The sequence below is a fragment of the Aristolochia californica genome, unplaced genomic scaffold (genome assembly GCF_029961685.1).
Source record: "Aristolochia californica isolate CCGP_79_NKW_82.1479 unplaced genomic scaffold, dmAriCali1.0.hap1 SCAF_14, whole genome shotgun sequence".
NCBI classification, from domain to species: Eukaryota; Viridiplantae; Streptophyta; class Magnoliopsida; order Piperales; family Aristolochiaceae; genus Aristolochia; species Aristolochia californica.
Window position 1 is genome coordinate 29,573 of NW_027181815.1, and position 60,948 is coordinate 90,520.

The window sequence follows — 60,948 nt, forward strand, 5'->3', positions numbered from 1 at the left end:
TGTGCAGAAACACCTCCAATAACCCAAAACTGTTCATTTCTCCACCAGTCATCAATGCCAACACCACTCCATCTCATTTCCAAGATACCAGTGGCAAAGATACAGATGAAAAGTGACAGAAACCATAAGCTAGCAACGTTACTAAGCTGCACAAACAAACAAATAAACTTCTTCAGGACAACATCGTTATAGTATCTGAAGTGTAGCAGAACAGGTGGTAATAGATCTTTTTACCTCTGGAGTGATAAATTTGCCAGTGAGCAAGCAAACAGCAGGTAATGTACAGTAAGCCAGCAAAGGAATGGATGTCCATGGATATATTGTAGCATTGATGTAAGAAAAACGCTCCAGCCATTTTAGCCCACCTCCATACCCATACCAGAGAGGACAGTGCCGGCTCAGAAAAATCTCCACAGAACCAAGAGCCCACCGAAGTACTTGATGTAAACGATCAGAAAGATTTATTGGAGCAGATCCTTTAAATGCAGGCCTTGAAGGAATGCAATATATGGATCTCCAACCATGACAATGCATTTTAAAACCTGTCAAGATATCTTCTGTAACAGAACCATAGATCCAACCAACCTAGACAAAGGTAAAAAGAACAAATAGGTAAATGGTGGAAGACTGGCAATCAAAATGTATATGAATATTGAACCAGACAGGGTCAGCCACGTTACTTCTTTTCCCCAGTCAGTCTTATCTTCATAGCCGCAGCTAATGACATGAATGGCTTCTTTAAGCAAAGAAGCTGGACTAGCACTTTTCAACGCTCCACCATTCTCGAGCAGTGTCGAAGCAACAAATACAGGAGACTGCCCATATTTCTTCTCCAATTTTTGCTCATATGTAAGACCTTTGTCACGCTCACTTCCTGAGTATCATATCGAGTTAGGACATCCAAGAGAAACAATAAAGTCAGAAATTATTGTCCTAGACACTGCTCTTACCTTCAATTCCTTCTTCAATACCCTCCAAAGCAAAGACAGGAGCTCCACCCTCGCCTCTTCTTGAAGTTTTCTTTTTCTTCTCTTGCTTAGCTTTGGTCTTCTTCTTCTTCTGCCCACTACAACAACTACAGCAGCACCACTTAGGCAAACAGTTGCAGGTTCTTGTTGGTGGTTTCTTTGTTTTTGGAGCATCAAGCCCATACAAGGCCTGCCTTCTGAAAACACATCCCGTCCCGACGTAAATGGGACCTTGTATTCCATCCAAACCTTTCATATTGATCTGTGCCACCAGAAGACAGTGATGGTTACTATGCCATGGATTTTGCCTCACAGAAACTAGGCACTCTAGAGTAAATATGTCTATGTTTCTACTTATTAATATACTTACATCAAAGAAGACAGTGTTCCTATTGGCATATCGATCATGTCGATCAATACCAACGAACCTTTGTGGGAACTGCACATAACATACTTTCTTTCCTAGGAGGGGGTCCATCATAAAGCACATGGCCTCTCTGAGAGCCTTACTATTGTTGATGTAGTGATCACAATCCAAATTCAAAAGATAAGGTGCATTTGTGAGCACAGCAGAGACTCTGACCTGGTAAAGAAAAAACACAACAAGAGAATCACTGTAACAGCATGGACATGGATATGTTTTACAAAAACCATAATCAGCAAACCAAGTTATGAAAGAAGCCATACGAAAAAAGAAAATTAATTACCAGAGCATTCATAGCACCAGCCTTTTTGTGGTGATTGAAGCCAGGCCTCTTCTCTCGAGAGACATACACTAAACGGGGCAACTCGTTTCCTTCAGTGTCATGCCCACCACTTTGGCCCAGGAAGACCTGCATATCAGAGATTAAAATCCACTTCACATTGACTACAAGAAGGTGAGAGCATTACAAGCATAAATTTAAACAAAAGAACAAGAAGTTGATTAAAAAAAGATACCTGAATCATCCCAGGATGGTCTCGGACATTGTTCCCAGGCCATAGTGTGCCATCCTGCATTGTCCACCCTTCCTCTGGAACTTTGTGAGCCTTTGCAACCAGCGCATTGATACGAACCTTGAACTCTTCGTACTCTCTCTGCATGTATTGAATGCATCCAAATCACATTACAGAAAGTAATGAGTTAAGACAGTAAACTAATAAATGTAGGCAAAATAAAATCAATGATGAAGTCTACGTAGTAACTGTTTCCCATACCTTCATGGCCCTCCGTTCTTTGACAAATGAAGGTAAGACCTTATCCTTGAGATAATCAATCTTTTGAGCGAAATACCACTCAGGTGCCCTTGGCTCAATATTGAATTTCTTACAGAAAGGAACCCACTTCCTTGAAAACTCTGATGTCTCTGAGAGTGCTTCAAAGGTGAGCATTGCCGCACCATCATCAGATACATAGCAAGAAACTTTGTCAACAGGGTAATCGACTGCAAGGATGGAAAGTACAGTGTTTGCAGTAACCAGCGGAGGTTCTTTTAGGGGATCCACTGTACTCACATATATATCAACTGGAGAGAGTTGTGATGGTTGTCCTTCCTTCTCATACCTAACACATAACATTTGTCAGGACAGGATTCCAATTGAATAAGAGAAACACAAAAGCTACCTGGAAGCTGAGTGGGTGGCAAAACCAACCTTAGGGAGAGTCTGTCAAGATAAGTTTCACGATCAATGGGCAGCCACTTCGGAAATTGATCAAGAATCCATGAGGCAGCAAACCAAATTTCACAGATAACAGATATGAGCCACAATGCGTAGGCATCATTTACAGGATGTGTAACCCGATAATGGAAGAAAAACCCCAAAACCACGAGTCGGATAATAATAATCATTCTATAGGGGTTGATTTGGCTTGATGGAATAGGCAACTTTCTTGATAATGGTTGTCTGGCCTCATCCATTCTGATCATAAGAAAGAATAGATAAGATCACCCACATTGCCAACTAAATTGGAAAAGGAGACAATGAAGCAGGTGAAGTAAATAATTCAAGTAGAATATATCAACTATTGCACAACGAAATCATTGATAATGCAAATTAAAAAGGCTATGTATCTATTTGCAACATGAGCAAGCATGATTTTCAGCTGGTTGCTACTGTATAGCCATTGTTACCAGAATCACCATAGTAACATAAACAGATTCTAGAGAGTGAGAAAAAAGGTAACATTAACATAACCAATAACTTCACAGGTATGTTTAACAATTGGTAAGAGTAGAAAGATTTAACTCATCAAACCAGAAAAGAGTTACACCCTACAGTTAATCCATTATAAGTTGGATTATAGAAAATGGTGACCAGCCATTGGCCAGAATACAAAAGAATCAACAGTGGACTTTACATATAAATCATCAAAATTTCCGCATAATCAACAGAAATTCCCATTACCAAATCATATGAAGTGAACTCTCTTTTTCAGTGAACTCCACTAAAGATGTGTTTTATTATATATGCTGAAATGTAGGACTTACAGGGGTAGATCTGGTCCATCACCATCATTATCCCAATCTTTGACACCACTTTCATTCCGCATCACCTGCAACTTTTCTTGCTTTTGCTTCCAATGCTCCACCCTCTCCTTCCAAGCAACACTTCCATAACCATATGCAGCCAAGTCCTTGGAGGGATCCATGGATCTGGGTTGAACTGCCACAGAAGACAACAAACTTCCAAAATTCAATAATCAAATGATACAAGCACACAATTCACAAATACAAACTTTCACTAAATCTAAGAAGAATTACACATCAAATGCACAGAAAGAGGTAGATAGAAAAAATTAAAGATCCAAGTACCTGGAAGGCTAGGATCTGCAAAGGGAAGAGGGTGAATTCTTTTTCCCCCGCCACCCATGAAAGAAGGGACCAGAGCATGCTGTTCTGGAGGAATGTCATCAACCTGATCACAAAATCATTACACATATAGGAGAAGTATTAGCATTAAACAAAAAGGAAGGAATTAACAGACCAAAGAAAATATCCAGTTCTCAATAGTAACAATAAAAAAGTGAAAAGCATCTCCGAGAAATTTGTAGCACATTATCAAAAAAAGCAACGAAACCAGTTCATCGGAAAAAAAAAAAAAAAACTTGAAGAAGGATTTTGAGAGAGAGAGCATTAAAGTACCATCTGGCCATTGGTGAGCAAAGGGACTCGAGGCATTGTATGAACTACTTGAGGCATGTCCACATCACCAGCTCGGCCATAACTCATGTGACCCTGGAGCATGGCCTCAGTAAGATACTGCATGTCCTGCTTGTCTCTTCCCGAAAAATTAAATTCATTCTCCAGATCATCAATATCATCTTCTTCTTCATCACCAGAAACTCTGGCGCACCCTAAAAATGTCAAATTTTCGAAAAGCAATAAGCAAGAAATATATTTGGTCATAATAAAGTGTCGTGCTTAAAAGACAACAGCAGGAGGAAGACTCGAAGGAAGATTTGTAAGAATTGCCAATAACATTTCGAAAATCAGAATATCTCAGAACTCCGGAAAACAAATTTCCAGTCAACCACAAAGGGAGATAATTTAAGATATTGTAGAAGAGATGGACACAAAATGTCATTACCTTTGAGACGTTTGAATCTGGTTTTGCACTGCGGGCAGACCTGGCTTCCTTCTCTGCGCTCATACTCATAGCAGGTCCTGCATACTGGAAATGCGCACTCGTTGCAAGCAACGAAGAGTTCCCCATCAACTGTAAGTCCAACATCATCACCGCAAATCTGGCAGATTTGCCCGCTGAGAGGCTGAAGCGGCTTCGGCTACACCAAAAGGAGAAAAACGAAAACAGAAGTGAACAACACGACATAATCTTTAACAGAAAAAAGCAACTGAATTTGGACTCGTAGAACACAAATGAGGAAGTTAAACTCCAGCAGAACCCTACGTTTGCTTTCCATCATAATAAAAAAACATGAATAAACCCGACTTACGGCAGACTCTCCTTCACGACGGATGACAACGAGTTCATTCCGGTTGTGAGAACCAGCAACTAATCCGGCACTAGCTTCCATTGCTAGGGAATCGAGAAATCAGTCACTCAATTTAATTTCCACAACCAGATCTGTCGATTAGGTCGATTGTCAGATGACAAAAAATATTCAGATCTTCTCTACGAGTGTACCAAAGGAATACGCGATTCAGGGAAAAAGGAGCCGCCCGATCTGGACGAAATCTCTGTCTCAGTAGCGAAAGTGAAGCTCCCCCATCTGAGTATGCAGGAGATGGGGAAGCTTTCTGAGAGGCCACTGAAAGTCTTGTTTGTCTCTCTTATTGTTCTTTGCTTCTTACCCCGACCGAAACAAGAAAAACACCTTTTTCAGTAAAAACGTCGAGCATCTCCAATGCAGAAACTCCGAGAAGAACAAAATAGAATGGACGAAATTGTAAAGGGGAGGAGAGAAAGAAATAAAAAATTAGAAGCAAGAGATGCTTCCTCCTGCTGGACTTTCATCTGCCACTGGTAGAGAGCTTTATCAACATTTCCGCCGACACAGCTACTGCGTTAAAACACACCTCATAAAGCAAGACTAACTAATACAACTAAAGAGAGAGAAGGGCGAGAGGGGAGAGGGAAGCAGGATAGAAGGTAGAAACGAGTGACTTTAACAGCAGTGAAAATTCAGGTCAATGCCCGGAATACAACCCCATTAAAAAAAAAGAAAAAAAGAGAGAAAACTTCATAGCTGTTGCAATTGCAGGTGGGCATTAAAGATAATATAATAAAGAAGGTAAAAACTCCAGCCTAAAAAACGAGTAGAAAGAAAACGGAGCAACGGAGAAGAGGAGAAGATATAAAAAATCGGAAGGAGAAGAAGAAGAAGAGTGAAAAATTAAAAGCAGAAAACAGGTGTGCACATGTGGGTTTCAGCGGTCACATCGGGAGAGAGGGGCAGGTGCCCGTTAACCCAGGGACCCCACGAGCAACTCTTTCCTCTCCTCCCCCACCCCCGCATTTTTTCTATGGATCGTCTTCTTCAACCTCCGTCCCTCGGCTTGTCCCTGCTCTGCTGGCTCGGATACTCGCCAAGGCAGCCGCTTTATTTGACTCGAATTTCTAATATATTTCCCCGGGAGGATGCGCTGTGCCTTCACTGCGCTCTGACTCCGTTTACATGTATTTATCAATTATTCTGGTTTCTGAGTTTGTGAAGTTGGGTTCACAAACACCACCAAGATATCTTCGTCTGTTCTTTGATAATTATAATTAAGGATAATTAAGGAGCAAGCTGAAGGAGAGAGAAAATGGGGTATTGGTGAATCCTTCTTACGTTTTTTTACATGAGATTTGATATTGGTGATGGGCCGTGAGCGTAACGGAGATTTCATAAATAATTGAAAACTCATAATATTAAAATCAAGAACAGGAAGGGCACACTTGTTCTTCTTCTTCTCTATTTATTTATAAATTAAATTTCCAGGAAAAAAGAAACATTAAATTAAGGGAAAAAATTAGCACTAGAATGGAGAAGCGAGACTGGGGAAGGGAGATGATAAAATGAGTTTCGTATTTCCCGTTCCGTCAGCGATCGGAGACAGAGAGGGAAGTGAGTGGGCAATCTGCTCTGAATGGAGCAAAGGGTATTTTTGACATTGATTAGAAAGGAGACTCCCGAGAGAACAGTGAGGGTTTGCCACTTGCCAAGCTGGCGATGAGCTTGCGTTGACATGGAGTACCTGTGGACAGCAAAGGGACAAGCGTGTAAAAGTAAAAAGAAAGGACGGAGGCCAACAGGGCCCCCACCTATCGCCTTCTGCAAATCCGTCTCTTCACTGGACAGCTCTGAATTCTGATCATCAAAATGAAGTCCCTCTAAAACAGTTGTTGCTGTATCACAATCCGAACGTTAAATTTGTTTAACAATGGAGTCAAAACTAATGCCGACGGACGAACGACGACCGGCCAGTTGTTGCAGGCGGCAGGCGGAGCCTCCCTCGCATTTATTTCTCATGAGTCTTGACCTGCCACAGCGCTCCCGCAGATTGCTAAGCCGAAGGAGGAAGCCCCGCGCCGTTTGCAGCATGTTACCTTCTCTGTATATCCGTGATTGATATAATTAAGTTTTAAGGGACCCCTCCGCGTGGCCTCCCCTTCCACAAATCCTCCTCGAGAGTAGAGATCCAGACGCCTCACCTTCCATTTCCAAGTTTCATCTCAGTTCTCACCCACGCCTGACGCCACTATCCAACTGTCACAGTTTGGCAAAATTTAATCGAAGGGCAAACACTGTGTCAACTGTCACATCTCCGTCCCACTACTTTCTGCTCTGACCCTCTGTATATGCATTCCAGGCAAGCGACAGCTCTTTTTACTTTTCCATTTGTTGGACGGCACTTGGCAGAATTTTTTCGTTGAAATAAAAAATAAAAAATCTTGAATTTTCTTTCCTCCCCCAAACTTGACTGGGCGCGACTGTGACTGTGACTGTGACTGTGTCTGTGTGAAGGCATTCGACGCCGTTGGTTGCAAAAATGGAGGTTTTTATTAATAGAGCAGGTAGAAGACCGCTATCTTCAAATCTCCTGTAAAGGATGAAAAAAAGAAGATTTTTCAAATAACTAAAGAAGAGATTACCCATTTGAAACGAAAGCGTGCTTCAGGAAACAACCACCAGAAAAGATACAAAAGGAACGAGCAGATTAGCAAAACCATTTTTTTCCCAGATACTGAACAAACCCATTTTACGTTTTCTGTTTAACCAAAAGAATAAGATTTAGCAAGTGTGATCATTCTCAAAAAATCAGGACTTTCCGCATATACGGTAATACGTTTTGAATTCCTGGGGTGCCGATACACTGGTCCCCTGCCTGCTTAGTGTTAGGTGAAGCTCCATCTATAAGACGTCTTCATGGGAGCAGAAGGGTTGAATCTTGATGAGACGTTCCCTCTATATTTATCGCTGTTTTAATAAAGGATTAAAAGGACACTAGCCCTCTGTAAGTAAAGTGTATGTACAGAGAGCATTCAGGGAGCATATCTGTGTCTGCATTCTGCTCCAATTGTCTGAAGATGATTCTGGTAGCCGGTAGGTGCTATATGACAAAGAGTCGGTTCGGTAGCCAGTCCACTTACTCCTCGCTAATCCCTTTCTTTGCATTCAATCATTCATTCATGTATCCGATTTCTCTCGTAGAAAATCGGGTATTTGGTGGACCATCGCCAAATGATGTAAACTTGTTTGAGTTGCTCATGTGGCTCACGCTATCCCCATCTTCCATGCACTTCAATTCAATTCCGCAATCGATTGACTCGTTTCCAGCTTCTGTCACTTCAGCGATGCCACCCACAGCAGACGTTTCTGTAAACGACGGAATGAGACAAACGAGTCTTGAGGAAAGATGGGATCTGTGGAATTAATAACAGCTACTTCGATTACGTTAATGACCGAAATTTTTATTTTGCATAGGTTGGAAGTTGGAACTTAAAAATTGGATAAAAAGTTCAACTGTGCTAGATGTGCCGTGTCTTTCTTTCTGGAATTCGATAATCGAAAGGGAAAAATGTTGATGTCGTAGAATGTGGACAGTTTAGCGGATCAAATCGACAGATTTCAGGCTTAAAAAGGGGTCCAACTTGCTGAGAATTTGATTAATCTGGGTTTAACAGTCAAGTTAGGGAGCCTTCATTTTCTGTATTAAGCTGAGGAACAGTTACTTTACGGTTAAATGGAAGGGTCAGCTTTTTGCTGGTAGTTTGTTCCTCACAGAGTGACAAACCGCATTCCATGTTGCTAGCATAAGAAACAAAAGAAAGAGGCAATGGCCGAATACAGTCGGATTAATCAATTGTCTCAAGAAATGCTGCACAGTTTAGATATTACATAATTAATGTATCACTTTTTAACTGCTTTGATCCCTGATCTCTCCTCAGGCAAAGCTTAAACAAAGTATATAAAATGTGGGTGGAGAGAGAAAGGCCAAGTTCAATAATTGCAGAAAGCAGGGAGAAGTTTCCCGAGAAGATTCTCTAATCAATGTGGAAAAAGCTAATCTAGCCCTTCTTCCTCAAAGACCGATACATTTATCTTCATTGCCCTCGCGCTAGGCGTCGTTTTTCTTTCCCAGAAAAAAAAAGAGAGTAAACCAGAAGAAGTCGGGGCCTTGTTCCAGAACCGGTTGGAATTAGGTTCGTTCAAGGCTACGGTCCCAAACAGCCAAGCAAATGTTAGAATCGCAGTTTGCAATCCAGAATCGATAGCTACATTAAAAAGCTGAAGTAGCACTCTCGTTCACGTAGTTTTTACTCTCTCTCTCTCTCCAGAATCGATAGCTACATTAAAAAGCTGAAGTAGCACTCTCGTTCACGTAGTTTTTACTCTCTCTCTCTCTCTCTCTCTCTCTTCACCCATAAGTGAACAGAAATTACGCCTTTACTTTCGACCAAGAAAGTCAAATGTCTATCGATTACAAGAGAAGGACGAGTCACTTGTGGGATCATCAAGAAGATGATCCTAGATAGTACTTTTCTTCGCACGAAAGCACAAAACTGCAAGGAACGCCGGGAGGAGAGGATGGCCGAAGCCCGGTGGTACAGTCAAGGCCTCGCTGTAACACTTATTAATCCATTAAATTGAGGTTGACTCTGACTGAGCTGCTGCTCTTTCTTTTTCCCCTTTTTTCTATTCACTGTGTTCACAAAAAAGTGAACGGCGACCGAGTCACGGTTGCTTTTTTTCTGTTCTAAGACGAGTCATTAGTAAAATGATAAGGTTCCTTCTTTTCCTTAATGCGTCGTTCCTAATCTTTTCAATTATTTGGGGTTTATCACATCTCAATTATCTTGTTTGAGCAAAAGCAGCAATCAAAAGGGAGGTGAAAGTTTTGATGCCTGGTGATTATCGCTTTTGGAAACTGGAAAGCATCGCAGCAAAAAAATAATCGTCGGCAATCATTTGTCATTTGTTTGTGAGTGAAGAGAAGAAACATCGTTTTCCTCTCCTTTTTTTTTCTTTATTTTATTAGCTGATTGATTCTTCTCGATGAGGAAAGGGCAGAGGCAGTCCCCAGCTTTACTAATGCCAGTCGAATCGTTGCTGTTTTTGGCAGTCCCCTCTCCTTTACTAATGTCATTATGTTTCAAAAGCTTAATTCTTTCTATGGTTTAAGAAAAAGTTTCTCATTGCTAGTTAAAACAATTCATTCATCGGGTCTTCTTATCAGCAAAAAGCAAAAGGGTAGAAGAGATTGAGACAGGAAAATCTTAAGAAACGTTTGTCTTATGCTTGATATGGTATATACCCATTTTCACAGACGAAGTGACTACTGAAGAGGATACGCCATATGGAATGGAAAAGGCGCGCCGACGGGGAGAAGATGCAGCAAAGCAGTAGACCCAAACGTGGGAGAAGGGTGGACAAAAGCGCGGAAGGTAAATACTAATTAAATTGGCGAGCGTGTGTGCGAGTGACATACTGGCCGCGATGGAGAAGGTTTGGCCCTCCTTGCCGACACTCCCACGACGCCAAATGCCCAAACCTCTCTCTCTCTCTCTCTCTGATTAGTAATTTCTCTTCCTTCGTTCCTTCATCTTAATCACAAGCTGCCGCTGGATGCCGATTGCTAACGGAGCTTTTCTTTTACCTGGCAGGCTGGCGCACAGCGACCGAATCATACGAGATTTTAATTTTTAGGTACGTCTTTCTTTTTGCAATCTTACTAGATATGATCACTGTGTGTTTGAGCAAGCTTTTGAAAATAAAAGAGAAATCTATTCTATCTTTATTCTCTGTTTCTTCCTATTCCTCATTTTCTACTATTTGTCAGGTGAGGCCCTACGGTGGCGAACAAGTTCGGGCACCGGGCAGTGTCGGCACTCGCGGGCAGCGAGCTACCGACAGTGTACTACGTGGTCACTCGGTACTGGTCCGGATGCCTGGTTGCTTAGAGCTCAATACCACACTCGGTTCAAGTATTAACCACATCCAGCCCAAAGAAGACTGCGACTCGATCTAGGGGTGGGCCGTGCTCGGTCCTTCCAATCACGTAGCGGAGGCAATGGGCGACAGGCTTTAATGGCATGGCCACAGTAACTCTTATCATTCTGTCTTGCTCCTGAAGCTCTCCCTCTCTGTTCATTCTTTGTTTCCCTCTCTGTTCACGCTTGTTTTTCCTTTTTTCCCGTGTAATATCATTTCATGTTTTCCTTATTCCCTACTGCAACGTCCACCTTACTACCTCTGTACTTGAGACCCCCAAAATCCCAGTCATTCCGTGTTCATCTCAGGCCCCCAAAGAAAATGGTCTTGGTGGCTGATCAAGTCAAATTGAATCATTCTACTCAGACTCTGATTCGTCTGACTAATGTTCATGTTAAATCTCTCCCCAATCGACTCAACCTGATGTGTCTATCCATAGGCGAGGCGGATGGGAGAGCAGACAGTCACAACTCACAAACTTGCATCCGCAATCGAAACCGTTTCGAATTCCAGTTTCCAGTCATCACCGCTCTGACGTTGGGGGGGGGGTCCCGAAGAATGTTGATGAGTATATGTACGGCAACCAAACCAATATGACAACCAGTGGGTCTGAATTCTGATGGTACTACGTTTCCATCCCGGCCTTGGCCATTAATGCACAACGAATCCTCCCTCTCTCCTCTTTAACATAGCCACTTTTTGTTTGCCGATTCTCCAACCAAATTACTAGTTTTTCTCCTCCCTATTTGCAGAGCCTCTCTGCTCCTGTTAAAACTGAGATTTTCTAACCCGGCCAATACTGAATAGAACCCTTCAAATTTGTATTGGAGGAAACCCAAAGACTGAAATTAATACCTCCTGGAGAGTGACGAGTGACTGTTTCTACTTTTCCAGGTTGGCATGAGGAAGGAGGTTGAATATTACATAGATACAGGCATTCACGTGGATTCAGAAGTTTTTTTTTTTTTTTTTTTTTTGAAACAAGTATAAAAATAGACCCACTTGAAGATGATTGATGCCAGTGAGTGTGTGGTAGTTTAATTCACCTGCCTTTTGGTATTCCTTCAAGTTAATATGCAAGAAGGATCTTTACCCAGTACCCAAGCAACCTGGAGCTTCGGGTCGCTTAAAAGAGTACTGGATGAATCAAATTGCAACGGCAATAAGGAAACCCCATGCACTTTTGAGCAAATGAGCAACCATTTTGGGCCTGCAACCTGCGGATAATGGTGTGTCTGCTCTTACAATGTAGGAATTCAAGTACTGTCCGTTAAAAGGCTTTCGAATAGCTCCTCGTAGAAAACGAAGAGCATTTGTTCACCGAGCTAGAATAGCTTTTCACTAATCCCCGATCCCCGTTGTGCTGCTCAGTGATGCTGTTGTAATGGCTCCTAACAACCTTCCTGCAACGGAGAGTTTGTAGTATATCTTGTTCAGTTGTTGTTGAAAGCTCTTGCACAGGGGTTGATAAGAGCTTTAAATACGAATAGATGAGTTCTCCGTGACAGAGTTGAGAGGATAATAGGCGCACAGCATTTTACTGTATCAACATCAATCGTGGCTGATATATTTATGAATGGACGCGCTCGCTGCATACTCTTAATTACTCTTTAAAAGAAAATTGAGAACCTCCTTTCTGAAAATATGTCGAACTCACTGCACATTAAGAAAGCAACCTCAGAGAGACTAGCTTAGTTATTCTGAGTGCTAACAAGGTAAATCCTCATCGAAAAACTAGAACGTTTAAATTAAACTAACAACGGTGTCCACGCATATGAATCTGACTACCAAAAAAAAAAAAAAAACAAAGACTGTATGAAGCAGTACCGAATTGAATTTTCTTATTCTATGGCTCCGTTTGAAGGAATGCAGAATCTTGATCTGGTTAGCCTCTGTTTGTTTTCTGTAAGCTAGAAATCGACAAAGATGTACCGAGAAAGGGTATCCATCCGTTCGACAACCCTCTGGACTGTTACGCATGGGCTATCCAGTGAAAGATGCCCGAGATTCCGACAAACTTCAACCGTTCTGACCATGCTTAAACAGTGATACGGCGCACCATGGTACAAGCTCTATAATTGCAATGAAAGAAGCTACAATCCAGGGAGTGATGATGCGGTTGTCTTTTTCTGCCCCGCTGTGTTAACTGCGGGCATGGACGGAACAGTGCCGTCATCGGTCCAATTGGTCTCACCCCAGTGCCACAACATGCTCTCCCAGAAACAAAATTCATCGATGCACGTCTTCAGACGTGGATCAGTGATGTTCCTCTTCCAATGCTCATCCGGGTACTTGGCTTTTTCTGCCTGCCGGCGATCCCACTCTAGCTGCGCCTTCTGCTTCGACCTCAATAAACAGAACTTCTGTAAATTTTCAGGCATTTTGTCGTGCACTCTCCACCACTTTGCATGTGCCACATCGCTTGCAAACTCCTGTAATATGTCCACATTCCAGTTACAATCAAAGTCACGGAAGCACACCCATGGCTTGTTACCAAGATAATGGAGAACATACAAAATGGGAGGGTCTGCTCCAAACAAACGCGTTTTCTGCACTTTCTTTTCCTCTTCGTCGCCAACCCAGAAATGTTTGAGAAAATTCATATGCTTTGGGATGCGATGCCACCATGTAAATATCTCATTCAAGTACCCCTGATCCCCGCCATTATAGGATTCGATCTCGTTTATGTGATCCATAAGCAACTTGAACGTGCAGTTGGAAGGCTCAATTACCATGACGCCTGAGTTAAATAAAGTCGCATTATTTCCTGTTGCTGATATCTCTGGCATCCCAAATAGAAAGTCAATGTTCCGCAAGATGAGCAGATCAGCATCTATGAAGATTATCTTGTCATAGTCTGTCAGCTGCCAGAGTCGGAATTTACTGTAGTTCCACTCATTGTAAGCATCTCGCTCTGCCTTTGGGTTCCTGATCCTCTGAATGGTCCGAATTTTCCACCCTGCGGCTGCCAGGCCTCCCCTGTGGTACTCACTGATTGTTTCATCTACGAGAATAACAAGGTCTCTCATAGAACCTGACAGGCGGATACTCTGAGCTGCAGCTATAGCCCCACATACGTATACATGAGCAGAATGTAGTATTGTTGCATATGCTTCTCGATGTGCACTACCCAAATATGGTCGCTCTGTTCGCACATTATAATACTACAATCAATCAGTACAGAAACTAAAAAGAAGCCAGTGTACTCTGTACAAACATAAAAGACAATTTTATAACTAACCTTTGGCTTTCAGAGGAACTGAAAGTTCACAAGACCCAATTGGAAGCTTGAGCTTTTCCCTAATTGATCTCAAGTTCGTCTTGTACATCCATGTGTTTCCTTCCCGTACAATCAGCTCGTTGCATGTGAAGAGGTTTGGAATGGGAAAGCATTCTGTAACAAAGAGCACATGCACTGGATTATTGCTTCTAGAGGAAGCGGCAACTTTTGCAGCTGCAAGCTGCAGATGTAACCGAGCTATGTCCCTTGACCAATTTTTTGATTGCTGGCGACGACATGGAAGTTTCACGGCCACAAGATCGAACTTTGATCCTTTTGGGATCTGTGGCTCAGGTAGAGACGGACAAACTGGAACTTCGGATTCTTCTTCTTCATCAATCCATTCTGGATATAGCGCCTCCCATGTGAGACTAATGTTGGCGTAATCCAAGTATAGAACAACAGATTCTGCACTGAGTGTCAACTGCCGCCAGCAGCTGATCTCACTAACATTAAAATTCAACAAAGCAATCTTCAAATTTCGCTGTTTTCTTTCAACCAATTGCTTGACAATGTCTTTGATCTTAGTCCAATCAATCTCAGAATCTGACACATAACGCAGATCTGCAGCAACAGCCCTCTCCCATATCCAACCAATGTCAACTAATCTTGACCTGCATTAGCGATCATATTAATATAAACAAGATTCTGATACACTCACAAATATAACACTACATCAGATAAATATTTGTAGCACAGTTTCTGTGGGTAAAAATTGGCATTCATTATTTTAAAAGCCACTGAAATTTGCTCAAATTTAAAAAAAAAAAAAAAAAAAAACACCTGTAAAAGCATACATTGAGAAACTCGTGAAAGTGAATAACAAATTAGACATGTGAGAAACAACCATACCTAGGACCAAGACGTGGGTCATTTTGGTAGGAGGTTGGAGAAAGAAGCAGCATGAGAAATGTCCCACATACTATAATAACTAGAACTAATTTCAAAGAAAGAAATTTGCAGCTAGAGCTCCTGTCTTGCACCGATGTGTAAGGGGCTTTTTCAGTATCTTTGAAGCCTTTACTTTTTTGAAATCTCCTTTTGTTTGAGTCATCGCTGTTAGCCAAGTACAATAGAAGGTCTATATTAGAGGTTCATTTAGACAAGAATTATGAGAGTAAATAACACTTAATTAAATGGAATGCATGTAAAGCAAATCAAGAGTGATTGCAACTTTTTTTATTAACAATGAGGATAAAGGAATCCATCAAGAAAGCTTCCTCGGAAGAGAGAATACAAGCAGAACAGGTACATAAAAAATGAAAAAGATAAAATATATGTCCCAATACGAAAGTGCCAAGTCATGGTCAGAGCAGAAGCAAGGTTCCTACAGCGAGTTACTGCCTAGAGACCCCTTCCCTATCCTTGGTATCAGCAATGCTATAGCACTTCTCGAAGTGTGCTACCGGGATATGTATATATTCTTACATAAATCTTCAATTTCATCTAAGATACATTAAAAATTGTCTCTTGGATGAATTTGTTTGCCTGCTCAGTATTTCTTCATATTTCTTGGGGGCCTTCGCCGCCCCAAGCTCCGCACCTCCTTTGTATATCTAATCTTGTTCTCAATAAATTTTGAGCCTTTAAAAAAAACAGTCCAAGAAGGGGGGGAGGCGCTGTCTTCCCACTCGAACAAGTAATGATCACCAGTGATTCCCTTTACCTTTGTTACCAAAAAAATAAATAAATAAATAAAGTAATTACAACCCTCTCTCTGTCACTAGAAATCCTTTCTCAATCTTAATATATCCCTACTTCATTCAAAAAGCATACTCTACAGAATTTCATATATGATCTTGGCCAACTAACAGTCAAACTATAAGAGCAATTACAAGAGATTAATTAGAGAAACTTTATAGTTAAGGTTTCAAAGCTACATAGTAGCTGACTTATTACAATTGGAAATGGGGGCAAGATGGGAATCTAAACTTTCAAATGTACAAATATGCTCCATATTGTCCCGGTCAGAGGATGAGAAATCGTTATGAAATGAAATCTTATCTGTTACTGAGTTTCACATCAATAAGGGTTATCCTTATGTATACTATGGGCTTGGAGTTGCTTTATCTGAATAAGTGAACTACCATTCCAGAGGAAGAAGCCATAGGTACACTAAAGGAGGACCTGCTAATGTTTAAGCCAACAAAGCCAATGGTAACAATCAGTCATCTGTGGGTAAGCGAACTCATTGACGGAGTAGTTGAATGATATATCAGCATCACAGTAATAATCAGAAGCTGACCATATATGCACCCAGAAGCCAGCACATGGCAGCAACTCTTGCAAGGACTTAGCAAAACGAGTAGAGGCTATGTAATGGTATTTAATCAAACTTCCAGAGTCAACAGTGCTAAGCAGTTTATTTGCATATGAGAGTATGAAAAAGAATAGTTTTGTCAACTGTCTTTCTCATGTTATTGTTTATAATATCTGCTAGGCGATAGAGAGGAATTCTTTTACGAACACATGCATTCTGTGCATGGAAGACTATGAAAACTCATGTTTTCAATCCCTTCAAATAACTCATGATAAGCAGACTAGATAGAATTTAGTAACTCATAAAGAAAAAAAGTGAAATCCGCTCACTGATCTGAAGAAATAGGACAAAATAAGATTAGAAGGAAACCTAGACACATAACATAGGGATCCCCAAAAGTTCCACTTTTTTTTTTGTTGCCACTGAAGCTTGTTCACTGAAGGCATGTATTGACTCTATGTCCTATGAGGTGGAGTAACACAAAAAGACAGTGTTAGCAAAAGTGGACCACTCAGACGATACTCTTTAATGCAATGATTTTTAAATTAACTCTTCAGATGTATTTTGTCATGCATCCGCAAACCAACAGAAGAAATACATCAACAGGCAAGATACAAGCAATTTAAGGTGGTTCAATCTGTAAGGGGGGTGACTAAATGCCTCCTGAAAGCAGTTGTGTCCATGATAGAAGCAGAAGAACCGTCAATCCATGCAAATGAACCTTGCAATTCTAGTAAGGATTTTGGCTTAGTGCAAGTATTTTACAGAGTTGCATCACCAACCAAAAAAACAACCAGAGATACACTTGAGCTTTTTGAGTATTCAGGAGACCTCAAACTGCCAACCTTGACAGTCACATAGTGACTATAAAAATACCACATGTAGCTTTCTGAATATGGACAAAAATAGCTTTTCACCACGTTGAAGTCTGATCTTCGATGCCATCTTTATTGTCGTCTTTCTTGAGTTGTGACAAATCATTTATCAATGTTTAGGGGCACGTAGAAGCTTCTTCATCCATCAGTGCTCCAATATGCCATCACAATTTTCTAAATTGAAACATAATGCAATTTAGTTGAAATCACCAAGCATTTAAGGAAATATTTTCCTCTAATTGCTTTTGCACAGTGACAGGGAAATAGAACAGAGTGCAACAAGTCACATATCATCCTACCTCAAATACTGCTTCACTCTAAATCATCTTCTGCAGGGTTCGTCTAGCTATTTTTTCAAGGTCCAAGACGCCTAACATGAAGCACTTCGGCCAAAAGCATGAGAAGATGCACAAAAATGCCCCATGTGGTCCCCTTTTGGAAGTTGCACTATGAAGAAACCTCGAAGTCAATGTGAGATTGCTGCACCACCTATCCTTGGTTTATAAAGACAAAGCTACCCCTCCACCCAACAACTTCAACCATCTAGCTATCAAGCTTCTCTGATAATCTCTATGAGAGAAATTTTGATTTTTTTGCTAGAAGGTGAGCTGTGGGTGGAAGCAAGGGGAAGAAAATGAGCTGCTACTCTACACTTGTCCATCCACTTGAGAGAGTCATAGAAAAGATCCTTGAGACAGCCAAAAGATGCAAAATAAGATGTGTTTCACCAAATCCTTTAGTTATCATAACTTAATGCTTTGACTGTTTAAGACTTCTTATTAACAACATAACCCATCTCATGTTCATTATAATTTGCATTTTCCGAAATATTCATCATAGGAAAACAATTACAACCACAACTTTAAGATGCCAGCGTAATTATGCAATTGGCCAAACCGGTACAGTCCTGATTGAAAGAGAACTTCAAGAAAGGATTTCAACCTTTTAAAAAAAATTGACTTTAGTTCTTATTTCAGGTTTCGGTTTGAGCATACAAGTCCAATGCAAGGGGAATTCCATTTACATACATAAAATAAAATAATAAAACTCCCGTTTGTGATTAAAACAAGAAGAAGCTTACATTGATCCAAATGACCGGTGCCTTGCTTCAGCCGAAAGAGGTGAAGTCCCAATCGCCCCTCTCATCTTGACCAGGCTGCAGCAGGCGAAGGCATCATTGTACACATTATACACACCACAGCGAAAAACTAAAAAGTCCCAGTAACATCTTACGAGGAAAAGACAAATGAATTTACAATAAATAAATAAACAAAATTCGCAGACTACGTGAAAGCTAGGAGACGCAGATCAGAAGATTATCCAACTAAGAAATCGAATGGCGTTCAAATCCATACATCAAAACATAGAAAGGAAGTCAAATGCAAGAGACTCTGTAAACAGATCCTAGCTTATGAAATAGAAAAGAGCAATACACAATGAACGGGAGAACTCGACGGGTCTGGTTTACAGGAAGCATCAACATCGAGAGATTACGCATCACAACAGGAAAACTTAATCAAAAGACTGCACGTAGAATTCGAAAAAACAAGCGATATTGCAGAAACGGATTCACAGAGAACATGTATAGCAGGAGCCAAAGCGAGGCAAAATAACGATAAAAATTTCACTAAGCAACGTAGTGACATTCTCAGACATCGAGCAGATAAGATGTATACTAAACCAAAGCCGGAAAAAAAAAAAAAAAAATAGAACTAGGCGAGATTGAAAGAAACAAGAAGTTCCCCAAGAGATTAGAAGCCACCACAAAAAGAACTACTATCGCACACAAAAGAAATTGAGAGTGAGAAGCGGCAGAGAACCATTCCTTACCTGCGATTCCGGAGATTCGATCTGCAAGAGCGTTCTGGACTGGGAACTCGGAAGAAGAGGTTTGACTAGAACTGAAAACTGAAATGTAATGGAGCCTCCAAAAGCGGTGGTGTTAGAAAATTAGCTGGAGGCTGGAGGAGACAGGAGAGAGAGAGAGTCTGGTCTCTTGGGCACACTTGCGACTTGAATGTGTGTTTTTTCTTTTCTTGCCACACGACGAGCCCTTTAAATTACTTCAATATTGGGCTATTTTTCACCTTCCAAATCTAATAATCCATAAGAAGAGGTTAAAGCTTCTAATCCCAAGTTAAAGCATGAGATGAACCTTATTTGACAAGCAATTGAAATACCCACCTCGGAGACTGTTACAGGGTTGACTCACGGGTCCCATTAAAAGCTTGTGCGTAGTTTGCTTGTTCTATTTTGTGGGTCCAAATGGGGCACCCTCAGAAGCTCAATATGGACCATTGATATGGATTGAGGGTGTCCCCACTTCCAAGCACTTCTCTAATGGATTGAAGGAACCTAATTGACCTACCACACCCTTTCTTTCAACAATTGCAATCGAAAATAACTCAATGAAATTAAGCCATGTTTATTTTGTCTGCAAGAAATGTGTTTTTATCTTATACTTGAGTGAAAAATGTCACCCAAATGAATCTCTCATCCATTTCACCTGCAAAAAAGCGGAGAATTGTGTATCAAGTACATAGGCCTTATGATTAAAATGAGAAGATGGGAACATAAGAAGACAGTGGGAAAAAGAAGAGGGCATCATTGGCATTCTCACCTGTTCTAATTATTTATGAAAATCAATAATGACCAACTAATTATTTGTCTTAAATCTTATCAGTTTACCTTTTTAAAGCAAGAAAGATGTCAATTAGGTTTCTTCTAAAATGGTGTTGATAGTTATTTCTGAACCAAAGGGAGATATGGCTTTGAAAAAACAAGCCATGTAGAAACAGTTGAGATGAAATGGATAGAAACAGAATCAGAAAAAAAGAAAAAAAAAAACTGAAAAAACCCATTTGCCAATGAGTTCGTTTGACTTTTCTTACTTAAATTTGAAAATCATAATAAATAAATCTATTGATTAGCATTGGGTTGAAGTGTTTTAGTGTCTCGCAGTTATTAATCCACACAGAAAAAGGACCAACTTGAATTTGAATATTTGAGGAAGAAGTAGCAGAGAAACAGCTGCTTTCACTTTGAGAAGAGCACCAACCAATCTTCAAGAGCCGGCCAGTTGACACAGAAGATAAATCATTTGGCCATGATCAAGAAAAAGCAAAAGACAGGAAAAGCCCGACCTACAGAATGATTACAGCATTTACATTTTGCACAGTTGGGACTGTTTCCAACGACTTCTCCATCCAAAAGAAGCCTGACATTTGGCATTACCAGCAGTCAGTCACCAGAAGAGTTTTGGTGGAAGTCTGCCGCTCCGTTTGTGTACCATGAAGGCAGCCTTGCACCCATCGCTACGTCTCTGTCTTCCTCAATTTTAGATAACTGGGGAATTTCTCTGTTCTCCAACGAATGCACTTGTTATAGCGTTGTCTCGGGTGTTAGTAACTGGGGAAAAGGAACGTCTTCTGTGCGAAGCTTCGTTGGGGCTGTCAGGATCAAACCAAGCCCCGAGTGCGGGGAGGAATCCTTGGAGAAACGGGAAAGGAGAGAAGAAGCGTACAAGGGTGACAAGGGAAGTGTATTTGTTTTGGAAGCAAAGCAATCGCTGCTTCTGCTGGCTGGAGCTGTCCGTTATTTATGTTCGGACCTACAGCCAGTTTAGTCTTTCTTCTGTTTGGATATGGCTTTCACGGGGACCCATGCCCATAAAACTCAGAATTACTTCACTCGTGAAAATATCAGAAAAAAATGCAGGTTCATGGTCATGAGTCATGAGACTTTGCAATCATTATTCGTTGGTGAAGAAGAAACACTACCAGAAATTATATCCACGGAATGGCTTATCCATTCTGGGTTCTGGTTGCAATAAGGAGAGGTGTGAGACCGAGACAGAAATCTGCAACTTGTTTAATCATGGGAATCCATTGAAAAGCCTCTTCGGTGGAGAGAGTCCCATCATTGTATCCTATCAGATACACTGAAGGCTTTTGATATTTGAAGGCTAGCACAAGTCAAAAGATGGAATCAGCATGGCGATAACAAAAAGTCACAAATTAGTTCTTCCCTTTAGTAACTCTTCAAGGGTGTCAGGACCTGGTACTACCCTCAGCCTCATTCATTCTATTCGACACTCTGAAGCGTAAATTGAGGATATCAGCTTGATCCAACAATAACCACCCTCCTATTCTACCTTTTGTATTAGTATCGTTAGTGTTGTCATGGAAAAATAAAATGATGGAAATTTTATTTTTTACCAATTTTCTCAACAAAAAAAAAAAAAAAAAAAAGAGTCTCCTTAACTAGTTTTCTTGCATTTGCGTTGTCATGAAAAACAATGGGAAGATTAGTGATGATTTTTGTGTTATACTAAAAAACTATTTTTTTATAAATGATCAAAAAGTAAAGTTGAAGTGAGAGGTAAGCTATAAAAAATATTTTGTATTTTTTGGTTTATTTTTCTTTTTGGAGAAATAGGAAACATATTTTTCTATCCTTTTTAATATTTCTTAGAGGCAAGAGGAATCAAAAAGAATTAAGAGAAAACTTTTTTCGTCTACAAAAATGGCACAAATGTCAAAAAAAAAATCATGCCATTTTTTTTACACTTTTCGACATGAGCTTAAATAAAAGTGCAATGTGTTTGTACAAAGAATATTCTAAACAATCTTATCTTTATTACCTGGGGAATTTCATTAGTCCTTTTAAGATTGATCACTAAACCGAACTTCTATATAATATCAAAGCAAGAAGTCTATTTTATTGAAGTTAGTTTTTGTATTTTTATTTTTTACCCTATTTATACCATATATCCACATCTCAAGTAGTATGTCTCCAAGAAATTTCGCTTCTACTGGCGTATTTGGAATTCCTAGGTTTCGATTCTTTCAACAATCTTTATTTTTTGTTGGATGTTTCCTCTGCCTGTGAAACTCTAATTTGTCGTTAGAAATTAAAATAATAATAATAATAAATAAATATTTATTTTGAATTCCCGCTAGCGAGTGTTTTTTCTAAAAAGTTATTGGCATTGATTCACTTCTGCCAACAAAATTCAAGTTTGTTGGCAGTTTTTATTGTTTTAATTTTTTAATAAATATTTATTTTGAATTTTTACTAGGGAATTTATTTCTAGATTACTGGTAGAGATTCACTCGTGCTAGTAAAAATGCAATTTTGTTGGTAGTTTTTATCATTTTAAGTATATCTTGAAAAAAAAATTGGCCGTTTCTAGTAAATGATTTCATCAATAAATAAATAATAAAATATAAAAAATATATATATATATAATAAAATTATTTTTGTTTGAAAAATAAACATGTTTTAAAATTTAAAAAATATACAAATTACACAAATTAAAAAATATACACCATTAGCGAGAGGATTTGAGGATGGCTGGCTTTGAGTATCCACTTAAAGAACAATTGCATCTATGATTCTAAGTTCTTCGTTTTACGTTCTTGCTCCTCAACACGATAATCAAACTCGTCAGCATGATGTCGTACAGTTCTCAACTATTTTAAGTTTAGCATAACGCCTCTTTAGTCTCCCACAACTCATCATCTTCACGTGTTGTCTATTGAGAGGAAGATAGTCAGGCATTATTGGGTAGAGGCAGTTGAGACAAATCCGACTCCTTAACGTACCTAGATTGAGCTCTACAAATTTGTCGCACAATGGCACTCTCATCTACTATTTCACCAACTTCCTATGACTCTCATACCAACCACTCCATCTCTTCCTATGAAAAATAACAAAAATTAGAATGTTATTTGTTTAAAGTAATATTTTATATTTATAAAAAAGTTATACTTCCATATTGTTCTTCAAATCCTTCAATCCACCTAGAGATGAGTAATACGAAATTATTCACTATCGAAGTAATTTGTATTCTACACATTAAGCAAGAAATGTGCATGTAAGTATATTATATTAGTAATACATTTGAAAGAAAAATATAATGTAAGTTTAATACATGGCATCTCCTCTATAAGATATTTTTACCCAGTAGTATGTCAAACATTCTATTTCCTAACATTTTCCATATTTACTTGTGAATGTCTCTGTAACTGAAATTTTGACTATCAGAAAAAGCAATTGATATTTTAAAACACAATATCTAATATTTAATCACCAGGAACCTCTCCCCCTCAAACACATTCATGCACAACCATTTTCAGTCCTTCGATACCAAGCGTGTGTAATAATCCAGCGTTGTCAAAATGCAACACCCAATATAGCATACACAACAACTTGTTCTTGTTGCATTACTGTTTAAGTCAACATCAAACTTATCCTATAATACACAATATTATCAAAATTAATATTTTAAGCTAAAAAAACAAAAAAAAAAATATAATAGAGTAATTTGTAATATTTACCTCAGTATAAGGATAAACACAAGATATCTAATGGTCAGCCTAGTCTATAAATTTGTTCACTTTTACCTCCTTACGAGTCCTTAATAGATGGCTCATCCATTAAATGAAAAGTGGACCGTAGAGACCGAATGCCTTCTGTTGCAAATCTTGAAACTCCAATGGGATCTTCGTATCGAGGTCCTTTATGAGTTGATCAACCCCGGAGACAAAATAAAATATAAAAAATACATTACATGTTTCCTTTATCTTCCAATTATCTTTCTCACGCGGGAAAAAAATATGATTGTCAAAGAGATGGATTGAATTGTAAATAGTGCAAGGTTTTCTTCATAAGAGATGGCAGTAGAGTTAGATGACATTGCATGCAAACATTTTGTAGTCATTTGAACTATGAATGCATAGGAGATTTATCCTATTTGAACCTTGAGAGGGAGAGAGGCCTCAATTTGGAACCTATGAAACCAAAGGTGGATCACATGTATCGATTTATCCTTTTGATAACCAACTAAATTTGTAGAAATTCAATATATATATATAATACCGAGGTATATAAATCAACATTATACATATATACTATTTGATAAATTGACCAAATAGAATAGTATAAAATATGACTACCAAGTTAAAAACTTCATGTTGAGCAAATAGAATAATATAAAAAAATTTATTTCTAAAAAATTCAATATAACCATAGTTTAAACGTAAATTAACATGCTTGCACCATCACATGCCATGTAACCGTCAAGGGGCACCCATTTATTTTAAGAAAATATATGTAGGTTCATTGTATAACTTTAAAAGAGTGAGAAGCGGAGGAGGTACCCTTCTTAATAAGGGAGATCGACAATAACAAATAGAGGAACCACCCTCTCCCTCATTTGGCATGGGGAGGGAAGCCCCTCTCTGTTTTGTTATACAACAATTTTATTCATAGATAGGAAAGGGGCCCCTTCCCTTTGTTTATCATGAAAATAAAGACTAACCCCCCCTTCTTAGTAGATAAAAGGGCATAAATCATAGGGAAAAACAGGATTGGAAGTACCAATTGGAAGTACACCCGTTGGAAGTACCAATGAAGGATAATTCCCAACTCCTCCCTCCATTTTGGCTGGATTACACCTTGCGTTAATCGCGGTCGACTAGGGCTATTTGTGGTATTTGACCCTGACAATGATTAATTAAAATTTAGATATTTTAACAATTAAGTTTTATTTCCCCGTGGTTCAACCAGTAGACCCGGTTCAGGACCAATCATAAAATTGACACAGCAGGCCGGGATTTTTTGCGGTCCACTTGTCCATTGGCCGAACCAATTTTTATTATTCGAGCTAGTGGTCTAACAGTAAAAGTAGCTGTAGTTGTGAAATTGTACACCTATCCACCACACTTAAGCTTGCTCCAGACAAAACATCTCGACCCGGAGTCCACGGCCATTCAACTGTCAACCCTAGCCTGTCTCCTTTCCCATCGTTCTCCCTCTGCCATGTTGGATGTGGCAGATCTCGCTAACATCGTGTAAATTTTGTTGATTGCGATGCCGGAGGCTTGCGCCGTTTCCCTCTTCCACGATTCATTCACGCTCGACTCCTATCTTTTGGATCCGGTATATTTTTCGTTTTTTTTTTTTTTTCCCTCCGGAATGACCTCGTTTCAATATCTATTTGGCAATTCGTTGTTAAATTCCCTGCGCGTTTTATTATTGTTGTTGGTTTCGGGAGTACAGGCAGGAGAGCGACTGCATTGAGATCTTTGATATCTTTTCCAGATCGCCTCGAAAGGCAATTGTCGGACCATAGTTTTGTCCTTACGTTTTTTTTCCTGCCTTCGATATTCAAGGGCTTCTAATTCTTGTTGATTTTCCTTCCTGGTTGCGTGCTTGTTAAATTGTTCTACATTTATATTCTTACTTTGTCTTGTGTAAACGATACACCTTTTATTTGTTCATTTAAGCGCCGAATGTCATTGCTTTCGCATTCGAACACTTTGATACTTGCGTTTTTCCCTTTCGTAGGGCAAGGCTCCGAGACAGCTGAAAAGTTTGAACGGCTACGTTAAAATGTATATAATTGATACTTGCATGTTTTCAGGTAGCGTCTGAAGAGCTCTTACGTGAAATGGTCGCCTCTACCCGCTGTGGTGACAATACTGATTCCTGTACTGCTGCAACTAAGTCCCATGCATGTAACCAATTTTTGGGGTCAAGGAGGTCGAAGACACATTGCAGCAAACTATCTCAATCGGAGCCATACGCGTGTTTGGGTAGCAATGATGACGTTGCTTCACTTTCATACCAAGAAACGGATGACTTTCTGTCTTATGGGTACAGACTATTATTAAGATTGCTTATCTTGGTGGAAAGCTCTTCCATCTTTTGTTTTGTTTTATTTTATTTTATATGCTTTAAGAGATGCATAATGTCTATTTTTTACTTTTTGTTTGTTTGTTGTCTTTCACTGGATTCGATTTTTGTTCCTCAGGTGTTCAGCAGATGAGCTTAGCTCCTCTTCTCGTTGTCAGTTTGGGGAAGTTGACTCTCACATTGCGATGGCAGGAGACTGTTTGAATAAGGGTGATGTTCCTGAGTTGTACACTGTTGCTCAGACACCATTCCTGGAAGCTAGTCAAACTGGATATGCTCAAGCCATTTCACTGAGTGGATGGATGTATGTTAATCAACATGGGCAGATGTGTGGGCCGTACATCCAAGAACAACTTTATGAGGGTTTGTCTACTGGCTTTTTGCCTGCGGAGCTTCCTGTTTATCCTGTTCTAAATGGGAGTCTCTATAATCCAGTTCCCTTAATGTACTTTAAGCAGTACCCTCACGATGTCAGTACAGGTTTTATGTATATGGCTTCTAGCTTTCTATCAGTTATCCCAAGTAAAGCCTGTGAGCCTTCAGATTGCCCTACTTCTGGTGATAAAGATTCAGCACCCAAGCCTTGCAAAGTGAAGGAGCTTGTTGGCTATGGTGCTAATTCAGTTAATTCTCTTCCCCAGTTGGAGCCTCAATCATCTGTAAATTACAGTAATTGTATTCTAGCGAAGCAACAGACAACCGCTGAAGCAAGCAACCAGTCTTCATTGCATTCTCTAATGGTATGATTTGTCATCTCTGATGGCCTTTGCTTTAGTGTGATTTCTTATGTTCAAGACTCACTAGGTGAAAGGGGTGTCGTTTGCATGTGTAATCAACATTCAAAAAAATATTTTCCCTTCCAGTGACAATAATTAAGAAAAGGTACGCAGTTCAATAAAATCTTGGAGTATTTTCATGAAGTCTTAGGGGGCGGTTGTGGGATACCATTACCTTCTTTCCTATTTTTGAATTGAAATAAGCTAATTTGTTTTAAAATGAATTGTCTTTCCTGGAGGCTTTCATCTTTGTTTATCAGCTATAATCAAGTGAGGAATTGTGCTGGTTGTTTGAGGACAAAGAGGGTAGAAAAATGATCCACAGAGACTGAAAGAAATTCGTTCCTTATACCATTGTGGGTATCTTCATGATTCAGTGACTGCATGCCCCAAAAAAACAATTGTTTATATTTATGTCTTAGCTTTATTTTTGGGATGATGATTACATGCACTTTGCACTGCACACCCTGGTCAGACTTGAGGCCAGGACCTCACACTACAGGATGGATTCATTTTTGAGGACTGGATTAATTTGTTAGATTGTTTTTATTCATTACTCAATGTTAGACCATTGTGTGTGTCTGAGAGAGAGAGAGAAAGAGAGAGTTTATGTGACTTACATAGTCTTAGTTGATGATCTTTTACAGGAATACCCAGCAGATATCAAGGCTGTTCCTTGTACTCTGTTCTCCATTGCTAACGTGATGAATGGACATTCAGAATCAGAAAGTAAATTTAAGGATGCTAATTTCTTACCCAAATTTTTTTCCAAAGTATCAGAGGAAGTTTCTGTTCAGCTTCACTCAGGGATCATGAAAACGACACGTAGGGTGGTGCTGGATGAGATAATTAGTAGCATCATACCAGATCTTGTTACTTCTAGGAAGTCCCAGCAGCAGAGAAAGCCGGATTCGACATTTCAGTCCTGCAAGTTTTTTTTTTTCTCACATAAGGTTTTTTTTAGCATAGAAACCAAACTTTTATCTGTTTCCCTTTTGCTTTTGACTGAATCTTTCTATCTTTTCTGTTTCCTTATTTCACTTTGACTTGCTATGGCAGTCTGAACATGCTGGTGGTGATTCTATGGTTCATGAAACATATGTAGCTTGTGGAAGCTCTCAGGAGCTTCGTGTGACCATAAAATCTGTTGGAAGCCCTTAAGATTTCTAGGCCACGGTATCAGTAATGCAGAGGGTGGTTTTGAATGATTGTATGCAAGTGATTTGGAATGCTGTCTTTTATGATACTGTTGCTGCATATTCTCATGCCTGGTGCAAAAGAAAACGCTGGTCTGTCTATCCTGTCTCCCCAGCTTTTGCTGCTGCTGTTGAGCAAGATTTGCCATGCAGGAAGTCTGCTTATTGCACTAAGAAGCAAAGTGCTCAGGGAGTATGTCTTTGTCTGTGAACATAGAAACATTTTCTGTAATTTATTTTTGTCATGCCTTAGTTAAGTTCACATTTTGTATGGTGGTACAGGTTGAATATGAACCTGAACTTTTCATTTGTGAGGATGACTGGTCGCTTGGTTTTGAACCAAGGGCCACTGCCTCTGCCAAGGCGCCAAAGCGAACTGGTGCATCCTCTTCTGCTGAAGCAGCTCAGCAACAAGAAAACAAATATTTTCACTTTAATGCAAAATCAGCTGTTTGAAAGTGTGGAAAATCAGTTATTTCTAGCAACAAACGCTGATATGATCCAATATCTTGATGATGTTGTCAAGGAGGAAGTATCAAACTTGTCTGTTTATGCAGTAGAGAGTGAAATCTCTGAGGTATGTTACCGGATTGTTCTCACCTAATGGTACACCAGTCTTAGTATATCCCAGCACATTTTTCTTGTCTCTAAAACAATTTATGTGTTTTTCCCTCCTGCTTGCCATCTGACAATAAATTCTTTTTTTTTTTGTTATTGAATTTTGAGTGACTTCTCTGCAGGCTGCTTTTGATGGGGATCTGCAAAGTCCATTACCCTCACAAGGCTCCTTCCAAGACCTTGTTATTTCTGGTTCAAGATCTGGTATTTCATCACATATTGCAACTGTGTTTGAGAAATTTAGCTTTGCAGTAGTGGATGAGGCAGATGATACAGTAGTTGATTCCCCTCCCCCAGGACTTGAAGAGTGTGCCTGGCCAATTGCTCTACCTCAGAAAATAAAGCTGCAGCAATCTAAATTAGATAAGCATAATCAGAAAGTTGGCGCATATGTCGCTATGGCATTTTGTCATCAAAAGCTGCATGGTGAGGTACTTAATGAATGCAGAAATTCACTTATTGAAGCTGTTCTACATTGTCTCCTGTTGTCGGGTTTGAGAAAGTATCACAAAGTGGATGCTGTTGAAGTTCTCAATTAGAGAAAGTCTCTGAGTAATACATCTCAGGTATCACCATTTTGTGTTTATCCCTTGTAATCTTTGTTATTCCTTTTTTTATTTTTTTTATTTTCGCCTCTGCTTCTGTATAAGTTACCTGTTTGTTACTTTTCTTTATTCCAGGAAGTGCATTTTTCATTGAAGCGGAAATTTCAAGATCATTCTGGAGAACATGGCTCAAGGGGCAATGAAGGTTCAGTGACTGAAATTACATACTTCCGAAAGAAAAAAATAGTGAAGGAAAAATTTGGACCCTTACCCCTTCCTTCACCTTCTAAGTGTGCGGTGAGAAGAGAGCAGCAAGTACGCAATGCAGCAGATAATCCTGAATTTGTGTCCAGATCTGTTGAAATTAATAAGGATGTCATGAATAATCAGAAACAAAAGAAAATCAAGCTTGAAATGAAAGACCAAATGAGAAAGGCATCCACTCATGCTAAGGATCAAAGTACTCTTGATGATTTGCCATCTAGAAAGAAAGTAGTTATTAACACTTCTAAGAAGTTTGATTCCAATACGGAATTACAGTTTCAGCAACAGCTTCAAATAAGTACGTAGTGGTCGATAGTAAATGCTCCTCTGAAGAGGTCTCAGTTTGTGGGGATGAGTATAAGAAAATGGAGAAGGATGAAGCTTACAGCGATTCTGGTCTGAAATCTCAGAAAGGTATGATTCTATTCTTGTTCGAAAAGAATTTATATGTATTTTTTTCAGTTCTCGTTGTTGTATTTTGTTACCTTCTGATATTATTTTCATTTAGTTCAAAATATAATTCCTTTTTGAACGGAATCAAATCCTGTTTGCAGCAAAAAACTCAAAGAATGCAAAAAAGAGAGCTTCAATGGATGACCATGCACTCTCTCTCCCCACAAAGGACTTAAAATTGTCATCTCTAGGTTCGGCTAAAAAAGCAAAGCATAATCATTCAGCTGTGAGAATGCATAATTCATCAAAGGATAGAAGAACTTATTCATGCCCTATATCTAAAGGCTGTGCTCGAACTTCCATTAACGGCTGGGAATGGCACAAATGGTCCCTAAACACTTCTCCTGCTGAGCGTGCTCAAGTAAGAGGAACCTGTGTTTTTCGATCTGAAAACCGGAGTGAGATGGATGCATCTCAATGTTCAAATGCTAAGGGTCTGTCTGCAAGAACTAACAGGGTTAAGCTTAGAAATCTTCTTGCTGCTGCTGAGGGTGCTGAGTTTCTCAAAATCACTCAGTTTAAGGTGAACTTCCTTCTGGGGTAATCTTATTTACATCTCTAACCTTTGCCATCAGTGTGTGATTGTTAATGTTCTCTTAACAGGCAAGGAAGAAGCGATAGCGCTTCCAAAGAAGCAAAATTCATGACTGGGGACTAGTGGCACTGGAACCCATTGAGACGGAGGACTTTGTTATTGAATATGTGGGTGAATTGATTTGTCCACGTTTGAGTATTATTTGTGACCACTAAAACAAAATTGGTATGAAAATAAATAATCTCTATATTGTTGAATTTTGCAGATTTCTGATATACATGCACGTCAATATGAGAAGATGGGAATTGGCAGTAGTTATCTTTTTAGACTAGATGATGGTTATGTGGTTGGTGTTTTTCTGGTTCCTTTCTCTTATCTATAAATTTTGGTTTATGAGCTTTTTTAAATAAACTGTTTGTCTATCATCATTTTCTGCAATATTTGTAGGTTGGTGCTACTAAGTGTGGTGGAATTGCAAGGTTCATAAATCATTCTTGTGAGGTACTTGATGATTTAAATGACTGAGCAATTAGCCAACATATTTAATATTTTCTAAACTTGTCTCTTCTTCCATGCAGCCTAACTGCTATACAAAGGTGATAGCTGTTGAGGGACAGAAAAAAATATTCATTTATGCCAAGAGCCAGATACTGGCTGGTGAAGAAATCACGTACAATTACAAATTTCCACTAGAGGAAAAAAAATCCCCTGCAATTGTGGCTCTAAAAGGTGTTGTAATCTCTTTTCTAAATCTTATTATTATGACTATCTTGTATTTTGTTTATATTTGTAAGTATGTGCGTCTTCCTTTATTTAACCTTTTTTAAAGGCTTATAGAATTATTTTTTTTTTTCCTTCAGGTGTCGCAGGTCATTGAATTAAGTGGTTCCAATCATGTAAGGTTGGTGTTGCAGTTGCTGCTAACCGTTTGTCTTTGCCCATTTGAAGGTGCTTATGCTGCCTTTGCTTTTGTGTCAAACATTCAGGCTGGCATAAAGCCATTCTAATGGAAAGCTCAGCTCCTGTCCAGTATGTGAAAAGTCAGCAATTTGTGAGGTAAAACTTTTTTCACTTTTTTTCATGTCAATTATTAGTATTGACAGTTCATGTTTTGAGTGTCACTGTTATTACAATCACTGTTCTTTTTCAAGCTTGTGTTCCTTTTCTTTTTCCTAGCACACAAGGACATGCGCACTCAAATTGTATTCCGTATTCCGGTGAGCCAATCAATAACATAATTTTATACTACTTTTCTTTCTCTCTGTGGTTAAGGCTTGCACTAAAAAACAATTATCTGAATCTCTTTCAAATTTCAATTAATGCTGGGCATGCAGTGCCATATTTTTATTTTTTTTAAAGGATGTATATATTAACAAAAAGAATTACAAAGAAACAGGGAGCAAAACCCTAACAACAAGAGATTGAAAGGTTCAGTGTCATATTTCTGAGAATGGAATATCATTTCTCAGACATCAACCAAGAGATAAAGCACTTGTCAGACCCTTGAGCTAATGCTGCTATGCTGCCATAAGATTGGCTACACTAGAAGGCCCATTATTTGTCAAAAATCTGCAGCTTCTGAATAAATAGAACAATTCAAGAATTTCAGGAGAAGATCAACTACTTTGTCACTAAATGTGGAACATTACCACCATGATATTCCTTGAATGTATCAGCTTAGCTGCTTATAATAAGTAAATTTTCTGAATGGAGGCTATCCAGTTTTTTTTCTGAATCATGTGCCAGTCGAGACAGTACATGTTGCATTGCCACGGTACGTGTTGAGTCTCTGACTTGCTCTTTTACTTATTATTCTTGTCTGATCATAATTGATAAAAGAGAGTTTAGGGAACTAATTCCTTGCATGTTGGGCGGTGCTAGAGCTTTGGTCGGGCCTGGTGAAATGGACCCTATAAATCTGTTGATTGATAGAGGGAAATACCATGTGGAGGCAATGGCTGGGAGTAGGATTTGACTAGGAAAAATTGTTAAAATGTCATCGTAGTGGGAATTCTAGGTTCAATTGTGTACAGAATTAATTAAGCAACAGTGGAAATAAAAAATTAATAATGAAAAAGAGACTTCTCAACTGACTGGGGTATCGACGTTACTTCCTTCACATCTTTCAAGGAAATATGCATTCAAGAACCGCATATATTTAATTTATATTCCTTCAAAAAATGTTTAATTCATATTCGTATTTTTAATACTTGATACAAATTTTTTGCATGTGCATGGGAGCCTAATTGAACTACGGTAATTGTATAGTTAATGGGGCTTTTTTATCCCATGGCCCATGTTCAGATTAAGATTAAAACTTAAATACAATTTGTTTACATCGGAAATGTCATATAAAATCAGCATTGTTGACATAAAAGACAAGGTAAAGGTAAAGATGGGCGCTTGCAGTCCAATTGATTTATATTTTATGTGCTATCACCAGCCGATTTTCTGTCAGCCTCAGCGGCAAAATAGCTTCCAGAACCACTTAGTCTTGTAGTGGAAAAACCAGCTAATCATTGCCCATGTAAGTCCGACCTTAGCTCAGATGGAAGAGCCTTGAGGATTATAGGCTATGCTAAATCCTTTGGTCGCTGGTTCAAATCCAGCAGGTCGGAAACCAATCGATATTTTGGGCGTCTGATGGGTGTATTTGGTTGTTGTTATCAGTATTCAATAGTCCCGAAGGTGTCAGATTACATGGTTCATGTTCTTGCTCTCACATCTTCACTGCTTTTAAAGAATGAGAGATAAGTTGGTGATCTAGAACATGTGTGGCACCATCTATTTTCAAAAAAGTGAAGATTTTACGTGGTATTGAATGAAATGGCATACAAGGCTATAAAGATATCTACTTATCATGTTGAATGTCAGTGGAACTGGACCTGGGCAGGCTTCTTCTGCAGATTGCTTGTATGTTGTGTGTTCCTTTATCGAGCTTGGAGACAATTGGCAAACGCTTGATGCATCCGTAGAGAGGTTCAAGTATGCTCATCTGCACATGCCTCTTTCTTTTGCATATTTAGGTTTTAAAAGTGAGTTTGACTGTATGCGGATCCTTGATGATGTAATTTTAAGTAGAGAACAATTAGGATTGGCATTTTTAGTATCTGAACCAACAAAACTCCTTGCTTTCAATAATGGCTACAACTGAACAGTCTTAATGTATCACTCACTAAGCTGTTGCTTGTGGAGATATTACTATGAATTAGTGCTGGACTTGCGATTCCAAAGAGTGAAATCGAAAAAAGATCAACTGAAGTCGACTATAGGGAACATCTGCCTTTATTTTTGTGTTTCATTTTTGTCTTGTGTGAAGTGTGTACATTATAATTTAAAAAAAAAAAAAGAAGTATATGGACTCTTTGGGCTTGTTTGGGTCAGGCTGGAGTTGGTCATCATTTCATCAATTAGTCATCAGAGTGGTCAGTAGTGCATGTTATTAAAAACAATTGAGTTAGTGTAGTTACCATACAGGATTGTTTATTCTGGTTGAAAAATCAAGAAAATTGAAAGCTCTGCTACTATTTATTTGATGAAATTTCGGGTATTTGTATTGGTTTTAAGGGTTGGTATTCTTTCACCTTCATTCCACTGTCTTGGACTCTTTAAAATTGGTCGCCAGTAAGCTGAAATTTTTCTCTGATCAATGCAAGACAAGTCCACCACCCATTGGAGTGCAAGCCGGGGTGGTCATACATTCCCTTCACCTCTGATAGTCAGACCCCGGACGCTTGGTACAATATGCTCTAGGTCTACTAACCTAATAAATTGGCACGAGATACGGCTCTCAGATGTTAAAAACTTCTACCATCTAAATATGGTGGGCATTATTTTGTCATGCCAACAAATAGGTCCAAGACGCCGTTGATTTTATTGAACATTCACAATTGAACCCATAGGGGAATAAAAAGGTTGGCTCATAGGGCCGCCAGTGAGTCAAACCACGTGACCCCCCGTAATATTAAATCTCAAGATCATATGATTTTTCGATTTGCCAAGTTGAATTGGATTTCAGAGTAGATAAATCAAAGACTTGACTATTCTGTTCCAACCAAATCCAACCCGGTGAGTCTCTTCGACTGTCCGAGTCGGTTTGCATGCCGAAACATTAAACACGTCCAAAGGTTACGAAATAGAAATGTTGAGCCATAATTATCTGTCAGTCAGATTTAGACATCTGATTTCGGATATTAAAGAATTTTTAAATACAGACAATGAGCAAAATGACTAATGTTGAGAGGCCTCAAGATAAGGCCAAATACATAGGCCTTGGGATTGCATATCTCCATTCGAGCATTATAATGTTACTTATGGGCTACAAGCTCCTTCAGACATCTGGAGGAGATATAAACTACAACATAAATAAGCACGTTCACTAAAATTTCAACAAGCTTTTGTGGTAACAGCAAAACTCCTCGGATTGATAGTGATACTCTTTGTGCAGTTATCAGTCTTATAGATACCAACCAAGCAATCTGCTAATTCGAACATGTTGTTTCTCAGGCTGCAAGTGACAAAAGCACTTTCAGCATTTATAAATGGCAAACCGTGCATTAGAGGCTCTCAAAGACTGCAGCAGAGAAATTTCTGTTTTCACAGAGGATTATATTTGATTTCATACCTGATGATAATGAACTGAGCGTCTTTTGTCCGGTCTTTCACATAATGACCCACAATGGAAACATTCTTGAAATCTGAGGGATCACACAGAAAATTTGGAATCACAAAAGAAACAGAAGGGAGATTTTCATAGGGAAAGTAGGTCATTTCAACTGACCCAAGTATACGCACCCAAAGCAGCATCAATCTCATCCATAACATAAAGTGGGGTTGGCTTGTAATGATGGAGCGCAAAAACCAGAGCCAAAGAACTGAGTGTCTGAAGGTAATAAAAAAGGTTAAAACAATGTCCTTTTATAAATGGCATACTATAGTCACACACCATGGTGCAAATGTTGATCCAAAGAATAATATTTTAAATTTACTTAAGAATTTCGTAAGTCAATATTTGATTATCTGTGAAAATTAGGAGACAAAATGATAAATACAATAGAACAGCCAATTTAGCTATACACTATCATCTCATATATAGAACATGGGGCCCACATCAAATTTCAGCGATCAGAATTATTCTCTTTTCCTTCAAGATCTCTCTCTATCTCTCTTCCTCCACTTCTCTCTTCTTCCCTTCCCTTTTATTCCAACCCTCTTAACCTCTCATTTTCAACTTTTTCTTTCATTTTTTAGAAAAGATAAGAACCTCTCACAATTAGGGTTTTTATCAATTGGTATTAGAGTAGTCATTCATGTGGACCAATTCCGTCTCAACAATTAACCTAATAGAAGATCAGTTCGGCCAGTGTGCAGATCTGATGTTTAAGCAAAGCATTGCCTTCACAAAAACCATATTTCATGTGGCAATATTATACTCGAATAAAACATATGCAAGTCTAGTTTCGGAAAAATCAGACAAACTTCAAGTCAATCAGATCTCCATAAAAAGAGATATATATCTATCAAAGTCGACTAGGATCCTACTGCTGAATAAGTCAATTCAAACAACCAGAAACAATTCAAGGTGAGTACTTATCCCTCAAAGTATACTCCAAATCAAAGATCTTTAAGTCTACTTTCTGGATCAAAACAAATTTTGGTATTCAGAGCTATATTTGGTGGGATATCATCATCAGAAGCCACAAAGGTCAGTCCTGTAGAAACTTTCTTCTTTCTTCCTTATGCCCATTCGACCTAGCCACCATTGCCTTTCCCCTATTACCTAAAAACCCTAAAAATACTTATTTGTCTTACTCCACATGATACATCTTATCCTAGAGTGTCATTAGGTCTACACCCAACTACAAAAAAAATAAAAATAATAATTACCCCCCCCCCCCCTCTCTATTTTCTCTCTCAATTTTTTCAACCAAACCCACACCCTAGAACTTACTAAATCACATCCCAACCTCTGTAAACACTCTCCCTCTTCTCCAAAATCACATGTACCCAAAAAAAGAAGCATGGTGAGCAAAGGATGCCTGAAACAATAACAACAACATGAGGTTGTTGCTAGTCACAAGTTTGGGCCAAAATATTACTCTTTTGGAAGGACAAATGCAACATCTAATAAGTATGTTTGAATCCCACAAGGAAGCAAGGGTAGTAAAACCTCATTCCCCTCAACCAAATTTGTTGTTGGTAAGTTTTCTTGTTCACCACCACAAGATGTTTCCGAACCAACCACCCCCATCACTATTATCCCCACCAGAATTTTTCTACCAAATATTATCCTACGCACCCTCAAGCCAACTCTCTGCTAAACCAAAATTACTACCCAACACTCCAACCTTATTTTTGTTCCTGCATTTCATCCATTACACCGCTTACTCATTGCATCCTTACTTTTACACCCAACTATGAAAATCTCACCTTATCCATCTACAATTTCACTACACCAATTTAATCATGTTAGAAAATATATCTAGGGCTATTTTGGTCATTTTGCCACATCGGTGGTTAATTTTCTTTATATAATCTTTTTCTGCATGTTAAATTTTTATGTACATAGGATGTGTAGTTAGGGAGATATAAGGAGATTGAGGTTTATTAAGTGTATAGGGGTATTTTTGTAATTTAAAACTCAAAACAATTGGTAAAATACAAGTTCAGGGGTATTTTGGTCATTTCATAAATTTTCAATATTACATTTTTCTCTTATAGTATGGCTATTAGATGGAAAATGTCTTATTTTATCTCTAGTTAAATTTTCATTCAATTTAGACATGTATTTTAGGGGATATGTAAGTTTGAGTATTGAGAGGCATTTTTGTCCTATTGTAAAATTTCACTTAAACCCTGATTATAAAGAAGCAAGAAGGGTCTTTCTGGCTCAGATTCCAAGGCAACAAAACTGCCCCTCTTCTAGAAATCCATTTTCTATTCTATTTTCTCCCCAAATCACCTATTTTTTATGGTATCAGAGCAGGAACGCAAGTCTTGGGCAAGTTTCTTTAGATTTTGTGGATCTTCTCTCCATTTTTAGCAATTTCCTTGAAGATTTTCTCCATATTTCTGGCCTATAGGGTAAAATTTTCATCTTTTTTCCTTTTTCTGCCTATCTTAGCCTTTTGGCTAATGATTACTGTTTCTATTTGACTGAATGTTGGGATTTAGAAGTATTTAATGATCCCAATTTGAGGAAATTTCTCAAATCTGCCTACATCGTCAACCTAATACTTGCGTCATCATCCAGCCTACATCATCTTGATTTCTTGCAATTAGGTCATTCTTTCATTGATTTATGGTCTCAATTACTGGAATTGATCACTATTGGTTCTAAATTGAATGAATTGGGTGTTGCATTGCCCTACTTGAATTCGGTGTGGGGCCCACATGACTACACAAATATTGAAATTTGGGGAAAGTGCTTCCCTTTGGTTAATTGACGCTCTAGTGTACTGAATTGTAGTGTTTGGTGATATTTAATAGCTGATTCCAACACACGGGTTGTTGTTCAAAGGACCGCTGAGAGCTCAGATGTGAGATTCTCTTAATCTATTCAGATAATTACAATTCAGTTGAATGTGTAAACTAGTCTAGATCAGTTTTGATGTATTTGAGGGCTAGAAGAATGGCAAAATATATAAATGATGATCCCCCGGTACCTGTTATTGAAGATTGGGTGGCAGAAGATAATTTAGTAATGACCTGGTTGGTCACTAGGATGGAATACAAATTTAGTGATCAGATTTTAAGTTGCAATACTGCTAAGAAAATGTGGACTACATTGGCTTCCATTTTGTCTGAAGAAAGTAATTTATCAAGGATCTATGAGTTATATGTGAAGTTCTTTAATATGAAGTGTGGACATAGATCAGTGACAGATTATTTCACTGAGATGAGGGGAGTACTACATGAGATTAGTACATTCCATCCTTTTACTACGAATGTTGCAGTAAGAAAGAAAATCATATTCAAGTAGCCCAGTTTTTGGATGGTTTGGGGCATGAGTATGATGCTATTAGAGCCCAATTGTTGGTTAATGAGGATGTGACCACACTTGAGCAATCTTTTAACAGAGTTCTTCGAGTTGAAGGTGCTATTGTAAATAAGAATGAGCCAGGTAGAGCCCTCTCAAAAGCAGCTACTCTTAACCTTCAATCTTCTACTGGTAAGCCCAACGGTCAGTTTCATGGTGATAATAATAGAGGTAGAGGTCGCTCTTACACAACCCGTGGTCGTGGCCGAAATGATCGGGGGGATCGAAAATGCGTTTATTGTGGTACGACTAATCATATTTTAGAGAAATAATAGGACAAATTTCGTAAACCTACCTGGGCCAATTCTATAGTCACAGATAAGGACGCTTCCCCACACTGGATCGTATGAGGAAATTCAGGGGGAGGGTATAGTTCACACTACTCCACAAATATCCTTAGATTTTTTTTTTTATTTGTACCAAAGTTTCCAATTAATCTTTTGTCTGTGAGTCATATAACTAAATCCTTAAACTGTTCAGTAACCTTTTATCCTACTTCTTGTGTTTTCCAGGACTTGCAAACGAAGAGGATGATTTTCAAACAAAGAATTTGGGCTCTCTCAAGTACTTCCTTGCCGTAGCAAGCGAGGTATTGTTCTTTCTCAGAGAAAATATATATTGGATATGTTACAAGAGTATGGTTTATTAGGTGCTAGGGTTTAGAGTTTACATAAGGAGGTACCACCTTCCCTTGCATAACTGCATCCCTAATAGTATGGCTATTAGATAGAGAATGTCTTATTTTATCTCTAGTTAAATTTTCATTCAATTTAGACATTTATTTTAGGAGATATGTAATTTTGAATATTGAGGGGCATTTTTGTCCTATTGTAAAATTTTACTTAAACCCTGATTATAAAGCAGGAAGGGCCTTTCTGGCTAGAATTCCAAGGCAGTAAAGCTGCCTCTCTACCAAAAATCCATTTTCTCTTCTATTTTCTCTCCAAATCACCTATTTTTCAACACTTTTTTAAGAAATCTGGAAATTCATGCACAGTTCCCAACAAAGCATTTTCAGGCTCTTCAAAAAATTCTTCTTCTCCTTTCTCCTTTTCTCTTAATTTTCCCTTCCTTCACCCAAATTTTGATTTCTACAAATCAATTCCAAACACCACCCACATACTCCACCACTACCCACCTTGATGCCACAATATCCCAAACCTATCCGCAACATCAAAATACTTACTTCCACTTTCACTCCCAATTCAACCCACCTCTAAACCAACTCACAAATCCAATCATCCACACTACATGTCAAAAAAAAAAAAAATATATATATATATAACCCTTACTATTTCCCTCCTCACTGTAACTCATATAAATCACCAATATTCTATCTACATACAACTCATCCAACTCCCTCATATTCTCCATCCATCTCAATCGCTCTCTCCTCCCCAAACAAATCCTCTCCACCTCCACCACTACAACCATGAAACAAACCACCAAACTATGCACCACCAAGCTACTCTTTTGGATACCCACCCCAATGATGATCCCCACCTTATTCCTTCCAAGAACCACACCACACGTTACCTTCTTATTTCCAAACTCAACCCTAAACTACCCCAACCAATCAAACCTCACTCATATCAACAGCCAAACCCTCACCCTCATGCACCACTTATTTATCACCCATTATCACATTCAACACAACCACCCACTATTGTCCAAGACCAAAATGTTGTCACTCTAAAAGAAGTTTGGTTGCACCAAGATTTGACTCCAAGCTCAACAAGCACCAATTCAGCATACCACAAGAGCATAAACAAAATGAGCTTAACAAGAAATTTGCAACGTGAGAGATTGAAGATAAGTTCTTACAATGCTTTCATAGTACATCAACCTTGAGGGCAAAGTTGATCTTCCAAGAAGGGTAGAATGATAAAACCCAAATTTATGTAAAAACACACATATACCAATCTAGGGAATAGGTACAAATTGTAATTTGGGGGGTATTTATTCTTACAAAATCTAAGGGGTGCCACTTCAAGGGTAAAAGTGATAAATTGATTTTGTTTTCCAAAAAATCAAGGGTACACTATGGACACGAGAAGATGAATTCCTTCTATGATTCCTCGACTTTCAACCTTGAGGACAAAGTTGATATTCAAGAGGGGTGGAATGATAGAGACCCAAAATTACCTCCAACGAATAAGAAGAAATAAAATAGAAATTAGCACCACCCAAAAATTAGAAAGTGGTGCCACTTCCTAGAAAATAGGAGCTTAAGGATGAAAAGGTAAATTTACCCGTCAAGGGGCTGGACAAAGCCAGAGTCAAACTTGCCTCTCTCAAAGAAGATGGAATCTTGTTGAAATACAAAGAATTTTTCCTTTGACTGATGTAATCTTTTAAATTCCTAGAATCTCTCTTAGATTGATATAATATTTCAATCTCCTAGGATCTCTCCTTAAATTAGGGAATCCTAATTGATTAAGGAGTTTCCATAGGAAAAAGTATAAATAGGGTTGTTGGCTGAAGGAAAAATCAGTCAAACCTTTTCCAAATCTCTCGTTCCCCTCTCAAATTCATGCCTAGCACCTCCCCCTTATTTCTCCTCTCTTCTTCTATCTTTTCCTTCAAGATCTCTCTATATCTTCCTCTCTCCCTCTACTTTACTACCCTCTTCTTCCCTTTTCTATTATTCCAACCCTCTTAACCTCTCATTTTTTAACTCTTCCTTTCACTTTTAGAAAAGATAGGAACCTCTCACAATTAAGGTTCTTATCTGCAGTTCACCAACTAAGTCTTAGATATAGTATCTGATTTGCCAAAATCTGATCGCACCAGCCACAGGACACTAGAAACAGAAAGCTTATCTGTTATTTGGTCAAAAGCAGATTTAAATCATGAAAATTGAAAATTTAATTTAACCCACGCATACACTATTTAAAATACCACAGATGCCTCAATTTAAGAACTAAATCCTTTGATTTCATTAATTTACTCCTTTGATCTCAGCACTTTAGCATATATTTATGGTTGTAACAAAAACAATTTACTGGCTTGAATTTGCTTTCAAGACCACTTTTTTGGTTACCAACTTACATTTTATTATAGTCGTTGATGTGAGCCCATTACATAAAAATTTCAAATGTCTCTTACAAAACTTTGAATCATCAAATTAGAAATAGATGTAAGAATATTAATAGCTTGAATTATCTTGAAAATATCCTTTGAATAGTTTCATGATGTTTTGAACTCTTGTATATAGGGGTGGGCACAAGTCATGTTGGGTTTGGGTTTTTAAAACCTGAACCTGACCCTCAAAACCCTACCACGTAAAAAAGCTGAACAGCCCCCATTCCCTCAACCTTGACCCCTACCTGACATCCATCCCCGCAAACCTGTCACTTTATCTCCAACCCATCTCCGCTTCAGCCATTGGCTCAATCTACCATTCATTTAATATTATAAAAATTCTAAAAATAACCTATATAAAAATTAATGTCCTACATAACAATAATAAAAGTTATTGTATTGTATAAAAAAGAATTAAGAAAATTCCTCAAAAATCTCTTTTTATTTTTAAATACATAAAATTGTAATTTTAGAAAAAGATATATAAGTTAATTAGGTCAAGTTAGGGTCATAATCAAGCCAGGTTCATGTCAAGTTTGGTAGCCCTGCAGTGTGAGAAAGAAAACCTCAACCTAGGTTTTTGGGTCAGCTTCCCCGCTTAACCTGACCCAATACCACCTTTACTTGTCTCAAAGGATATGAATTAGTGAAGGAATAAGCTTATTGCAAGAAACCTTTTTCTCTTGGTCTATTCAAGCACTAAAATTCCTGCTAGCATTTTAAAATAAACAAACTACTACGTAATAATAAATGTCTAATATGGACCTCACAATCAAGCACAGACCGCATTAAATTTTGGGATTAGTTTGTCTTGGATCAAGTCAGACCCCCTAACTTGAATCTGGCCAAATCTGAGCAGGTCATTGTTTTGATATGCACAACCATGCCAGATAAGACTGGTTCCCATTGAACCGAATAGTCACATCCAGTCTAGTTTTCATGATACTGATCTCAGAACAAAATGAGTATAACCAGAAAATTGGAAACAGCTAAATGCATAAGACTTCATCTTTTACAAAGTATTATTGGACTCACCTTCTCACCACCAGATAAGTTTGCAATATTCTTCCAACTCTTCTTTGGGGGTCGGACACTGAAAACCACACCCTCAGAGAAAGGATCCAAGGAGTCTACCAACTCTAGTTCTGCATCTCCTCCAAGTGTGATCATCTGTATCACAAATAACTATAATTCAGCAACAGATTCATAAGCTTTCACTTTTCATTAGACATATACCACAATATAGTTATGCTTCCCTGCTGTAAATCCACTGCAGTAGAAGTCATTAGTTTAGAGCCAAATGAGACTGATATTTCTCATATTCAATGGCTTTATACAGACCCCTTATCTTCCCGTCAGGAAAAAATTGCACAAGTCTTTAAGGATAAAGTTTCCAACATGTTTACCAACACAAAAGGGGGCTGAACTCTATACCTGAATATTTTATTGATCAGGAACTTTTGTTCAGAACACTTCACAAGGTCATGGACCGGAACAAATTCATGAACTTTAAGTAAGCAAGATGCACATGGCTCCAAGGGCATCATTAGGTAAATAACTTGCAGTTGTTATGTTTTACTTTAGGCTCTCAAGTTCTTTCATATGCATAACTGAGAATCACATGCCTGGAATGACTATCTCACTGAAAATGACTTTCAAGAATTCCCAACCCCAAAAAAACGATAACATGAAAATGGAAGCAATTTACAGGGTTAAGCAGCAGAGGAAATTTATACCAACAAGTAGGTTCAAACCTGATACATTTCCTTCAACTTGAGAGAGATTGTGTTAAACCCTGCCATGAATTCGTCCAACCTGACAGACATCCAATTACATTGCATAAGAACCAGTTTAATTCTTTTAGACCAGTAGGTAGACATTTGATACATTGTGCAACCATCTCACACAGCTGGCACATGAAAGTGGATCTGACTGAAAGTAAAACTAAGAAAAAATCATATTGTAACAAAGAGTCAGCACCAAGTTTGACATATCTCTGAGTTTATCAGAAGCTTGGTCAGTTAGCTTTTGACAAGGAGCCATGTACCTTTTCTTTCTCAGTTCATCATATTGTCTCTTTATGTTATCACGCTCTTCAGTCACAGCATTTAATTCTTCTACACGGGAATTATACAAGGAAGCTTTTGTCCGATATCTAAATTTTAATAAAATAAAGATAGAGAGAAGAATCAAAGTTAGAAATAAAATGCATCAAATCACAGATAATGAAAATACTTAGATATGTTTACTCTGATATTGAATCCAAGTTAGGGTTCAAGTCTTTTAGTTGACTTTCAAGCAATGCCACCATTTCAAGTGCTCTCTTCAGATCACAGGCTTCCCTTAATGTCTCATCCATGAGAATTGCTTGCAGCTTTTCAGTATCAATCCCATCTTTATGGATTCTGAAGAAAACAGAGGAGTTATTTTCCATTTAAAAAATCAGCTCATTGAACCTGAAATAATACAATTGTAGAGCATACTGTTCAATGTGGTTTTCAATCCCCTTCTTTAACTCATTGAGCCTTTTATTGTATCCCTTTATCTTCACTTCCTTTTCTTCACAAAACTTCTTTGCATCTTTCAATTTGTATTCAACATCAACCTGCCACACTCATCCATTTTTATTGTCTTAAGAGGAAAGTCTTCAAAACTCAACAAGAAGCAGTTACTGAAAACTGAGTGAAATTTTATTACTTCAGCAGCTCGTGACTCATCCACAATTTTCTTGAGCTTATTGTACTCTGTCTTGGCTTCATCTAGCACATCCCTATGTTTATCAAGAAGCTGATACATAAAGGAAAAAAAATAAGTAACTTGAGAGAACTTGGTAAGACAGGTAGTCATGACTGAGTGATCACCCTCATGAAATGTTACCTCTTGTGTTTTTTTGTAATTTTCTTGAACTATAAATGCTTTCTCTTCAATTTGTTTAAAAGCTGCTAACATCTTCTCCTTCTCCTCAACTAATCTATCCCTTTCCTTTTTTGATTCTTCAATCCCCTTCATTAACTTCTTCACCATTTTTTCACCTGTGACTATCTGTACTTTATGACGATTGATTTCAGAGTTGTTCCTGTCAATCTCCTGTCAACAGAAAGAGAGTGTGTGTGTGAGAAAGAGACAGAGATGTATTAAAATCAGTTAAGTTCTAACTCTTGAGCAGTGAACAGAAAGTGCTTACAGATTGAATCTTATCAACTTTGGATTTTTGATTCTTCAGCCTGTCGCCTCCTGCATTCTCTATTTTGGTTTGAAGCTCTGCCGCCTGAAAGAACAAACAGGAATCAGAAATTACCTTATTGAGTTCATCCACTATAACCAGGGAAAAAAGGAAAGGAATTTTGCAGATGGTTCAAGAGTTATTCTCCAGAAGAGAATAAAAGAATTAATTCTTCTTCTTCTTCTTCTTCTTCTTCTTCTTCTTCTTCTTCTTCTTCTTCTTTTTGTTCTTGTTCTTGTTCTTGTTCTTGTTCTTATTCTTTAATGAATTATTCTTTTTGAGTAAAGTGAGAAAATCTGGATTTACCTTGGGAATCTGGGTAGTTTTATGTCAATTACAATCCTTATTGTTAGACTTTAGGGTTTAGGGTTTATGTTTCAAGTCTAGTAGAATTCTTCTTGTTCTTCTTCTTGTTCTTTGTTGGAAGATATGATATAATTAGGGTGTCATTGATGTAATTAGTTTATGTTTCTTGTCTCTTCTTCACTCTTACTAGGGTGAAGGGCATAATTGTAATATTGTACTGTTATCAGTTATAAATAGAACTTAAGGGGAAGGGTTTAAACACAAGTCCATAACCTCATTCGTTCTCCCCTTTTCTCCCCAATGTGTGTTCTTCTTCTTTCTCCATGAGGTAATCTATGGAGTCCTGAAAAGCAACATTCTTGGGTTTATTAGCTAGAAAGAGGGTTCCTAACTTTGCTAGTCGTTTTGGGATGGCCTTAGACCCAGCTTCTAAAACATTTTTTAAAAAAGTTGTGATTAGTTAATAGAGAAACATACAACAAGAGGAATGAGAGAGGAAATACCTCAAGCTCCAAGGGGAATAGAATCCTCAACTAAAATACAAGGTCTACAAATACCTGATTTAGCTCATTCATCCATAACATGATGAGCTAATCTAAAGATATGAACCAAGAAACCGAGACATCTGAACTCAAATAGACAATCACATCGTGATAATGTCGAAGATGCCAATCAAAAGTAGACGAACCAGAAAGTTAAGAGATGACTACATGAGAATCTCCTTCAATCATGAGGGGGCAGAAAAATGCTGAATATAAATCTGAATTCCTTTTTAAAAAGGGCTTGGATCACAGTTTGATCCACATCACACCTAACAATAAAGCTCGACAAAGCAAATCACCATTGTGATCCTCGATCACCCCACCTATAACAGCTGGATCAGGTTATTTGATGAACTCTTATTAAAGAAAAATCTTAAGATAATACACTTGAGGGGGAAAGCAATTGGCCATAAGAGGAGACTAATCTTGAAATCTTACATAAATAGTCCAGTTTTTTCTAATAACTAAAGTAAGAAAAGAGTAAAGGAAAAAAATAAGAAGAACACCCCAAAAGCATGGGCCCAGTAGAGAATCAAACGAATTGGTCTCTTAATAATGTCTCCCATAGAATGCTTCTGAGTTCCTTTCCTTCCATAAATTCCAAAGAACTGCAGCAATTAATATAGTGCCAAAATTTCTTTCCTTCTCTTGAGAAGGGCCCTTGAGACACAAAATCCACAACAGATTTTGGAAAACAGGTAGAAACTACAAACTTCTTTAAGATGAAACTCCAAACCTACAAACCGAAAGAATAGTATGATTGGCACATTCCTCTACCACATACATTGCATAAGCTGTTAATCATTACTTGACGGCCCATATGCTGCTGTACAAGTAAAGTGAATTACCTAGGGGAAGCCTCTTTAACTTTCAAACACAAGAAATCAGAGAATGATTGCTAATCTGAGAGAAGATAACCAAGTGATTATAGAAAGAAGGAATTGTAAACAAGCCTGAATTCTCCAAGTTCCCAATGGGAATGCTTAGACCAAAACTTTTACTAAAACAAAATTAAGGAGCTGAAGTATCTGCCCAAATTCTGAAATTTCAGCATCTAAAAGAGGTTTGCAGAAGTTTAAGCACTATTCCCTTGCTGCTGAGCTTCAAAAATAGAGTCAACAACCATGACATTCTTATCCCTTGCCAAATTTAGAAGTCTTGGATATCCAGAGTCAAGAGACTTTAGTACCAAGGATCCCTCCAAAAACTAACCAATAGACCATTTTGAACATAGAATCTTATATGCAGTAATGTTACGGCAGGTGCCTCGAGCAAGACATTTTGGATATTAGGGAACCACAGACGTCTCAGAATTCCAGGATGTCCACTACTGTAATGGACTGTGTATATCAGAGAATAAAATAGAAGAAAAATAATCAAGCAGCCAATCTGAATTCTGAGTAAAACCCATCCTGCTCATTATTTCAAAAGAGGCCTGTGGCACACAGCTTTCCCTTTTTAGATTTTATGGGCCACCATGTATGAAACAATGTTTGGTCTTTTTAATTAGTATACTGTTTGTAGAAGGCTTCTTTCTTCAAAAATCAATATAAGAGACAGATACCAAATCCACAGATCTAAGCTTTAATTTACTGATCAGAAAATGAAAATCTCTTCGCATAATTGGATAATAGAAATTTGATTAATCTTCTCTATTGTGAAAGCATTGAAGAATCTAACAAGGATATAAATCCCGGTGAATGGTTAAACCAGATCCAATGAATCCAGCCCTGTTACATATTCATCAGAACAAAACCATCAAGGTTCCAAATGAGAAATGTTTACAAATTCAGTAGCAGCTACCTTTTCTTGAAGTTCCTTGGAGCCTTTAGTGAGGCTCTTAAGATCCTTTTGTTCAGATGATATAATTTTGTCCAGCTCCTCTAGCCTGTTTAGCTCCTCCTTCTTAGGCTGGGATGCTGCCTTTAGATTATCAAGCTGCTTCTCTATGTAAGTGTACTGTGCATTTAAGCTGTCAATCTGACAAAAAGAAACACAATGGGATTGGAATATAGACCTCAAAAATACTTTATAACATACGAAAAAGAGAACCCTGTTCACATCCGGGATACCTCCTTCTGACTTTTGGCCAACTCCATTTCAAGATGGGACACAGCCCTTTCTGCTGCAGTATAACACTTTACAGCATCACCAATTCTCTGGCGTAATGCCTCAAGTTGTTCAACTAGTTGACCAAGCTCTTCCTCAGCACTGGCAACAGCCTCACCTGAGACACTAACTCGGATAGATGTGCCCATTCTTCCACCACGTGGTTTGCCCCCACCACCACTCATCGTCCCGGATTTTTCAAAGAGTGCACCATCCAATGTTACTACACGCCTGAAATCCTTGTGTCCACCATATGCAATCCTGGAGGCCTACATTACAAAACCAACAAGATTAGAAATACAAAAGGTACATAATGTCAAGAAGAAATTTTCGCCTCCTCAAAAAATAAATGTTTGAAATTGAAAATAGAAGCTTCATTGTACTTGAATGCACTTATGACCATAGATGAAGTGAAGTATCAATCTGTGTAGTATTAGCAAAACAGAGTAGCATACTAACATATTTTAGTTATTCTTAGCCAGTAACATGTCTACATTATTTAAAGCAACAATGCCACACTGGACCTAACAATTAAGCCCATGGGCTTGCCTTGACTTGAGGAAAAGATGTGAATATGACAAATCTGATCATAGTTTGTGTTAATGGGAGTAGTCAAACATAGGGTAACTTCCCGAAAAATTATGTGGTCGTTAGTTGGGATAAATCTTCGTAACTTTGGTTAATCTTTTTGGGATGGACCTGAACCTAGCTTTAACATGGTATCAGAGCAAAGAGTCTCTTATATTGGTCCTCACCTTGTTTGTATTGTCCATATCTCAAGCTTATTATCCCTTTGTTTAGGTCCAGACATGAAGGAGAGCATCAGAGGGAATAATCCCAAACAGTTAATGCCAAGAAAAGTCCCTTGGTTATTAGTTAAGGAAAAGGTCTTCAACCTTTTGCTAGTCATTTAAGTCTATCGCAGGTTACACTGCAAGGATTCATGTTCCCAAGTACAGGTGAAGATATCTAGACATCTTCCATGGGCGGTAAGCATGTGATGTCTATGGCCTACAAAAATTAAAATTTCTAAAAGGAACCTGTTTCCTTCCAAAGAACTTGAAAGATGAAGAAAATATGGAGAATAAATGAACACATACTTGGTCAAGGTCCTTAGCAACAATTGTGTTCTGCAACAAAGCAAAAAAGGCCAACTTCATCCTTCCATCAGCAACAGTAATAAGATCAAAAAGTCGGGGTGCTCCTTCAGGGGTTTTAACTTTCTCCTTCAACCTTTGCAGATGATGTACTTGCTTCTCCTGCAAAACAAAGAGTTCATTGCTAAGCCCAAAATTGATTGCACCTGGTAATAAAGCCTTACATAAACATTTTATTGTCAAAAAGTTCCATTTTTGGCAATTGAAAAAAATTATAGCTAATAAATTTGATAGAAATTTAGCCAGAACAATCACACAAAAATGATACACAAGCTTCACAAGAACAAGTCTAAAGTTTACTCACAAAAATGAATCGAATGAATTCAGATAATTTGCTGAAGGCAAAAGAAGAAGAAGGAACAGCATTAATGTTAAATACATAGACTTATCTACTAACAGCTATAATTGAAAGCATAGTCATAAAATAATTTACAATTACAGCTAATTATAAGAAAAAAAATGAAAATTCAGTGGCAAATTAAATATAGTATCCACATGACAGTTTGAACCAAGAATTAAAAGCAGAACACTACATTTAGGAAAATCGTGCATTCTACAGGAAATTATATGTTAAACCTAGAAAAATTTCAAGCAGTATTTACCAGTATCAAGAAAGTTGCAACACCTAAGTCCTTTCTTCGAAGTAGCTCAACACATGCTTGGGCAGCAGTAGTAGTTTCAACCACAATATAATCAAGACCAGGACAAGCCATGGATATAGCAACATCATACTTTGCTGCAGAAAGAGCAAACTGCATCTAAGCAAAGAACAAAATAAAGCCCTTCCTAATATAGTCTCCCTATCAGATCAAAACCTATAAAACCTCTATAATGAACAGATAAGATTATAATAAGGAATTGCAATAAACCTTAATGCAAAAAAGAGCATATTCTTGTGCATGTACATAACCAAATGCATTTAATGAATATTTGAATGAATCACCACTTTTCCTTCTCAGATCACTCTAATTCAATCATCTTCTGATGTTTCCATGTAATGTACATTTGAGTGAGCAGAAGTGCTGCTGTTGAAAGAGATAACTATTTAGATAAAGATTCAAGCTTATTATAAAGCTTTGATCAAGAACAGTGTTGTTCAAACTGGACCAGACCGACCAGTTGAACCAGCCTCAACCAGAACCAACTGCTCAATCAGTTCTGAAAATGAAAAGGCCGGGCCTTTAAAAAAAAGGCTGACTGAATGACATAGCACAGTGGTTTGAATTCAAGGAATAATTAAGTAGAATGCTTCTTCTAGAATGTGGATAACCTGGAGTTCAGTAAACAAGGTAAAATTACAATCTAAAGTTAAATTTAATTGAAGCTATGTATTAAAAACTAATCCATGATTGACCTGGTACGATGGCTGAAAACACTTCAACTGGTTAACCTAATGGTGCAATTTGTCTGTGTATGGTCATAATACACAATTGCATTTAATGTGCATTAAAATATAGGTGAACAAAAATATGATATAAAAAAAATAACAAGTGTACCAGTGATATATAACCCAGACCAGACCAATTGATTGAACCCAATTCAACTGGACTCAATCACTTGTCAGGGTCTTATGTTATCACAGAAACAGGGGAGTCTGAAACCCAGCTGACCCAGCCAGCTTAAGCAATTAGACCACTAAACCATTCGATCTGATGGATTAGCCAAACCAGAGGGCGAAATAAGAGATTGATACCACAAGGGCTTTTCTCTTTTCCTACGGTCCTCTTTCTCATTCTACTTTGATTCTCACCTCTAGATATTGAAACCCTAGGCAATGGAAGAAAAGATTTCACCTATGGTTCCATGGAACGGTGATGTTTGGTGGCCAGTGATCAATTCCTATGCATTGGTAAGTGAATTTCCTCTTTTTTATTCTCTAAAGATGGCTATTTTCATCAATATTTCATTTTATGCTTATCTTTTGCATTTGGTGATCATAGAAAAGTTTCATCGACAATTGGAGAGATAATAGACTTTAAAAGCCCAAAAAGGAAATGAATTGCAGGCTTTCTGCAAGAGGTTGTTTCAAGGAAAGAACAGTATTGGTTTGATATATCCTTACATCTTTGTGTCCGGATTTGCAAGTTGCTTCACAAGGGAATGGTTTCTTATGAAGATAAACTCTTTCGTGTAAATTTAAGACAACTGAAATAACAATAATGCCAACCATCACAAACATGACAGAGATGGATCATAAAACAATTGCAGATGGTGGAAAATTATTTGGAGCTTCATTCTTCAGTTTAGTTAATGAAATGGTTAATAGTATGGCAGATTTGGGAATGACTGTTTTGGGACTTCCAAATTTTTATGAACAAAGGATTTTTTTATCTACCAATTTGGATTTCAAACTGGCATTTGGGTGGCTCTTATTATGCAATAGGTCATGCTCTTTTTTTATGCATTTACAATGCTTATATCAACTTTTTCAGATTTTAAAATATTTTTTTACTTTTTTAACAGTTTTAAATTTTTAAAATATAAAAAAAACATTTTAAGACATTTTTCTGGTTCAATCAATGGTAAAACCCAATTAAAGAGGGTTGGAGCATATCCAGTCGCCTTGCCTAGGTCAGTTTTTGTAACATTGATTTGTACACTTAATACTATTACCTTTTAGTTGTAAAACATAAAAAGTAAAAGGTAGAAAATGGAGCAACTTTTAGCAGGACTTCAATCATTCTTCTTCCCACTTGAGCAAGGAATCTCCACTCCCCCCACCCCCACGCACAGCACATGCGTGATAAAACCACCTTGAGGAAGTTCTATCTCCTTCAGCCAAATGTAAAAAAAAAAGAATAGAGAAAGGTGAGGTAAAAAGAGGCTAGAAAATTAAGTTAAGCTAAGTTAGCAGGGTAGAGAAAGTAAGAGAAGGGATAGAGGAAGGAGGAAGAGAGAATCCGTGGAGGAGAAAGGAAGATGGACAAGAATTAGAGCTGAGAGCTCATGTGGGAAAGAGGGAGTTTGAGAGAAGGGCAAGAGCAAGGAGCTCAAGTGGAGAGGGAGAAGAGAGGGGAGCAAATTCTTGAAAGGGATAGTGAGAGAAAGAGTAAGGGATTTGAATAATGTTTGACTCTGGCTGATTTGCTCCAACCCAACCACCTCTATTTTTTTATATTTTTTCTTTTATATCAATTAGAAAACTTTTACTTCAATTAGGATTTCCAATAACATAAATAAGGAAATCAAATATTACATGATTTTCGGAAATTGTTTTTTAACTAAGGTCCTATCTCTAGAAAATTCAGCAAGAATAGGAAATTAAAGATTTAATAACTACTTTGACTAGCCTTTGAGTACTCAAGAAAGCATGCAAAATCCACCCTCAAGTTGTCGTCCCTTGAAAGAATTCCAAAACTGCCCTTAGGTTGTGTCCTCTTCCTTCTGCATGCTTAGCGCCCCATCTCTCATCCATTTTCTAATTTTGAATCCCTAAGCTCCCCCTTGCATGGCCCATGATAGTGTTGTAAAAAAATTAAGGATTCTATCAATGTGCAATCTCATTCTTTTTATTCTTTCTAAAAAAAAGAATAATTTGATGAGTATAACATTCCTTTTCCTTCTAAAGTCAATCAAATTTCTTGATGAACACGGAAAACTCAAAGAAACTAAGATAAACTCATAAAATTTATCCTTATATGTCAAGTAGAGGCATACAAGGGCCTTAAATTTGTTGGGAAAAGAACATATATCATTTGAACATAAACTATTCAAAATCCAAGAAAGATTTATTTCCATGCAGTACATAACCTTTTCAGATCAATAATGTTGACCCTAGTATAAAAACTTGGGCGAGTTTATCCACTTGAAGCTTAAGCTTTTAATGTGACGTTTTTTCTTACGTTAATAGATTGGGTTTAATGGGCTTCTATTAGTTGTTGAGCCTCCGTCCTGTTAAATTGTGAAGCCTAATTAACACCTTACACAGAGTCAGCACACGGATAGACCTTCACTGTAAGGTCGCAGTGGGGGTTGGAAGGGGGGTGGGGAGCCCTCGAAAGGTCCATGATATATTGATTGTTGTTTCATTAAGGGGAGTTTGGGGATTTCACACTTGTATTACGGTTGCCCTAGCTTTCTTTTTATATTTGGGGGCGTCGTTGTTAGGGTTATCATCGAGAGGGATAATCAGTTACAACTGAGAGAGGTTAGAGAAAAACACTTGAAGTTGTGTGTGATTTCTCTTGTATACTTCATCATCATAGTGAATAATTGTACCGATGGAAGACAAGGCGTAGTTTCACCTTGAGACGAACCTGTATAAATCTTGTATTTTTCATGCTTGATTATTTCTTCTTCTACGATTATTATTGCTCTCGTTAGTATTGAATTATGGTGTCTAATTCCTAACCCACCCAAGATCATTCACCTATTTGAAACCACAAAGAAGGTCCACACATGAGTGGAAGAGTTGGACCTATTAGAAGGACTTGACTTAGGCCTCTCTCCTCAAAGGTTAAGATTTTGAGTTTGGATGTATTTCTTCAAATAGCACATGCTTGAATGACTCAATACAAACCCTTTTTCCAAGGATAAAGTTCATCTTTGCCTATCATGTAGAGAGGCAAGAAGTTTTGCCAGTTCAAATGTATCAATCATGACATTCTCAAATAAAAAATTAATTAAACATAAGAAACAACAACTCACCATCAATTGCACCTAAATCCCCCAATCTTCCATGAATCCCTTCTATCTGCTTCATTTCTTTGGCCTGTGATAAGGCTTTCAAAACAGATCCTTGACTCTTTTCTGACTCCGAAGCTGACAAAAGCTCAGTAAGTTTTTGTCTAGCAGCTTGTTCAAGAGGTATGAGTGAGTCTTGCTTGTTGATACATTCCTACCAAAGAATATGCATTCAATTTAAAGTCACAAATGGAAATAAAACATTTAAAAAGGAATGAGGCAAAAACAGAAATGTATACTTGTTCCACTTTATGAGCTTCCAGTGCTTCTTTTCGATTTCTATCCAATTCAGCATTAAGCTTCTTCATGTCAGCAGCCTTTGCTTTAATTTTCTCTGTTATGTCATTCATCTGGCACTGAGCATCCTCAAATGCTACTTGACCCGCATGATGCTGAAAGTTCAAGTAATGCAGTTCAATAAGGCATGTCAAACAAATCAAAAGAAACATACTCACTGAACTTGACACACTGAATAGAAAAAACTGTGCAGTGGTTTCAGTTTACAACATAAGAGTTCAGCAAGATGGCATTCTCATGAATAGAAAAAAAATGATTCAGCAAAAAAATCACATTGCACGTTGTTGAACCAGGACCTAATCATGCACCTTATTGGGATATAGGATGGTTGAATAATAGTACATATGTTTGATGGACATTAGTATAACAAGTTCCTTGACAAGATTCTATATATTAGAAGATGAGTCCTTAAGCTAGTTTAGTCACCAGTTGCCCAAATCATTTATCAACAAAATGATCTGGACATTGATAATTCAATATTATTTGTATCTTGTTCAAAAGAGAACAATGATTTAGTTTTAAGCTCAACAGCAAGATTAGTCAAATTATGTTTTCAGCTATTTTTGCATTTCCATTTTTACCCTCAAGTGATGCTTTGTAGCTTACTATCATCATGAATATTACAAATAAAGAGGGAGGTCAAGTTATTCATCTCGACCTTATCTCCCTATTCTCTCTCACATTCTCTCTCATACTCTCTCAATCTCTCTCATTTATTCTTCTCTTTCCCTCAAATTTTCTTTCCTTTCTTCTATATACCAATTTCAGAACCTAACAGCTCTATTTTCCACAGACCTGTCTTTCTTCTCTTTTACTTGTCTTAAAACATGAAGACCTAAGATATTAAATCAATGAAATCAATAAATCTTAACCTGATTACAGATAATGCCGTAGCCATTTTTTTGTCATCTTGAGATAATTTACTACCCAGATCCCAGCACACTGAATGCAATGGTTGCAGATAAGGACGAAATAAATAAACAGGTCCTGAATCATTAGGCCATTATACTTTGCATAACAAAATAAAGATACATCCATACCTTTTCCTTGAAGAGCTTCTTTTCTGTACATGCAACATCATGTTTCCCTTGATGCTCAATTAGTTGTTTTTCCCAAGGCTCTAGCTCCACACGAACCGCTATTAACTCAGAACGGTATCTCTCTGTTTCACCTGAATTACAAATGCACGCAGGTCAAAATTCAAATGCAGACTTAGGTAAGATTTTTTTCTTTTTTTGCATAACTAAAGCATAAGCATAGAAACTAAGCTTTTACGTATATCTTGAACCAGCATGTTTAATGCAGACAGTGACGGCATAAAGAAATATTACTGTTAAGAACTCCATTTCAAATTACATGTTATTAGACACCAAAGAACATGCTAATTTAGTTTGTAGTCAAACCAAAAGGATCAAAAAGGACTAACAGAGTAATATTGGTTTCACATAAGCAACAGCAATAGTATGGTCCAAATTTCTACTTTATATGATTGATCAAGTTTGACTATACTATCAATTAAGATACAGGAACGAACCTTTTGCAAACTCCATTACTTCCTCAAGGACTTTTTCTTCATCCATTAGAAGTTGCTGCAATTTGGGTATATCATTTTCTAGCGTAGGTATGAGTTCAGCTGATTTCTCGTTCTGCTTTTTAGTTTCTTCGATCTTAGCTGAATCCTGCAAAACAAAACAGTATAAATAGGTGTGGACTGTTTCACCATGAAAAGAAAATTTGTATACGTACTTTTTCAAGCTTGTCCTCTAACTTCTTGATCTTTTGCTTCAGGTACTTCAAATCCTCCCGATATTTTACATCCTGCCTTTCAAAATCTTTAAATTCCTCCTTGCAAGTTCGAAGATTACCATCAAGTTCCTGTGTATTGCACCCAGAGAAGGCCAGTCAGACTCAACAACATCTCAACACTATCACTTCTTAAGATAAAAAAGACAGTCAAAAGTATAACATAACACAAAAAGAAACTGATAAATTCAAAACCTAAACAGCAAGAATAAACCATAAAACCAGCAGATGAAGGTGTTAGTAGGAATAATCCGACATAGATAAATATTGAGAAAAATCATTGTGATTTATAGGGTAGAGCAATCTTCTTAAGTAGCTAGTTATTTCAGGCTAGAACCGGGTTTAATCTTAACATGGCATTAAAGCAGAGTATCTGCCTGGACCTATGCCCACTTTGTGCCCCATTGAATTTGCATTCCATCTTTGTTGTTCATGTCTCAAGTCACTATCCATATGTGTACGCCTTGATATCAGGGGAGTGTTGATGGGAATAATTCCACATGTAAATATAAAGAAAAATCATTGGTTAATAAGGTTGAACAGTAAGCTTGCTAAATGGCTAGTCATTTTGGAAACTAAACTCAATTTTAACAAAAAGAAAATCATTTAACTAAAAATCCACAAAATCATACAATGATCATTCCCTCAAAGGTCACATCCTTCTTAATATAAGATCTTGGGGTTAAACTCGCAATATCAAGGTCTTCATGGGTGCACAGCTTCGAACTGCAAACAAATAAATAAATAACCACAAGAAGAGATAAATCATATAAATATACATACTAGCACTAGGTTACCAGAAAAAATATGTAAGTACACCAGTCAAAGACAAGCAGAATAAGACTTTCAGAAGTGTATCTCATTGTTCAACCACTAGGAAAACAACGTCCACTTTTAATCATTGAGCAAGATCAACATACAAGGAGCACTCCCCCACTTGTCCTACTAATACTTTCATCTTTTCAACAAGTTGTCCAACTAGGATATTAGAGACAATAATTTAGAATGTGAAGAGATATCCTAAATATAGAGTAAAGCTAAACACGCACCTGTTGTCTTTTCAAATACTTGTTATATACTACTTCAAGATCCTTCAATTTACTTGAAGTTTGACAAATCTTCTCCCTGAAATGTGCAAAGAAATTTAGGCTTTTCTAAACTGAAAAGAGTGCACCCAGGACAGCTTCTTTTTCTTAATTCACCTTTCATCCTTAAGATTTACTTCCAAGCTGGACAAAGTATCTTGCAGTTCAGATAGATGGGAAGCAGCATCATCAGAAGCCAATTTCGTTGATTGTTCTTGCCATTTTAAGAGCGATAGCTCCTTCAGCATGTAGGCCTCTGCCTCATTCTTTACATTCTGCATAACAGGAAGATGTTAACCTCTGCTTATTAACTTTCAAAGAACCAAAATAAAATTACAGACCACATACTTCCAAATTGTCTCTCTCTTTTTCCGCTAGTTTAAGCATTTGTACAGCGCTAGATCTTTTCTCATTAAGGGACTCTAGCCTACATATCAAAGAAGCAAGTCAATCAACCACTTTCACTTTATTTTCCAGAAGAACATGAAAAATTTGATATAGAAGGATGCTCGAAAAGTGCAAATTTGGAAGAAGATAGTCCCCAAAAGCAACCTGCCAAAAACTTTGGCAGAAGAACTCAGCGGCTAAGAACATAAGAGTATACTCTAAAGAATTTTTTGAGCTTTAGCATCTTTGATGTAACTCCATTACAAGAGACTCTTCAAATTTTCTGAAACTCACTGTTTGTAGAAGTCATCAATTTGTGCAACATATTGGTTAGTACCAATGATATCCTCTAGATATTCAAGGAACCCTTCATCATGAGGCCCTTGAGCCTTTGGCTTCATCAATGAAATTTGCTCAACTTCACCCTGAAATTCATTTTTTAGCAAAAGATTAATAATAGAAAAAGATTGCTGCTTTAGTCTCCATCACCCAAAAACATACTTGAAGAATCAAGAAACGATTGTTGTCCAGGTCAACCCCTTTCGCTTTCAGCTTCTTGGTAACCTCTGTAAAATTACTTCCACGATCATTTATATAGTACTTGGAGGAGTTGTCCCGAAATGCAACTCTGGTGATAACAAAGTCACTTCCACTAACAACTTTATATGTTCCGTCATCCTACAATGAACACCAACATCAGAACTAAACATAGAATCTAGTAAATCAACTGAGGCATTGGTTCAAAGGAGTTTTATCTATCTGAATGAACTCAAGAGAAACAGAGAGATAATTAAGAGCATGAAGAAAAAACAAAAGAAAATAGTGATACCAGATCAATGATCTCTTGGAAGTGAACTGAAACGCTTGCACTGTCCAAATTTTGGTGATTGGTGGAAGTATGTATCAGCTCTGAAACTTTGTTGAGGCGCATCTTCACAAAGCAGAAAGAAAGCATATTTCAAAATAACTCGTTTGAATCCAAAAGTCTACTAAAAGGAAACGGGCTTGCTATCTTTCCCAATGTAGTCAAACCTTTCCACTGAACTCATAATTCTTCACATTAGCGTCATAAGAATCTTTTTTAAGTTCCTTGGAAAAAAATTAAAGTGCATACCCTTGTACTTCTCATCATACTCTTTTACCTCCCCATCAGGCTCATGTTGCTCGTATGTTAGCAGAGTTAGGAAGCTTACCTGTTTAGCTCGCTTTCCAAAAACGAAGAGCATAGCATCTATGACATTACTTTTTCCACTTCCATTTGGACCAACAACTGCAGAAAAACTCTACTTGTGACAAGAAATTTGAAGGAGTTAGACAAATTCCCGACTAATTTGTACAATTCAACAAACAACCAGCAGTTTAAACTAGTTTTCTAAAAATCCATTTCACAGTAAGGAGGTAACAAATTCTAGAGAGAGGATAGCGTCCTCATTGTTTTGCTGGTGTAAAGGCAGACGAGTATTACAAAATTCTATTTTTTTTTTTTTTTTGCAGAATTTACGAGTACAATATAAGTTAAGAACAAAAAAAAAAAAAAAAGAGGAGTTGGGAAGGACTTCATGGCAGAAACAGTTACCATCTAAACTCGACACCAAATAATCATGTTTAAACAGAAAAGGGCAGGAAGGATAATGTCCAAGTAGCAGCACTCTTAAACGGTAGATATCGTAGTGAAAAGAGCAATTTAAGTTCCTAACTTTTAAGGATAGTAAAAATAAAAAATAAAAATAGCTGAATTAGAACCGTCCCCTACCTTATGAAAAGGGCCAACCCTTTGCTCCCCTGCATAAGACTTAAAATTCTTCACAACCATTTCTTTGATGAAGAGACGAGGCTTTTTTGTTCCGCCAGTCGCTTCCGAAGCAAGCTCAACATTTTGGCTCGGGTCTTCCGGAACGGTCATTGCAACAAGGAGGTGCGAGACAAGAAGAAGCGTCTTCCGACCAACGGCAGAGTTCGATTTGTATCTCGCTTACACTAAGTTTGCACTTTTGCGGGATCTGATCGAACTCATCATCTCACTGGGTGTAGTATTATGAGGGGGGTGCGAAGGGCAACTGAGTTCTGCGCGGGAAACTAAAAGGGGGAGCTCGCATTTCGATTTTCGGGTTCCCACGAAGATAAACAAAACGGCACGTGCCCAACGACTCTTTCGGATTTTCGATTTATTTGATCGGCGATCAAACGCAGTTAAACCAGGTTAATTGGACAAAGTCACCTCATCGGATTAGTGACTAAGACACGTTTTATAACATTGGTTATAATTTTATATGTTTATCATTTATATTTTAATTATTATTATCAAAATCGAACCAAATTAGTTAATTACAACAAATTAACCAAAACTAGTTTATTGGTGTATTGGTAAATTCGGGAGGAACCTCAAACGATTGAACCAGTTTGTGCCGGTCTCTCCACTAGTTTCCAAAACAAAATGGGAAAAGTGAGATCTCTCTCTTAGTTTCCTTGTTTTCAAAAATGAGTCATCATGGCTTATGCTTTTCTCACACTAATCAACCTATGTAATGTCCAAGTGGCCATTCAAAATGAAAGTAAGCAGCTCGTTCTAAAAACATGTCACTAGAACATTCTTTCAACACTATACTATTTGATTAGACAAGAAAGTTCACCATAAGAGTTAAAAAAAACTCATTCAACCATATGAAGTAAAGTCACTTGTTTTTACTATCACCGGAGAAAAACTCATTGTTGAGAGTCATTTACTCGTAACATCCAAACAACCATTTCGATCAAGGTAGACAATGAACAAGGAGACACGACCATGAGATAAACGTTATTTGATCATTTGACAACTGAATGACTAGAGAGAGAAAAAAAACTCTTTTTATGGAGTTATTCACCATAAGATCCAAGAGTCAAGTGTACAAAAAAATGAATATGATAATACATTGATGAATATCAATCGATTAGACTACCCAGTAGTCCAATCAATAAGAGAGATTAAAATTATAGGAAGCTTTCTTGAACGAACCATCAAAGCAACTAGGACAAAAAAGTCAAATACCTATAAGATGAAGAAGATTTGTATGTTCAAGATCATCCAATTGGTCCCTAATCGTTCAAACAACCCATTCTTCGATAGTTGTAGAAGGATAATGAATCCTTCAACTTAGGCAAAATAGTTATCTAAGGTATGTTTCGCCTATCTATGTGATTAACGACTCCTCACGAAAATTGTAATATTTTATTATTATTTTAATTACAAATTTCACCTTGTTTCACAAATGGACAAAAGGTCAATTACCATACTCAATTGTTCAAATCATGGATGTCGATAACTTATCTATTTAAATTGTTGTTGCCCCAAACAAATACTCTCTCCTTTTCAAGGAGAATTTGAGGACTCCCAAAACAAAAAAATTGAATATTAAATTTGGTATTTTCAAAAGTAATCCATCAAGTTGCTAAGTACCTATTATTTTAATTAAATTTAAATATTTATTTGCTTAACAAGTTTCATTCTAAAATCATAGTGCATACAGTGTGAAAATTGCATTTATATATCTCGACAAATTAATTTAAGCGGGACTTTGCATAATATTTTGATTATTTGAGGCAATGTCTCTAAAATACAAGCAATAGTCTGCTCCCTTTTTTATATATTTGATTTATCATGGTCAAGTGTGCCTAACCATAGCTCTTTTAGTTTGAAATAAATCAATGTATTAAGGAAAAAAAATTGTGGGGCATATATTTAAATATCCTAATATTTCTATATATATATATATATATATTTTAATACATTGAACTATACCATAGTACTTTAAAAACACTTATTAAGTTCAAATTACTACTCATAAACTATGCTTTGAAATCATTTAATCAAG

The 60,948-nt window shown here is 37.7% G+C and overlaps 5 protein-coding genes and 1 long non-coding RNA gene across 11 annotated transcripts in view; 3 read left to right on the forward strand and 3 right to left on the reverse strand.

The window, feature by feature from the left end:
- Positions 1 to 5,684, reverse strand: part of LOC137949645 (probable cellulose synthase A catalytic subunit 5 [UDP-forming]) — a 6,684-nt gene extending 1,000 nt beyond the window's left edge. The window contains exons 1-14 of the mRNA XM_068795760.1: positions 4,903 to 5,684; positions 4,536 to 4,731; positions 4,091 to 4,302; positions 3,761 to 3,863; positions 3,437 to 3,611; positions 2,601 to 2,867; positions 2,166 to 2,511; positions 1,908 to 2,045; positions 1,676 to 1,801; positions 1,339 to 1,551; positions 951 to 1,230; positions 681 to 874; positions 235 to 585; positions 1 to 146 (exon numbers count right to left, since the gene is read on the reverse strand). The exon at positions 1 to 146 is cut by the window's left edge and continues 1,000 nt beyond it. Of these exons, the coding sequence (XP_068651861.1) occupies positions 1 to 146; positions 235 to 585; positions 681 to 874; positions 951 to 1,230; positions 1,339 to 1,551; positions 1,676 to 1,801; positions 1,908 to 2,045; positions 2,166 to 2,511; positions 2,601 to 2,867; positions 3,437 to 3,611; positions 3,761 to 3,863; positions 4,091 to 4,302; positions 4,536 to 4,731; positions 4,903 to 4,983 (2,828 nt within the window). The 5' untranslated portion in view covers positions 4,984 to 5,684. The remainder of the gene's footprint in view (positions 147 to 234; positions 586 to 680; positions 875 to 950; positions 1,231 to 1,338; positions 1,552 to 1,675; positions 1,802 to 1,907; positions 2,046 to 2,165; positions 2,512 to 2,600; positions 2,868 to 3,436; positions 3,612 to 3,760; positions 3,864 to 4,090; positions 4,303 to 4,535; positions 4,732 to 4,902) is intronic.
- A 4,592-nt stretch (positions 5,685 to 10,276) lies between these two features.
- LOC137950866 (uncharacterized) lies at positions 10,277 to 11,867 on the forward strand. Its single transcript, XR_011112008.1, has 3 exons — positions 10,277 to 10,337; positions 10,557 to 10,599; positions 10,733 to 11,867. It is a non-coding gene; the product is annotated as an uncharacterized lncRNA (long non-coding RNA).
- A 740-nt stretch (positions 11,868 to 12,607) lies between these two features.
- Positions 12,608 to 19,309, reverse strand: LOC137949646 (putative UDP-glucuronate:xylan alpha-glucuronosyltransferase 3). Its single transcript, XM_068795762.1, has 5 exons — positions 19,130 to 19,309; positions 18,381 to 18,455; positions 15,017 to 15,220; positions 14,126 to 14,778; positions 12,608 to 14,029 (listed from the first exon to the last, which is right to left on the reverse strand). Exons 2-5 carry the CDS (start codon positions 18,443 to 18,445, stop codon positions 12,978 to 12,980), a joined length of 1,974 nt encoding a protein of 657 aa, XP_068651863.1. The 5' UTR covers positions 18,446 to 18,455; positions 19,130 to 19,309; the 3' UTR covers positions 12,608 to 12,977.
- Positions 19,310 to 25,073: 5,764 nt separating this feature from the next.
- On the forward strand, positions 25,074 to 32,112 carry LOC137950511 (histone-lysine N-methyltransferase ATXR7-like). 5 transcript variants are annotated; one of them, XM_068797017.1, is made up of 17 exons: positions 25,074 to 25,243; positions 25,728 to 25,960; positions 26,118 to 26,739; positions 27,423 to 27,728; positions 27,835 to 28,164; positions 28,254 to 28,548; positions 28,712 to 29,155; positions 29,270 to 29,812; positions 29,953 to 30,374; positions 30,455 to 30,553; positions 30,652 to 30,732; positions 30,834 to 30,887; positions 30,965 to 31,115; positions 31,247 to 31,287; positions 31,373 to 31,442; positions 31,563 to 31,603; positions 31,856 to 32,112. In XM_068797017.1, exons 1-5 carry the CDS (start codon positions 25,175 to 25,177, stop codon positions 27,934 to 27,936), a joined length of 1,332 nt encoding a protein of 443 aa, XP_068653118.1. In that variant the 5' UTR covers positions 25,074 to 25,174; the 3' UTR covers positions 27,937 to 28,164; positions 28,254 to 28,548; positions 28,712 to 29,155; positions 29,270 to 29,812; positions 29,953 to 30,374; positions 30,455 to 30,553; positions 30,652 to 30,732; positions 30,834 to 30,887; positions 30,965 to 31,115; positions 31,247 to 31,287; positions 31,373 to 31,442; positions 31,563 to 31,603; positions 31,856 to 32,112. The 5 variants fall into 5 exon arrangements, with proteins under 5 accessions (XP_068653118.1, XP_068653117.1, XP_068653116.1 ...); XM_068797016.1 differs by having other exon boundaries at positions 31,563 to 32,112; XM_068797015.1 differs by having other exon boundaries at positions 28,712 to 28,793; positions 28,887 to 29,155; positions 31,373 to 32,112.
- On the forward strand, positions 28,468 to 31,393 carry LOC137950113 (histone-lysine N-methyltransferase ATXR7-like). Its single transcript, XM_068796492.1, has 9 exons — positions 28,468 to 28,548; positions 28,712 to 29,020; positions 29,270 to 29,594; positions 29,675 to 29,812; positions 29,953 to 30,374; positions 30,652 to 30,732; positions 30,834 to 30,887; positions 30,965 to 31,120; positions 31,247 to 31,393. Exons 1-9 carry the CDS (start codon positions 28,468 to 28,470, stop codon positions 31,391 to 31,393), a joined length of 1,713 nt encoding a protein of 570 aa, XP_068652593.1.
- A 2,411-nt stretch (positions 32,113 to 34,523) lies between the features above and the next one.
- Positions 34,524 to 59,114, reverse strand: LOC137950509 (structural maintenance of chromosomes protein 4-like). 2 transcript variants are annotated; one of them, XM_068797009.1, is made up of 28 exons: positions 58,854 to 59,112; positions 58,294 to 58,383; positions 57,930 to 58,031; positions 57,602 to 57,778; positions 57,395 to 57,525; positions 57,062 to 57,140; positions 56,831 to 56,988; positions 56,678 to 56,753; positions 55,572 to 55,700; positions 55,360 to 55,504; positions 54,866 to 54,996; positions 53,768 to 53,920; positions 53,493 to 53,682; positions 49,448 to 49,581; positions 48,789 to 48,947; positions 47,652 to 47,957; positions 47,383 to 47,559; positions 44,693 to 44,776; positions 44,386 to 44,595; positions 44,206 to 44,295; positions 43,992 to 44,113; positions 43,758 to 43,913; positions 43,556 to 43,663; positions 43,263 to 43,323; positions 42,544 to 42,678; positions 35,181 to 35,268; positions 35,011 to 35,083; positions 34,524 to 34,893 (listed from the first exon to the last, which is right to left on the reverse strand). In XM_068797009.1, exons 1-28 carry the CDS (start codon positions 59,001 to 59,003, stop codon positions 34,773 to 34,775), a joined length of 3,735 nt encoding a protein of 1,244 aa, XP_068653110.1. In that variant the 5' UTR covers positions 59,004 to 59,112; the 3' UTR covers positions 34,524 to 34,772. The 2 variants fall into 2 exon arrangements, with proteins under 2 accessions (XP_068653110.1, XP_068653111.1); XM_068797010.1 differs by having other exon boundaries at positions 34,806 to 34,893; positions 35,167 to 35,268; positions 58,854 to 59,114.
- Positions 59,115 to 60,948: the final 1,834 nt, after the last annotated feature.

Coding starts and splice junctions, on each gene's coding strand:
- LOC137949646 (XM_068795762.1), bottom strand. CDS start 18,445: ATGAGAGGGGCGATTGGGACTTCACCTCTTTCGGCTGAAGCAAGGCAC. Junction 15,221..18,380: donor CACCGGTCATTTGGATCAAT/GTAAGCTTCTTC, acceptor CTTGGCTAACAG/CGATGACTCAAACAAAAGGA. Junction 14,030..14,125: donor AGTTCCTCTGAAAGCCAAAG/GTTAGTTATAAA, acceptor ATGTGCGAACAG/AGCGACCATATTTGGGTAGT.
- LOC137950511 (XM_068797014.1), top strand. CDS start 25,175: ATGCCGGAGGCTTGCGCCGTTTCCCTCTTCCACGATTCATTCACGCTC. Junction 25,244..25,727: donor ACTCCTATCTTTTGGATCCG/GTATATTTTTCG, acceptor GCATGTTTTCAG/GTAGCGTCTGAAGAGCTCTT. Junction 26,740..27,422: donor CTTCATTGCATTCTCTAATG/GTATGATTTGTC, acceptor GATCTTTTACAG/GAATACCCAGCAGATATCAA.
- LOC137950113 (XM_068796492.1), top strand. CDS start 28,468: ATGATCCAATATCTTGATGATGTTGTCAAGGAGGAAGTATCAAACTTG. Junction 29,595..29,674: donor CACTCATGCTAAGGATCAAA/GTACTCTTGATG, acceptor ACGGAATTACAG/TTTCAGCAACAGCTTCAAAT. Junction 30,888..30,964: donor TCATAAATCATTCTTGTGAG/GTACTTGATGAT, acceptor TCTTCCATGCAG/CCTAACTGCTATACAAAGGT.
- LOC137950509 (XM_068797009.1), bottom strand. CDS start 59,003: ATGACCGTTCCGGAAGACCCGAGCCAAAATGTTGAGCTTGCTTCGGAA. Junction 53,683..53,767: donor AAGCTCATAAAGTGGAACAA/GTATACATTTCT, acceptor ATTCTTTGGTAG/GAATGTATCAACAAGCAAGA. Junction 42,679..43,262: donor AGTTGAAGGAAATGTATCAG/GTTTGAACCTAC, acceptor TTTGTGATACAG/ATGATCACACTTGGAGGAGA.